The 72089-nt window shown below is 35.3% G+C and overlaps 1 protein-coding gene across 1 annotated transcript; it reads right to left on the bottom strand.

Annotated features, from left to right (window-relative positions):
• Positions 1-12866: 12866 nt before the first annotated feature.
• On the bottom strand, positions 12867-43781 carry LOC131071983 (ultraviolet-B receptor UVR8). Its single transcript, XM_058007982.2, has 4 exons — positions 43267-43781; positions 34909-35125; positions 20124-20448; positions 12867-13681 (listed from the first exon to the last, which is right to left on the bottom strand). Exons 1-4 carry the CDS (start codon positions 43602-43604, stop codon positions 13158-13160), a joined length of 1404 nt encoding a protein of 467 aa, XP_057863965.1. The 5' UTR covers positions 43605-43781; the 3' UTR covers positions 12867-13157.
• Positions 43782-72089: the final 28308 nt, after the last annotated feature.

Below are 72089 nucleotides of genomic sequence, written 5' to 3' on the forward strand. Positions count from 1 at the left end.
TGAGCAGACTGATCCAAAAAATGAAAGTGAATAAAATTATCAAGGGTCTTCAACCTTCCTCTGCTAATGCTTTTTGTTTTCAACAACAGTTTGTTGATGACACTATCTTAATGGGATGCTCTTCTGTTGGGGAGGCTGCTGCCTTTAAAGGTGCTCTTAATTCTTATTCTTTGGCTACTGGCCAGCAAGTCAATTGGCACAAGTCTGCTATATACTTCATGAATACTCCTATCATAAGACAAAAGAGAATTGCTAAAATTATTGGATGCGAGGTGGAAATGCTCCCCTCCACTTAAATGGGTCGCCCTTTGGGATTAGTTCCCCCAAATTCCTTCTGGAATATGTTAATTGACAAACTCAACAAAAAACTTGCTGGCTGGAAAGGATCCATTTTATCTCAAGCTAGAAAGTTGCAGCTTCTTCAAGCTAATCTCCAGAATCTCCCTGTTTATGCTCTCAGTCTATTTGGCATCCCGACTAAATTTGTTGATGCCTTAGAAAGGATTGAAAAGAGATTATCCTTGGTTGCTTGGGGCAAAGTGTGTAAGTCAAAGAGCAAAGGAGGTCTTGGTATTAAAGCTCTCAAAACTTTCAATAAAGCCCTTCTTGCTAAACAAATATGGAGAGCTTATGACATTAAGAAAGATTGGAACTGGATTTGGTTTGACAAATATATTCATGATCAGCCTCTCCAGGATCTCCTCAATTTTGAAGATATCCCTGTTGGGTCTTTCATTTGGAATAGTATTATTAAATCCATAAAAGTGGCCAAAGCTCGAGTTGGATGGGTCCTTGGAAAAGGTGACAAAATTAGGTTCTGGGAGGATCCTTGGATGAAAAATGAACCTCTCTTTAATCAAGACTGCAATCAATTTATTGAGGAATGTAAAAGGAGGTTTGGGTCTATGGTGTGTAACTACTGGTAGGAGAATAGATGGGTTAGGCTTGATGTTATACATGTTGGGTTTTCCCTACTTCAACAAGAGTTGTTGTCCTTTTCTATTAACAAAGATTACGATGATGTTTTCCTCTGGAAGAGTAATCCAAGGGGTGACTTTACGGTTGCCTCAGCCTATAAAAACACTTTTACCCAAATCAGCAACCCTATATGAGGTAAAGTTTGGAATAGAATTCTTATCCCTAAAGTCAACATGTTCCTTTGGCTTGCTACTCACAATAGGATCCTTACTATTGATAATTTGGTCTGAAGAGGTTTTATGTTCCCTAACAGGTGTGAGCTATGTCAGAAAGAGGAAGAATCAGTTGATCATCTGTTTATCCATTGCTCCTTTACTTGGGAAATCTGGAGTAAGCTTTGGGTGAACTGGAAAGTTGATTGGGTTATGCACAAGAGTCTCAAGGAAATTATTTGGCAATAGACCTTTCCCACCAAATTCCCTCTTATCAAGAAGCTTTGGTCCCTGATCCTTCTCATGACTTGCTGGGGAATCTGGAAAGAGAGAAATAACAGAATATTTAGGGAAGCTAAGTGCACTCCTCAGGTAGTCTTTGAAAAAGTTTGCAGGGCTATAAAAGAAAACATAAATATTCTTCATAGGAACAATAAACAATGGTTTTTAATGATATGAATGAAATTGAAAAAGGCATCCTTACTGAATGGAACTTAATCCACAAAGTTTGCAGATCTGACAATAAGACAAGGAGAAATAATATTGTTTGGAGATTTCCTGATCATGAATGGATCAAGGTGAATTTTGATGGGGCTGCTAAAGGCAACCCTAGGAAGTCCGGTGGGGGAGGATTCGTCAAAAATGCTCAAGGTGTCTGTATTGCTGCTATTGCTTCTCCTCTTGGGGTCCAAAATAATCATGTGGTTGAAGCTCAAGCTATGTTGAAAAGCCTCCAGCTTGCTCAGGGATTCAAATTTTAAAAAATTTGGTTGGAAGGGGACTCCCTCAACATCATCCAGGCTCTTAAAGGTACTAGTTCCTCATCTTGGAATATTACTAATTTGATTGAAAGTGCTAAAAAGTTATTAAATGACTATGTTAGTATTCTCATAACTCACACTCTAAGGGAAGGCAATAAGATGGCGGACCTTTTAGCCAATGAAGGGGTCAATTTAGAGGTGGAGGCTAAATATATCGGAGAGGCCCAATGTAAAAGGGATGTTAGGGAGCAATTATTATTTGATGGGTCAAGTTAAAATCATGATTACCTTTTGGGGTTCGGAAATCAAAGGCAGAGTTTGGGGGCAAATGAACTGTCAGTTAATGATTGCTATTAGGCATCGTTTTTATGATTATATGTGTTATGGGGATTACAATAATAAGTGTTGGATCTATGCGGACATTATTATTTTCTTTAAAATCACGGACGGGACTCTGTTTTGTTACCCCAAAATTTTGCTCAAGAATCTATGGTTAAATCTAGGTCTGCAAATTGTGAGATACACCATTGGGGACTTCGACCTGCTATTCAATATGGGAGGTAACTTAAACCAGAATGAGCCCTCTGGTTTCGAGAACTAGAAGAGTGGGCGGAAAGTGTGGAGGAGGCTTCATAGATATGGATTCACCGATTATATGGAAAAGTTGCATGGTAGCAGAAAATCAATGTCTCGAGGCTTTCCTAGGGGCTGGAACAGCAATAGAGTCACTTTGTTTGGGGAGACCTGGAAGATTGATGAGCATTTGGTTGCGGAGGTCACGGGACTGCAGAAGGAGGGCACAAAATTCTATAGAGACTAGAAGTTTGCTGCTGAAGCGATTAAAAACTTCCCGAAAACTGAGGATGAGAAGGCTCGGCTTGCCAAGAAAGACAACGTCTCTTACTACCTCCCCTAGCAGGTAAAGTCTTTTCGGCAGAAAGTGTTAAGGGTGTTGATGAAATTCCTTACTGCTGATGGTAGATTTACTAAAGTCTACAATTATCATTTTGCAATTCTCAATCATTTCCGCCATGTGGGTTAAGATTTCTCTGCCCTTTTATTTAGCTTCATCTCTGAATGAGAGCTTGGCTGACCACGCTAAAAAGCCCAAATCTTACCCCATAGCCCATCAGGGGCTTATTTTGCTCATTTACGAACACCTGAAGGAAAAAGCTAGGGTTAGCAAGGATGATTACCTGGTAACTAATGCTCATGTTTCTGGGAGTTGTAATGATTCTAAGTCTGATGATGACTTGTCTAAAGCCCCTACCCATAAAAAAAGGGAGAGATGACATTGATAATGTTGACACATAGGTGTATGATGATTTGGAGGAGGAAAAGGGGAAGGAGGCTGAGACTGATATGGAGAGTGAGAAGGAAGAGAATGTTGGAGAAGAGGAGGAAGGGAAAAAAGATGCCAATCCTGAAAACCCTGATACTAACCCTATAGATTCGAAGAGCACTGAGCAAGGTAGGGATTCAGCGAATACTATTTTGAATACTGCCCGAAATTGCACATTGGAGTCTTTCAATCTCCAGAAGTGGGTTATTGACAATATAACAAGCATTCAGAGCAAACAGAGGGACCTAGAAAATAAGATAAACAATTTGATTAAGAAACAAATTCGGGGAAAAAGAGTAAGAAGGTGGAAACCAATGAAGCTGAAGAGGAAATTGAGATGCAGGACTAGTCGGAAAAAGACCTGATAAAAGGGGATTTGAAACATCTAGAAGATGTTATTAGAATTGTAAAAGAAAAACTGGAGGCGGATAACGATAACATCATCAATCGGGTTGCTTAAACTGAGAAGGCATTGAAAAGCTTCATGAACCACAGTCTTGAGGTTTTCGGAGTTTCTTCTCAAAACATGAATGCCTTGGTGGATCACTTAGAGAGGAAAAATCAAAACAAGGATTTGGTAATCATTGAAGATATACCGACCTCCAGCTCTACTCATCAAATCTCTAAGCGAAGGACCAGGCAGAGCACCACTGATATGGAGACAATAACGAAAGACATTCAGTTGAAACAGGAGAATAATGATCTCAGAGAAGCCGCTAAGGCCATGATGTTGTTGGTTCAGAATGTTGAGGAGTCTATAAAAGTTTTCATTTGACTTGTAATGTTGGGTTTTGGACGCCAGTTTCTCGTTGGCTCCTTGTTGTCCTTTTGTCCTAGCTGCTGGTTTTTGTGTTGGTTTTTTGCAGGTGTTTTGTCTTGGTCTTATCTTCTCTTGTTTCTTTCTTGTTCATCTTTTGTAATGTAAGTGGGTTTCGGGTCCCTTAAAACCTGTTTTTCCTTAATCAAAAACAAATTGATGAAATAATACTGTACTATTTTGTTTACTTAAGAAGTTTTTTTTTTTTTAAATGACAATCTGTGAAGTCACCAATAGAACCCCACTTAACATAACAAACTTAATTTATATTAATTGTGCTAGAAGTCATAACCTACAACAATGGGAGAAGCATTTCATGTCATGACTAGCAAATAAATGTAATAAAAAATATTTACTTAGGAGTTATTTTATTGAATAAAACCATGTACACAATTTACTCAAAGTCTTAACACTAATATATGATAAATATTTTACTATTTTATTTACTATAACTATTTAATAGATTTACTTAATATTTTATTTCTTACTTAAAGTTATGTTAATTTTAAATAATTTTTCTTTCAATGATTCTTTCACAAAAACAACATTAGATCTCTCTTAATATAAGTAATATAATCCAAACATGCTCACCACATCTCTAACAACCTACTTGACACAAAGATTAATGCATTCTATGTGAATGTAAATAATTTCATACTTCTTTAAATCTACAAGGATAGCAAAAATATCCCAAGCTACTTTGTGGAATCCTCTTTAACAACTTTAGAATGGTCCAAAGATACCCCTAAGAAGCTTGATAAGTTGCCATACCCCAACTGAGAAATGACGAAGTTTCTAAACACTTATCTAAGATAAATCTCATCAAGAAAGCTTTCTTCCATATCATATTAATTAGGATTTACATATAAGGCAATGATTTATTACAATTCAAGAAATCACCAAGAAGAATGATGATTGTTTATAGCTTAAAGTAATGTCAACACTAAATTATTGATTCCAGTTCCCCAACTCAAACGAGCATAAAAAGTGTAATGTCATCTCGAATAATTGTGGGATACCAAACAAAGGAAGCAGACAAATGCTATATGAGAGAATTTTGGTTGCTCCTATAGTGTGTATCTTGAAATTGATCTCATTCCATGGGGAAAAAAATTCAAGAATAACTTTTACAAAGAATGAGAGTTCAACAAATCCGACCACAACACAATTTAAAAATCAAAGTTCATCAAACTCGATTGATGATCAATGAAAAATGAGAGTTCATCAAACACAACTTAAACTAACATAGAAGACTTTTACAAAGGGTAATGGATAACTTTGATTTCTAGTAAGAGGAAGACATAATCAAGGAAATGGTCTTGTTTTATACATTTCTGCTATACCTAATAACTAAACTAATTCAAATTGCTCATTTAACCCATTCAACACTCAACTAATATTAGATTTCAATCGTGCCAATCAAAAATCATGATTAGCATTTGTATTTGAACCCTGCCTTGCAAAGGTATCTACTTAAATTCATCATTGCAGTTTGAGTGTAGATTTCTTTAAGGGGCGATATTTTCTATTATACATCTTATTTGTGAGTCATTTATGCTATTTTAGATTGTGCTCTTCTAATGTAGGAGTGTTGCAGAAGTCAGTAATCTTAAGAGTTCTATGTTTTATTTTCTTGAGAGTTCTATATTCTTTTGGCAAGTTTTGGAATATTGTTGAACTTTGGCTTTGCAGTTCTAAAAGTAATCTGCATCAAGCCTAAGAATGTAGGTGTCACTAGCTCATGATGATTGGCTGAAATTTATTTGTCACATGAAGAGAAAAGAGTAATTGTCAATCTTGTGCCTATGTGAGTATTTTATCATCTTGAAGACATGTGATAACACTTGACAAAGTATTCCTCACAAAGTTGTACAAAACCTTAGAGCTTCTCAGTTTATATTTCATGATTGAAGGTGCTGCTAAGTTCAATTATTCAAATTGGAGCTATTTCCTTTACTTGGAAGATTTGGAGGATTCGATCAATGACTTTTAGTGAAGGAGATCAACAAAGATCATTCCTGGAGTACAAGGGTGCATATTTGATGATTTAGAGCCATGATGATGCTCAGTGTGAACCTATTTCTTGGTGCAAAAGAGTATAATGTTTTCTGATACTTGGAAACTGATGAAAAAGCTTATCAAAGATAAATCATTTTATGAGGCCGACCTAACTTGATATGAGTCCCTTTCCTTTAAGGGAAAGTTTAAGACTCAATTGACAGGTAAGGTTTGGGATGAAGGGATAAAGCTTGGACAAGAAGTTGGCAGAAAGCCAATTTCAAGTGGAAATCTAAGTAACTCCAAAGCTCAGTGGTACATTAGTGAGGAACTAACTGTGCATTGTTTGTGGTGTTGGCAAAAGGCTGTAATTTTCCAATATTACTCATGTTGCATAATTGTTTATAACTATAGATTGGGAAAGAGTTTCTTGTGAAATCCATTGTATTGGATTGAAGACCTTTGATTTGTTATTGTTGTAATGCTTCAAAGCCAGATTGTAATACCTAGTGTCTTGGAGTAACTATTGTGGATAAAATAAACACACCATTTCCTTATTCATTCTACTATGTTCTTTGTATTGCACTATCGTTTGACTAGATCTTGATGTTTGTTACTGTTGTGACGTATTCACACATCGCCCCATTACAAATGGGGACCCCTACTTTTTTTGCTTTCTAGGGTTTGTTTTCTAGGTCTTTTAGGGTCTTGTCTATGGACCTTTTGCATTTGAAGGGTCATCAGGGCGCTCATTAGGATAACAAGCTCTGCTTGAGTCAGGTGGATCTACTCAAGAGGTCAAGTCAATTGAGTGATTAGAGGTAATTTAGATCATTCCTAGGGTGTTTTTTGTGTACTATCTGGTTGCACTTCAAGTTGCTAAATCAAACCTTGGTTGAATGCATAATGTCCTCATAGGTCCCATCCCTTACATCAAGGGCAGAGCGAATTCGCGTTGAGAAGTCTAGAATGTCATCCTGATCCTCAAATGTCCTGAAATTTGGTGTCCCTTACATCAAGGGCAGAGCGAATTCGCCTTGAGAAGTCTAGAATGTCATCCTGATCCTCAAATGTCCTGAAATTTGGCTAAGTCTGGAATGTCATCCTGATCCTAAAATTTGACTAAGTCTGGAAAATTGAAAAATCTTCCAAAAACTAGATTTTGCATTATATCTATTGGAGGTCCGAAACCACTCTCAAACATCCTGACAGTGTATATGGAATATAACTTAAAGTATAAGCAAGATCTTAAATGTTATATTCCATATATGAATCCTGACGGAGAGGCTAAAATGTCAAATTTCGCTCATTACCCTTCCAAAGGGTCCAAAGCGAAATTTCACAAAGGAACTAAATTCTTCACCTAAATCGTTGAATAGTTGAGCAAATTTGCAAGGATATGGAAGGAAATGGATCTAGGATCAAGTCTAAGGCAAAGTCAAGTTAGTTTGAAGGTGAATTGAGCCTAGAATAGGAATTTCGCTCTTGACCCTTCCAAAGGGTCCAGAGCGAATTCCTCTATAAGACACTCTACATTGCCCAAAGCCATGAGCTAATCCATGTCCCAAGTATTATGAAGGCAATTCACTTGTTTAAATGAAGAAATGTGGGAAATGGAGTCAAAAATCAGCCCAAAATGCAAATTTCGCTCCTGACCCTTTTCAACCCAGAATGCAAATTTCGCTCCTGACCCTTCCAAAGGGTCCAGAGCGAAATTCATATAAGACCCTATTTCTTCACAAAATCTTGAACTAGATGCCAACTTAAGGAGCCAATTCACTTGATCATGATGGAAGGAGGCCTAAGAAGTTATATCCAAGCCAAGGAAGGGAGGAAAAAGGTGAGAAATGAGCCCAAGTAAGAATTTCGCTCTTGACCCCTCCAAAGTGTCCAGAGCGAAATTCACATAACCTTCATTTTCTTCCTTGTCATGGCCAAGTTTTGGACTTCTAAGGCATGGTTGGAGTGACCTTGAGGTGTTCTAGCCTTTGAAAGAAGGTTTTAGGAGATGAAATGGTGAAAATCAACCTAGACTAAGAATTTCGCTCCTGACCCTTCCAAAGGGTCCAGAGCGAAATTCTCCATAAACCTCATTTCCTTCCTTGTTTAGGCCAATATTTTAGTTCCTTGGACATATTTGGAAGTGGATTAACATGTCTTTGCCTTTTGAAGTGATGGGATGTGAAGGAGTGAAGGATTTTGTCCTCAAATTTGAATTTCGCTCCTGACCCTTCCAAAGGGTCTAGAACGAAATTCTTGAAAACACCTATTTCCCCCTTAGATGAGGTCAAGACCTTGGTTCTTATGGTGTGAATGGAAGTGAAGTGATGTGTCCTTGCCTTTTGAGGTGGATTGGAGTTGATAAAATGAAGAAATGAGCTCAAGACATGAATTTCGCTCCTGACCCTTCCAAAGGGTCCAGAGCGAAATTCCCAAAATCTCCTTTTTCTCTCAATTTTGTGTCAAGCCAAGTGTGGATCAGGGTGAATTAAGATTGAAGATGTCCTTAAGCATACCTTTGAATAGCTTGTGACCATCAAATATGAAAGAATTGAGCTAAAACTTGAATTTCACTCCTGACCCTTCCAAAGGGTCGATAGCGAAATTCTCTAAAGGTCTTGTCCTTGGCCACGATTTGGAGCAAATTTCTCCTTTTAAGCCTTCTTAGGGGTCAAACAAGTGTTGTCTTCATGAGAGAGGGATCCAAAGATGAGAGTCCAGGTAAAAGAAAGTGAGAAAGATAGAGCTAAGTGAGAGAAACCAAGCAAATCATGAATTTCGCTCCTGACCCTTCCAAAGGGTCCAGAGCAAAATCCTTAAAACCTCTATTTTACTCCCAATTTTGCATCAAACCTAGTGTTGATTGAGATTAAAAACATCCTTAGGCATGCATTTGATCAAGTTGTGGTCACAAAATGTGAAAATTTGTCCTAAAATGCAAATTTCACTCCTGACCCTTCCAACGGGTCCAGAGCGAAATTCCTTATAGGTCTTGTCCTTGGCCAAGCTCCAAAGCAAAATCCTCTTTTTTGGTCTTTTTGGGGGTCAAATCAATGATGTCTTCAGGAGAAAACGATTCAAAGGTCAAGTGAAGTGCAAGGCTAAAGGAATGTGAATTGAGCCAAGAATGCAAATTTCGCTCCTGACCCTTCCAAAGGGTCGAGAGCAAAATTCCTAGGAGGTCTAATATTTTGCCTAGGTCTTTGAGCAAAACCTATTCCTTGGCAATTTTGGAGGTGAATGACTTGATCTTGGTTAGGTAATGTTGAAAATGAAGTCTAATTGAGCAACTTTGCAAATTTCGCTCTTGACCCTTCCAAAGGGTCCACAGCGAAATTCTTATAGGGCTCGTCTCTGGGGAGGATCCTAAGCGAATTCCATTTTGATGCCTTCTTGTTGATGATTTAAGGTAAGAAATCTTATGTTAAGATAAATATATCATGTGTACTTAATCACCTTTTGGTTTGTTTTGTAGATGGAAGAAAATCAGGCCAGGACAAGGATGACCTATTCTAAGCCCATCATTATCAAGGACGCTTTAAAGGCATGGAGGAAGACTCAAGGTGCTTCTAAAGCGTTGGAAGACTTCAAGTGTTCGAGGAGTTCCAAGCTATCCTCAAAAGACTCCATTCTACCACACAAAGGAACCACATGATGACAGAGAAGAATGACCTTACCAACACTTCAAGGCAAGGTATGCTACCGGAGAAAGAAAACTTGACAATAAGGAAGCCTCATCAAGCACATGGAAGTCAAGGAGGTACATCATTCTTCACATCAAGGATAGAGGAGGATCAACCAAGATACAAACGTCAGACAAGGTGGCATCCCAGCCACTTCTCCTCCAGTCGGATTGGTTCACCTCAACATGTCCAGATTCAATGTACCTAATTTATCAGGGATGGCACAAACTTCAATGTACCTACCCCTGCTTCCTATTGGTCCTCACTCCTTGAATGTAATTTTCTCATTGGCTAAGGAAGTTTGTTATAACAAACCCTAACTAGGGTTTCTATCTTGTAATCCTAACCATTGATTCTAAGTCAATCAAAGCCATCAATTTGTAAAGGGGTTCTCTATATAAAGCCCTGGCTCTTCATTTGTAAAGGTTAATAGTGAGAGATTAGTTAATAGTTAGGAGTTAGCAAAAAGAGATAGAGATAGCATTTTAGAGTAAAGTAGAAAGAGAAGGCAAAGATTGTTGCCAACACATTGATGCAAAAGACATGTAAACTTCATTGAAGGAATGGTGAATTCTATGTGTCGATTCTACAATTTGCATGGTCTTTATACTTCTCAAATTTAATTTCGTGTTATTAGATGAATGGAAGAAATTTGTATGATCAATGGAGAAATTTGTATATCCATACTACTAGCGGTTTGTTGATTGCAAACTTGCCTTGCGTAGTCAACTGGAATCATTCAACTTAATCTTAACTTCAATTATCGCTTCTTCATTGATATGCATCAACCTGACGGTTTCTATGCTTGTAGCGGTGATCTGAACATCATAAAACTATCCTTAGAAGATCGCACTAACCTTGTGGAAATGATCATAGCATGTCAAAGCAAGACTTAGTTAGAGTTCCATCAAAGATCATCCATTGCTCCTACATTTTTAGTGTTAGAATTAGATTCCTCTCCAACCTTTATCCTTTTTTCCTTTTTTTAAAAATCAAGGATCAGTAAAGACCCACGTTCCAGTGATATCCAAAGTAAATCAGACGCTCGGGTCATCAAATGTAAGTCCCCTTGTGATTCCAACAAAATCACATCATACCGCAAGATCTTATCCACGCGTAGAGACCCTACATACAAAAACATTGGAGTTGCTCCGATTGATCCTTCTGCGAAATCTTCAGCATTCGGGGAAACTTTATTCAAGAGAGGATAAGGTACCTTTAGGTATTTTATTTTGTGTTCGCATGTGCATAAAAAACACATCAATAGTTACTTAGATCCAATAATAGGCTACATACTTGAACAATCTTCATTAGACTCTTCATCCATGACTAGATCATCTTCAATGCCGAAAGTGGATATTAAGAGATTCAAACTTTACCATGAAAAGAATTTAGCTTCGTTCTTCAAAATCCCTATATTAGAGTAAAAGCTAGAAAATGTTTTGCAATCTTGATCAACAAATCTCTAAAATAAAAAATAACCTTTTATAACAATATTAGAAAGGGAAAAAAAAAATCCACCTCTGTCAAAGGTAATCTAGAACCCCAAAACCCATCTAAATAAAATTATCAAATACCAAAATAGAATAGCCATTATATTACATAGACAAATGACTGCCCAAGTGACCACAACACAGCCAAATAAGTAGTGTGTTGCTATCAATGCAGTAGATAATGAATGAGATTTCCATTGAAAGTTGGTGAAAACAGCCTGCACAAAGGAGGTATATTCATCCTTCTGTAATTATCAAATATTTATCACGAGTCCATTATTGTTATTCAACAAATCTCTGAATGTTCTGTCAAGGTCGTATGGAGATTGCCCCCTCTTAAAAATGCTAATTGTATTTATCCATTGGGCATCTTATGGATCATTCGTGGTTATTCAAGACTCTGCTCCTCAAAGGTGGGCAATGGAAACCAAGAGGAGTAAAGTCTATTATGAAGAAAAAATAGCATCTTCAACTTTATCTTCATTTATAAACTCTAACGAATGTTGTGCATTCTTGACCTTCAATTCTCTAAAGTGGAAAAATCTTATTGGTAATATGTTAAAAAAAAGCTTCCACCAAAGATTATACAAATCCCAAAAACATACCGGGGTGTCCCCGTACTGCAGCGTTTGTAGGCTGCGCACCTCCAGGTGGAGGTATAGGGGTCAAAACCCCTGAGCCTCACGCCGTGTCGTCCAAGCTGGGCGGTACGGTGAGGTGGAGGTTTATCTCGCCCCTCGCTGACTGTGACTATTTGTAGGTCCCCCCATCCCGAAAAAACATCTGCTTCGCCCCGCTAGTGCCGACAGACCAATATAGTAGCGCGTACCGCGAGGAAGGCCTAGCACAGATGTAGGGTAAAGTTTGATGTCGGCTCTCACTGTCAGCGGCTCGATCGATGGCTTGTCTCTGTTCGTCAGCCAATGGAAATGACGACTGGTGCTCTCAAGCCGTGCAAGTGCTTCAGCGAGGATGCCTTGGCTCATGACATGGAGATGAGGTCCTCCCATGTGATCTCACTGGTTCATAGCTCCAGTCAAAAGTGCTTGCCCTTAGAAAGAAAAAGAAAAAGAAGAAAAGAATAAAAAAAATCCCAAAAACATATCCAAATAAAATGCTCAAAATTAAAAAAAGGAAGAGGTTGTGCAAAAGGGAGTGTGCCCCAAAACAAAGCTTAAGTACGCAGAAAATAAACTACACACAGATTGATACATTGTCGAACACATTACACAGACCAATATGCTATCAAATATGTTGTGCACAAATCAATTTGCACATAAAAAGCTTTAAAATAGGGTAATGATATTAACTTAACCGAGGGAATCAGGATTGAAATTAGGTAGAGAATATTATATGTTATTACAATCTAATAAAGGCAATAAAATAGTCAAAGCAGGCAAAAGAAAAAGTCAAGGCGGCAATGAAATTTTGAATTTCCCTCATATATCCTTATAAACCTACAGGAACATATTAAGGCCTGACAATGTAGATTGAAAACATCTTTTAAAGGTATCAGTTGTGAAGGAAAGAAATTAAACAGTGAGAGTTTGCTGGCCCATTTTAGCAATTTGAAGAGTCAAAAGAAGCCCATCTGCATCTTGCCCAAACTTACCTGTCAGATAAGTTTTATCATTCAACAAACTTTTGCTTGTTGCTCAATTTAATTGAGCTGCTCACTCCAAAACTTATTAAATCTGATAAGATTTCAATTGTTGGGATAAAGCAGCTCCCTTGACATCTAAACCATACGCAGAATCATACTAGCTTGAGTAATAGAACAAATAAGATAATCTTATCTTATTTTGTTGATAAGAAAACACAAAAGGTTTCATAGGTCTGGTAAAATGTTGAATTTAAATGAATAAAAAGAAAATGTAAGAAACATCTGTAAGAAAGATAGTTTAATTTTTGATACTCTGGAGTTGTATTATTATCAATCAACTAAGAGAAGATTATGATCAAAACCACACACAGCTTGAAGGACTTTCAAACCTTCAAGGGCCTCAACTGGATATGGTTCGGGTTCATCAAAATTGCTTCCCAAGCCAAGCCTTCCATTTCTTCCACAACCCCACACCCAAAGTTCCCTTTTAGAAGTAATAGCAATAGAATGTGCACGCCCAGCAGACACAGACACCGGCTCCTCTCCTTCCAAGCCTTTAACTCTACCAGGTCTAGATAAAACTTCCCCTTCTGATCTCCCAAGTTGAGAAGTTGAATTCCATCCCCAAGAGAATATGCTTCTATTCAATCCCTCAGAAATGCATGCATTTAGTCTGTTGTCTCCTCCCGAAGTATTTGATGGTTGATCCACTGCAATTGCTAGAGAGTGCCCAACGCCTGCAGCAATTGATACTACCTTTTGATTCAAATCCACTGATTGCAGGTGAGATCCATTTGACAATCTTCCAAGTTGACCATATGTATTTTCTCCATAGCTAAAGAGCAACCCATTATCTGAAAAGGAAAAATCCACAAGTAACTCAACTAATCCACGGAACAATAGGGTTTGTTCAATATAAACCTAAATTGAATCTAGTTCATTCAAAGTTGAAAAGAAAAGTCAGACTTAAGTAAAGGGATGTGCTAATATATTCCTGTTACGAGTGCTTTTTGTCCATAATAAATAAATATTTGATCAAAGATTTATATTGCAATTACCAAAAACTAATAGCAAGGAATTTAAACTGCATGAAAAAGTTTTCCTGTTGTTAATTAAGAAATTTCTCTAGGTTAGGCATTTCGAGTTTGCCACTATTCTTAAAAAGCAATTTTTTGGTGATAATTTGACTACTTGAACCATGTAGACCCATGAATAAAAATTGAAAAATTATTTTCTTGACCTAATGCATACCATTCAGGATCAAATCTGATAAAGCCAATTTAAGTGAAAATAATTATCTTAAAAATCTAGAAAAGTTGAAAGAATCTTCCCAATGGCTCCTACCTCAACCAATGGTGTTCGCTCTTCTCCTGCAAGAAACCCTAATGATGTGAAATGGTTGTCTAAAGTGGGTCTTCCAGGCAAACCTGCCACTGCATCCAAGCAGCTTCCTGTAGCTGGGGCTACTGCTGCCACTCTTATAACTCCCATCCATCTAAGGGATAATGCATCTGTGCAGATAGCTCTTCCTGTTAGTGACATTTCAGCCTCCCAAAAGTGTACAATGAGGCCGCAGAGGTTCCTTTGGGTGCCTCTCTCATTGAGAGTGGGGTGTCTGCGAGAGCAGCTTCCTCTCTAATTCATCCTGCACATGTTCCCAAGGATAATCTGAAGTCTTCTGGTACAGCTACGAGGCATTCGGTTGCTAAATCTCTTTCCAAGTGATGTCTGGTTAAAAACTCTAAGGAGACACCCTTCCTAGAACTGGGGCCCAAAATTGTGGATGATGAGCGTTACATTGAGATGGGTTGGATTTGCACGTTTGTCATTTTTGGCCTAGCTTGCCTGATCTCCATAATTGGGTGTCTAAAAATTGGAAGCCCTACCTCACAAAGGTTGTAGTTCTACTCATTTGCTTAGGGCTTTTCATTATAGTTTGTGAGATGGAGGATAGGGAGTTTATTATTGAGGGGGAAGGGAGGTGTGTGTGGGCTTTGGTCGCCAAACCTCCCCCTGCAATTTTAGCCTGTTTCTTTGTTTGGATGCTATTAAAAATAGTTTTGGCAAATTTCTCTCTCTAGATACGGTTGCTTGATCCCAGCCCACCTTTGCTTACCTTCAGATTGAAATGCATTTTTCAAAGAGTCACACGGCAGATATTTGGTAACAGTAGTTGAAGTATGTAAGGATAGCTTTTAGATGCCAAAATTATTTTGGCCTTGGTCACATGGCAGAAGCTTGTACAGAATTTAGGCATAAGACTCTTGGTCAAGCTTATTAATGGAGGAACGCTAAGCCTTACCATTGGCCGGTTCATGTTTCCTCAAGTGGGGCTTCTTATCTGCCCTCTTCAGCGTCTCTTGAGGAGCCTCCTGTTGTTGTCTCCCCTCTTTGAGCCTGTGTCTTCTACAGCTTCTGCACCTGGGTCCCTTCAGTTTCCTTCCTCTCAAAATGGGAGCAACCTTCAGCTTCTTTGTGCGTGCAGAAGAATTTGATGCCCATTGCTGGGGCCTCAGATGAGGGTGATCATATGACTGTATCTCACAGGATATATTCTTTAAAGATGTGGGCTTCCTCGAAGATGATTTTGAGATCTCATAACAAGGTTGGGCTGGTTGGTCATTGTGTGCTGGATACTTCTATTTTAGTTGTTTCGACTCTATCAGGGGACAGCCTGAGCAATAATCTTGAATTATAATTGTAGTTTTTGTTATCATTTTTCAAGGGTGGGGACCACAATATAATCCTCAATTCATCAACCAAAAAAAAATCTACCTAAATTACAAGACATATCAGTTTGTTATGGCAACTCTTTATACCCTCTATACAAAAAAAATTTTTAAATATCATTAAAAACTATTTGTGTAAGTTTTGACGACAGAAACTTGTAAGAAATTTTGTTAAAGAAGAAAAGGGCTTGATCCAATCCCTAGCCTGCTTGTATAAGTTTGATGAAAGAAAATTGCAAGACATATCAGTTTGTTATGGCAACTCTTTATACCCTCAATACAAAAGAAAATTTATCATTAGAAATTGTGTAAGTCTGATGACAAAAAATTGCAAGAAAGTGAAAACGGATTAGTGCTTGGAAGAGGGGTCATGATTCTGAAGGTTAAATTAATCCCCAACTCTTAATTCAATGATCGTACTGTTATGATTTTACTTATTCATCGTGTTGAAATGTAAGTGATCTTTTTTATGCTTGTTTATAGAGTAAATTTGTAAAAATGAAAATTACTCTATGCCTGGATAAAAGAAAATACTTGTTGACCTTCCAGCATGACCACAAAAACGACAATTCTCTTCATTATTGTCATATTGCTTAAAAGCTATTTTCTACCTGGTGTACTAATTCAACAGATTGATATTATCATTTCTTTAGGGTCAACAAAATCTATATTTGAGATATTATCTTCTCCCCTGGGTTTCTAATACTCCACTTGTGAGATTAGGTCTTACAAAGGGTAGCTACAAATAACGAATTGGTGGACTCCAAACTTAGCGAGCACGAATCCACACAGGGGAATGGTTAAGAATGGTAAGGGATACATGTCTACAAATAAGTTGGTTGCGTGACTAAACCCTAGGTCAGAAAAAAAAAAACTAAAAACAAGGCATAGGCCTAGAAAGGCCTAGAAAGGCCTCAAAAAACATTGATAAGCAGCCTCTACCTCGATTTTTGTGCCTTCACAAGATTGAACAATGTTGACCTTAAAACTTGTGATGACGTCTTTGACCAACACAGTCAAAAGTTCAACGGCTGCAACTACAACACCTGGAAACAATGCATGATAACTATTTTTGAGTATCGTTGCCTTGATCAGATTGTTTTGGGCAAGACTACTCATCCTAAAGCAGCAAAAAAAGACAAGGACAAATTTGATGAGCAAAATCAGGAGATTGTCATGCTCATCAAATTATCTATCACAAATGATAAACTCCCTCAGGTGTCGTTCGGAAAAACGGCTAAAGAGATCTAGGATCTTGAAGGATCTTCATGAAACGTCTGACAAAAGCCGAGCTTCCTTTTTGAAGAATATGCTGATTTCTATCATGATGGATGAGAAGACATCTCTTCAAGCACATCTCACGAAGATCAAGGACATCTGTGACCAGTTGGAGACTATTGGCCGCAACATGGAGGAAGAGAATATATGGTAGTGATCACGGTGAAAAGCCTACCCCAATCCTATGAGCATTTCATTGAGATGCTCAATATCACCTCTACTAGTGTTGATCTAATGTTTCTTGATCTCTACAACAAACTTCTATAGCAAGATAGATGGAAACAACAATTTGGCAACAGTGCTAGTTCGTCCTCCATTGAACTGACCTTCAAAACCAAAGCCTCGAATAAAAAATAAAGGTAAACCTCAATCCTCCCAACAGAAAAAACAAGGCAATCTTAGGAGTCTTCCAAGAAGAAAAGTGTCCAATGCAGCTACTGTCACAACTTTGACCACATGAAGAACAATTGCAAGAAATGGTTGGCGTCCGAACAATCGCGACGTCCGAGCAATCTCAATAGAGAAGGTCTTAGCAATAGGCCCAAGCTGCAATGCATTCTGATCAGAAGGAGTCTACCTTCTATGCGTTCATGGCCCAACGTCCATCTAATCATGTGAATTCATCTACCTGGTAAATTGACTCTGGCACCTCTCGGCATTTCACACATTGTCAAGATTGGTTTATAGGGTACACACCTTTCACTAATTCAGTGATCTTTGGAGGAGGTGAAGAGGAAGGAGAGATTTGATATTTCTCGATGTATACTTTGTCCTAGGTATGGAGCTCAATCTATTGTCAATCAGTCAGTTATGCATCATTCTCCACAACTGGATGTCGTCTTCAATTCACACAAGTGCAGCATTGTTGATAGGGAGACTCGCACTACAATTGTTGTTGGCCTTGAGGATCATCGTCTTTATTGACTTGTTGATTTAGGTGATTCTTAGGAAGAAGTCTATATGACGCAGCCTCCAGGGTTCAAGGTTGTTGGTAAGGAACACCAGGTATGCCGATTGGTGAAAGCACTCTATGGCCTCAAACAGGTTCCTTGTGCATGGTACATTTAAATTGATAAGTACTTGATTAGTCAAGGCTTTTAGAGGAGTCCTTTCAATCCCAATTTGTATGTCAAGCATACTAGCAGTGATATTCTTCTTCTTGTCATCTATGTTGATGATCTGATCATTACTGGGAGTGCAGCACATTTGATCGACTAGGTCAAACAGAATGTGTCAAACTTTTGATATGACAGATTGGGGGCTTCTCCATTATTGTCTTGGTGTAGAGGTTTGGCAGACAGATAACCACATATTCATTTCTCAGTCAAAGTATGCCAAGAATCTATTGGATAAATTTCGGATGCATGATTGCAAACTTGCATCTACACCTATGGAGAAAGGGTTGAAACTATCAACCAAATCGGATTCACCAGTGGTGGATGAAACTTCATTCAGGCAACTAGTGGGCAGCCTCATATATCTTACCGCCGCTAGACCTGACATCAATTATGTTGTGAGCTACAATTCTTGCTTCATGTCAACCCCAAAAGCTGAACATTGGGTTGCAACAAAGAATGTGTTGAGATATGTGAAGAGCACTCTTGATTTCGGCATTTTGTACAAAAGGAGCAAAGATCCTAGGCTCATTGGTTTTACAAACTCGGATTGGGTAGGTTGTGTTGATGATAGAAAGTCTACTTCTGGGTATGTTTTCAATTTGGGCACAGGTGCAATCACATGGACCAGCAAGACGCAGCAGGCAGTTAGCCCTTTCCTCAATCGAAGCAAAGTATCAAGGAACTATTAAAGCAACTTGTAAGGCAGTTTGGCTTCAAAGGATGCTTGTTGACATGCAATTGTCTCAAGCAGGACCTACTCCCGTGTTCTATGATAATCAAGGGGTTCTAAAATTAGCCAAAAATCCAATCTTCCATGAGCGGACCAAGCATGTGGAGCTTCATTGTCATTTCATCCTCAAGCATGTTGAAGATGGATCAGTGATCTTGCAATACATTCCAACTGAGGACCAGACTGCAGATATTCTCACCAAGTATCTTAGACTGAAAAAGTTTGTCAAATTTAGGGGGCAACTTGGTGTAGTTGATACAATGACCATTAAGGGAGGGTATTAGAATATTTAATTATTATTTTAATGGTCATTATTGTAATTTTTTGTTTTATTTAGTTTTCTATTTTTGGCTTCTATTTTAGAAGTGGTTGTTTCTTTTTTAGAAACATCTTCGTTTGTAATCGCCTATTTATATGGCTCTCTGGTTGAATAAAATCATCCAATTAATTTTTCATCTTACACCTAGAATTGACCCAAAGTTGATTCCAATATGTTTTATGCATTACAGCTGAGTATAGAGATGATATAGCTGTCAAGAAGAAGAATTGTGAAGATGTGGACATACTCCTGCAGTGTCCTTAATGGCTATAATGAAGAGAATTCCCTCTAACCTCATAATCTCACTGATTCAGTTGACATAAGTAGGCACAGACCCACTTTCCTAAGGTCTTCGTGCACATTGGGTTTCTCCAAGGTGTACCTTGTCTCCCTTTTGTTTTATAATGTTGTTTAATGTTCTTCACTTTCTCAAATGTTCATTTCTTGAAAACTGTTTTCATTTCCAACATTGAGCAAATGCTAAAAATCTACGGTAGGCCAATTTTATGGTTCTTAATTTACTGCAGCAAGTAAAAGTTTATCACTCATATCAGTTTGTTGATTGACACAAAAAATCCTTCCATTTTTCATTCACATATGAACTTTTTATTGGTATGGCTGTAGCTAATCAATAAGTAAGTATGTACTGCCTTCTAGTTTCTCCCAGAGAAATCTCCATTCTCTTTCCCCATCTCATGCAATGTATTCTGCAAATGTGGCAACAAATGACTCCCCCTTATAATCAACAGATACAATCTTTCAGCATTGATGAACCTAGGACAGCACTTTTCATGAACGAGACTTGGAAGTTGGAACTATTTGCAATTTTCAGATTCAAAGCCCAGGTGCATTGGTTAGGCAAACAAGGAAGAGATTTTGTATTTGAGCTTTTGCATTATTATCTTTCTGACAAACAAAATTTGATCAAAAGCGGGTGTTTTTTAAAACCAAAAGAAAAATTGTCAGCAACAGAATTTATATAAACATGGTACAAAAAAATAGCAATCTTCATCTTGTAATGTTCAACAAAACCTATAAATGCTAAACAGTTATTACTAATATAATTAATAAAAGTAATCAAAGCCTCCTTATAATGAGAGATCGAAAGACAATAAAACATACCACAAAGTACAAGGGAATGGTCAAGTCCACAAGCAATATCTACTACATGTAAAAGATTTAAATCATTTACAAGGCATGGCTTCCAGCAGATAGGTAGATTTTTCTCCTTCTCTAGTTCTTCAAGAACGAGTTTTTCTGCAATCTCAAACCTAGAAGCCTTGCTTTCAGGATTCTTTGTATCTGGTGATAAATTTAATTTGTTCTGAGACTTGGGCTCTTCCAAACATGATGTAATTAAGCCCAACCTTCCATCTGCAGCATATCCCCAGCTATATAATTTTCCTTCTACAGTGCATGCCAAAGCATGGCCCCATCCAAGAGCCACCTGCAAATGTTAAATCAAACAACTCCAGTATTAATAAAGCAGTAATCAGCATCTTGGGTTATATGCATCAAAATCAAGAGGGTTTGCTTCTTTTACAAATTGGCTAACTCAACTTTTTAACCTGGTGTTTAACCTCAACAATACATCAGATTTCCTTCCATTTCACAGGGAGAAACAAACTGATCCTTTGCAACAGGTTAGAGTGACCTTGCAGGTCATGAGAATTAATCCCACAATCGTTCAATTTATTTGCGAAAAAACTTAAGACTTCAGATCCAAAAAATAAATATGACGCACATATTAAATTAGATTTGCAATAGTGGGGGGCAAGCACACCCCATCTCAAAGGGTGATTTCATTGTGCCAAACCAACACACTCTTCTAGACAATAAGTTAATTGTTTTAACAACGGATGATAGACAACTAGAAATCATCTTATGAAATGTACACAGCCTCATTGACACTTCTCATAAGTTCTCTATCAACTATCAAAATCTTCTTGTCAAAAGCTTGGCTTTTTTAATGTGATTTGCCTTCAAGAGGTTAAAATCTTGGATTCGATTGCACATGTTTTAAAGATGATATGACCTTACACATAGCAACTTCAGCAACCTACATGAGGATGGTCATGGTGACACAAATATATTGCTTTCCCCTCAATCTGTGTCTTCCATTATCTCAATCTGATGCATATGTTCTGTGGACCAGACTTGACACTGCTGACCACTTTGTAGACCTCGTCAATGTTTATGTGCCTAATGATGGTATAGAAAGAAGGACGTTGTGTAGATGACTTGCTAACAACTTGCTTCTTTTGAATCACTTGAGGACAAAGACAGCTCTCTACCAGATGGTGCATCAGTGAGCATGAAGCTTGGTTTTATTTTAAAAACTATGGTTTGTCAAACACAAATTTCTAGTGACTATTATACGTCGAATCCTTGGTTTGCATGGTCTATCTTCAACACAAATCTCAACTAGGACCTTAATCAACTTGATCACGTCACAATATTTAAGCAACACATATTCCGCCTTCATCCATTTGGCAGGTCGGTGGTTGATGTTCACCTGAAAATTGACCTGTCATACAACTGTCTCAACACTTTGTGGTTTGAGATGGTGGGCCTCTGACATGCAAGTTTCCATTTACACGTCCCTTTTATCTCATGAGGGTACACTTCATATCATCACACAAGTTTGGAACCTTGTACCACATTTATTGCTTTCAGCTAGTTGGATTGGGTGGTGGACTAACACAGTTGCTCACACTGCCACCTTGCTGAGACATTATTGGAAACAAGTGGCAAAAGTCTGCAAATAGGCCAGTAGTGTAGCTGCCAAAGAATTCCAATGGATCTCCTCCGAACTTCATTGCATTGCTGGTTGTGCAGCTCAAGCACAAACTCAAGCTCATTGATAGCAATCATGCCAATGGTGCTCATATCCAAGAATACCTACACATGCTTAAGTTTGGTGAGAAAGCTTCCAAAGATTTGAAAGTGCATCATCATGGTAAAGAGTAGATCAAAGTTATCAATTCTTCTCATGGGCAACTCACAGAGCTCCTAAGATTCCTAAGGCCTTTCTTGACCATTAAAAGTTTGTGTTTAAGACCAAGATGATAATAGGAGCGGTCCACAGTTTTACAAGAATGCTGATGTCATTCATTGCAAGCTTGATTCTACTACTCAAAAATTGTTGTGTGCTGCTCACTCTTGAGGAGCTTCGCTTGGCATTTATCCAGATGACCAATGATAAAGCTCTGGCCTTGATGGCTTTCCTTATGAATTCTACAAGACCACTTGGCAGTTTGTGGACCATAATCCTCTTCAAGTGTACAAAAAAGCTCTTAACAACAAATTTTTGGCTAGCATCATCAACAGAAGCAATATTAAAATCATATCCCTAAAACTAGGGATCCTAAGCTCATCTTTAGTTGGAGGCCCATCACCTTGAACGTCTCTTTAAAAATCTTCGCCAAAATGATGGCCCTTCATATATGCCACCTTCCTAGAATTGCAAGGCGAGAGCAAACAGGCTTATCAGGGGTCAATATGCTCTTGACAACGTCATTGCTTTCTTGGAAGGCATGAAGTGGGTCACAGCCTCTTGGCAGCATATTTTGTTTCTTAAACTTGATTTTGAGAAAGCTTACATACACATTGAGTGGCCTTTTCTTCTAGAGATGCTTAAAGGGTTACAGTTTGGAACACACTTGCTCTCCATTGTCCAACACCTCAACCCCTTTTTGTTGATGTGTTTACTCGTCTCTCTATTGATGGCAGAGAGTCAGATGGTTTTGGCCTTTTCTAATCAAAGCAATTTCTCTTCCCAATTCCATAAACCAGCTGAACAGGGGGCATTTCATAGATTCTTTCAAAGTTAAACACAAATTCTGGAAGGCACGGGTCTATCAAGGGCACCAAATGTGATTTTGAGGTAAGCTCCAAGTACATGTAACATGAATACACCAAGGTAATTTTCCCAATAGTAAAAATAGTCCTACTGTAGCAGATACTTTTGGCACAAAGGTTCTCTTAATCACAATGAGAACAAAAAGCTAGAGAAGGTGCTTCTTTTCCAATCATCATCTTCATGATCTGATAATCTAGTAATTTTCCTTGCATGAAAGTTAAGATGAAACAAAACAAATTTCTCATGGGTGCATTGAAGATAACACCAAAGTTTCTTGTTCTTCATGACCTACATTCTATTGTAAAAATGAATAGAACACAAAATTTTAATATCCTATTAAATAACTGGATACAATTACAAAGAGGTTTGCCTCCTTATATGAAGAATGGAGAATGAAACCATGCAAAAAGATAAACATGACATGACTTACCCAACACTAAAACAAGCAAACAAAAAAAACATAAAAAACACTGCCACTAAGGTGACTTTTACTACAATTGTAAACCTTATCTTCTAATAAAACATGACATGACTCACTCGACCCTAGAACTAGCGAACAAATAAAACCAAAAAAACACTTGCCACTAAGGTGATTTTATTACAATTGTAAGCCTTATCTTCTAATAATTATTTAATATTATTCCACCCCCTTAAGGCTTACTTCATTGAAAGCAAAACATATCAAACTAAAAACACCCTGAACCATGAATTTTCCATTCTTCAAAAGTATATCTTTGAAAACAAACTATATGTTAATTTTGTGACCCAGATTAGTAATCAGATTATCAGTATTTAATTATTTGCCAATATTAGGTAAAGTAATGACAGAATGAAAGTAAGTGCATAGGAGACAAACACAAATACCCTGGGAAAACCTCCAAGTAGGAAAAAACCCAGCACTAAAGACCCACAGGTCAGATTATGTATTCAATCTGAATTGTACCAATACAATACTTAGCTGAACTCTTCAGCCTCTTATCAGATCTGCATGTTTAATGGTCAGATCTGCCCTTCTAATTATTCCAAGTCTGCAACAAATCTGCTATCTAACAGAATTCTGGAACAACCAATGCCTTTGACCTTCTTGGATGAGTTCGCCCAATTTTACTTCTCAATTTCGCATGCTTAGTTGCAGAGGTATTTCGCTTTGCAAGAGGGAAATAAGAATATGTTTGTGTTTGGTAAATGATCATTATTTATATGATCATTTAACCCACATAACCTTTAAGTCGACCTCCATTTAGATATTCATTTTGGCGCCAATTTAATGTGGCGTGGTGAATGGGGCTGGTCTTTGTTTTAGGGCCACGTTAACCCTTTTAGGGCCGGTCCTCCACGTTATGCTTAAGGGAAGGGGTTCCGATGTTGCCTTAGGGCAATCCGAACCCTCTTTCCTAGTTACAAACAACACTCCCTCTTAACTAGGGAAGATGAGAATACATAATCTGAACCTTTAGAGTTCCATCTAGCACACAAGCATAGAATGGATCTAGCACACAAGCATAGAATTACATCTTCCACCTAGCACATGAGCATAGGATGATTCTAGCACACCAGCATAGAAAGTGTGATACAAAAGTGGGTCTTTACATAATTACAATTTTCCATCTAGCACACAAGCATAGATTGGACATAATTCATTCTTGCACACAAGCAAAGAATGATTCAAACTGCTGCAGATAGAGTCACTGAGATTGAAGCTTCCTCTCAATCAGGGTTCTATTTTCCACAACACCAAGTCTATCTCTGAAGTATTCGAACTTCACCCTGGATAACGGTTTGGTAAGGATGTCTGCAATCTGTTCATCTGTGCTAATGTACTTTAGATGAATGGCGCCTCTTTGCACCATGTCCCGAATGAAATGATAGTGTGTTTGCACATGTTTGGATCGATCATGAAATACGGGATTTACTGACATCTTTATACAGCTTTGATTACCACAATGAATGGTGGTAGGACCACTAGCTTGACCAAATAATCCAACAAGGAGCTTGCAAAGCCACACTGCTTCTCTGGATGCAACAGATGCGGCAATGTACTCAGCTTCTGCAGTGCTTAATGCTACCAAAGATTGCTTTCTACATGCCCAAGAGATCACTGCAGAGCCTAAGTTGAAGCAGATCCCTTAAGTACTTTTCCTGTCCTTGACACTTCCTGCCCAATCTGAATCTGAGTAGCCTTCCAAGAGGATTGAGGTATTAAGTGAATACTTCAGCCCATAACCAATCGTGCCATGCAGGTATCTTAGGATGTGCTTAGCAGCAACTAGGTGAACAAGTTTAGGTAAGCTCATGAACTGGCTGAGAGCATTCACAGCATAACAGATATCTGGCCTAGTATTGACTAGGTACATCAGGGAACCAATCAACTGCCTATACTCAGATGGATCTGCAAAATCCGAGTTAGCTGCAGAAACACTTAACTTCTTTAAGTTAGATTCCATAGGAGTATGCATAGGATTACAATCTATCATTCTAAATCTTTTCAAAATATCAATAGTATATTTTCCTTGACTTGGAAAAATTTCATTGGATCTTTGCCATACTTCTAACCCTAGGAAGTAGTGCATTAGACCTAAATCCTTCATTTCAAATTTTGAGGCTAATTCCTTCTTACATATTATGATTAATTTACTTTCACCAGTGAGAAATAAATCATCCACATACAAAACTAAAATAAGCATCTCATCATTATAAAATTTCAAGTAAATGTTAGCATCAGCATCATTCTTGCAAAATCCTAAGCTTAGTAAGTACTTATCAATTCTTTCATACCAAGCACAAGGAGCCTGTTTGAACCCATATAAGGTTTTCTTCAACCTGCAAACATAAGAATCTCTTTTATGGATTACATAACCTTCTGGTTGCTCAATATAGACTTCCTCCTCAATGACACCATTGAGGAAGGCTGTCTTAACGTCCATTTGATGCAACTCCCAACCTTTGGCTGCAGCAATAACTATTATAGATCTAATAGAGGTATATCTAGCAACAGGGGCAAAAGTTTCTTCATAATCTATTCCTTCCTTTTGAGAGAAACCACGAGCTACAAACCTAGCTTTATATTTTTTGATACTACCATCAGCATTATGCTTAATTTTAAACAACCATTTAGAGGAAACAACAGACTTACCTTTGGGTCTGGGTACAATGTCCCAGACATCATTCTTGATGATAGACCCATACTCTTCATCCATGGCTAATTTCCAAGCATAATGGGACATAGCTTCTTCGACATTGTGAGGTTCAGACTCAATGATATTGCACATCACAGAAATGTAGTTGACATGATTTTGGAATCTCTTGCTATCTCTAAAGGTTCCTCTGGGAGCAGCAAAACCTTTAGCATCTTGAATCGTGTTTCTAACCCAAAGTGGTCTCTTTTTGCAGACCACAATATCCTGAGGTATATCGGTAGGGAGCATAGGCTCTGATGAGTCATTCTGAACTTCTTGATCTGGAAGGTCAGTAGACTCCTCCTGTATCTTAGGGTTAGCATCAACAATTGAATCTTGATTTTCAATTTCCATATATTATTGTTGGATAATGAACCTTTAGATCTTTTGAAAGCAATATCTTCTTCAAAAGTTACATCTCTACTTACCTCAACATACCTTTGACCTGAAATGTAAATCCTAAAAGCTTTGGAAGATTCGTTGTATCCCACTAAGATGCCTTTCTTTCCAGATGGATCCAACTTGGTTCATTTTTCTTTAGGCACATGAACATACACCGGGCTCCCGAATATCCTTAGGTGACTGATGTCAGGTTTGATTCCTGTAAAGGCTTCTTCGGGAGTCACATCCTTTAGGGCGCGATGAGGACATCTATTCTGAAAATACACTGCTGTTTTGGATGCTTCCGCCCATAGAAAAGGTTGCAAATCTTGATCATGGATCATGGCTCTTGCAGCTTCAACAATGGTCCTGTTCTTTCTTTCAGCAACTCTATTTTGCTGAGGATTGTAGGGAACACAAAACTCCCTCTTAATTCCTGCTTTAATACAAAAGTCATAAAAACTACTTGAGTTGTATTCACCTCCATTGTCAGACCTTAGACATTTGATTCGGTTTCCTATAGTATTTTCAACTAAGGCTTTGAATTCTTTAAATCTGTTTAGGACTTCTTCAGATTCTTTAGATTTAAGAAAATAGATCCATGTTTTTCTAGAGAAATCATCTATGAAGATAACATAATATAGGAAACCGCTAGGAGATGCTACAGACATAGGACCACATAAATCTGAATGAATAAGTTCTAACCTTTCTTTAGCCCTACTATCGCTTTTATGAAAAGGATTCTTCACATTCTTGCCCATTGCACAACCTTTACAAGCATCATCATGAGATAAACTGAGTTTAGGCATACCTTTAACCATTTTATCGAGAGTGGGAAGAGCTTGAAAGTGTAGATGTCCCAGTCTTCTATCCATAGCTCGCATGATTCAGGGGTCTCATGAATGAGAGCTTGAATTGGATTAGTTGCAAGCTTATATAAACTATCACATCTATTTCCAATAATACTAGCAGATTTGAAATTAGATTTCTTAGGCCAACCGAGTACTTTCCCTTCAGAAAATGCTATTTGCAAACCCTTATCTTCTAAGGCAGAAATGGAAATAAGATTTCTTTTAATACCAGGTACAAAGAGAATATCACAGAGTTGTAAGGAAATACCAGAATCTAGTTTTAAAGAGGTAGTACCAGAACCTTTTACCGAGTATCGAGCATCATCACCGATTACTACATGAAGGTTGGTGTTCTTTTCAATCAAATCTGAGAGATGCTCACGAAAACCTGAGATGTGTCTGGAGGCACCACTGTCAAGTATCCACGTATTGTTGTCCGTAGGAACATTGCTGGATAGAGCAGAGATAGGAAGATAATCTTCACTTTGTTTGGCAACTTCATTTAAGTTGACTTCCCTTTCCTTTGGATCATTCTGACAATCTCTGGCATAGTGACCATACTTATCACATTTGAAGCAACGAATGTGAGAGGAATCTCTTGACTTCTTCCTTGGATCATAGGAGGAGGATCTAAAATCTTTGCTTCTCTTTTCTTTCTTCCAATGTCCACCTTTCCTAGATTTGGCTAAGAGAACATGATTATCTTTGTGAGAGTTCTTGAGTTTTCCTCTTACCTCAATTCAAGATTCCTCTTCGATGCAATCAGATTGAAGATGCTCAAAGTTGGGACGATCAGCTCTTCCACCAATACTACGAATGAATGGTTCCCGTTCATCAGGTAGACCATTTAATGCAATCATAACAAGATCTTTGTCCGAGATTTGGCAATCAAGAGTGCTTAGCTTGTCCTTTAGTTCATTGATCTTCATGAAGTAGGCTATGATTGAGTCTTCTTCTTTCATTTTTATGTGAAGAAGTTGATGTCTTAGTGCAAGTGCACTGCTGAGGTTGTTGACTTCATACATCCCTTCCAAGTGTTTGATCATTTCCCTGGCAGACACAAACTTTGATATGACAGTGACAAGATGATTCTTGACAGATTCAATTATGATCCTCCTAGCCTTGAGGGAATCTTTCTTGAACTGTTTGAGTTCTCCAGCATCTTCTGGAGGAGACAGCCCTTCTTCTTCTACAAATTTCAGCAGATCATTCTCTTCAAGGATCAATAGAATACGGACCTTCCAAGCAGCAAAATCAATGGCTCCCTCAAGTCTATCTTCAGCCTTCAAACCTGACATTTTAATCTGAAAACAAACAGAAGCTATATGCAACAAATGATTTACTAAAATCAGAAGTTAGTAACACCTTAGCTCTGATACCATGTTAATTTTGTGACCCAGATTAGTAATCAGATTATCAGTATTTAATTATTTGCCAATATTAGGTAAAGTAATGACAGAATGAAAGTAAGTGAATAGGAGACAAACACAAATACCCTGGGAAAACCTCCAAGGAGGAAAAAACCCAGCACTAAAGACCCACAGGTCAGATTATGTATTCAATCTGAATTGTACCAATACAATACTTAGCTGAACTCTTCAGCCTCTTATCAGATCTGCATGTTTAATGGGCAGATCTGCCCTTCTAATTATTCCAAGTCTGCAACAAATCTGCTATCTAACAGAATTCTGGAACAACCAATGCCTTTGACCTTCTTGGATGAGTTCGCCCAATTTTACTTCTCAATTTTGCATGCTTAGTTGCAGAGGTATTTCGCTTTGCAAGAGGGAAATAAGAATATGTTTGTGTTTGGTAAATGATCATTATTTATATGATCATTTAACCCACATAACCTTTAAGTCGACCTCCATTTAGATATTCATTTTGGCGCCAATTTAATGTGGCGTGGTGAATGGGGCTGGTCTTTGTTTTAGGGCCACGTTAACCCTTTTAGGGCCGGTCCTCCACGTTATGCTTAAGGGAAGGGGTTCGGATGTTGCCTTAGGGCAATCCGAACCCTCTTTCCTAGTTACAAACAACACTATACACTAGGTAGAACTCCATCAAGCTACCTCAAACCTTCATAAAAGTGTAGCTCCCAAGCTCAGTTCCCAAGTTCCCAGATTACCACCTCCCAAACTCCTGAATCACAAATCACTTGAACCATTGGACAATCCATGTTGAGCTACTCTCACGAGATCCATCAAGTTGTCTCATAACCCTTGTAAGGATATGACTCCCAAGATCCACAGCTAACTTGGCAACCATCCATTTTGAGCTTTGTCTACATTGGCTTCCTACCTATCCTCAAAGTGTGGGCTTCTTAAAATACAAGCAATTCATTTTGGCATAGTGAACCTTCTAGATTCTCCTAGAAATGCATCTAGAGGATCCTCAACATGGTCGACAATAGCTTCAATCTTGGCACATTTTACTTCAAGATGTTAGAGTTCTCAAGATCTACAAGCAATGAGACAAGCTTCCACAAACAATGAGCACACAACCCGAAATAGTACTATGCAAGAGCTGAATGTATATACATAGAAGCATTGCTTATATAGAAAAGAAAGTCAAGTAAGAAGGTAAGGAATGACGACTAACTACCCCTACACAATAGGTGAAACATATGAGAACACTTAACAAGCGTATGAACAAGTGGCAAATGTGCATTAAAGAGGTGTCTTACTAAGTGGGAACACATGTCTAACCACATGAGGTGACACAAATCACTAAATAACCACTAAGTAAACTTAAGCTAATGTGAAAAAGTCGCCAACTAGAAAGGTTAACTACTACTAGATGTCAAATGACTCTATTTACACCAACACTCCCCCCCCCCCCCAACCCCCATTAATTGCAACTTAGGGAGAAATGTAAACAACAATGATGGAACCTAGCTATTAGCCTTGTTAGGTACCCATGTACAATGCAAGTCTCCCATAAAGTGGAGAAAGGTAGAAAACCCTGTGGGAAAAAACTACCCTCCAAAAGAGAGATAATACAAATTATGCATGAAACAATCCCCCCATAGGAGAGATAAAAGAGAGACTTTGTAGCCCCCCCATAAGAAGATGCTCAAATGCTCCACGTGTTGCTTTTCTGTAAAGAACCTTTGGATGCTCTCGATGAAGCATCTTTGAATTCTGAATAGCAATAGTTGATGGTGGAGATGAACAATCCATATTGAAAGCTGAGAGTGCATGACCCTTTTTATCCATTGCCTTAGAAGATTCTAAACTTGATGGAGACTCCATGCTGGATTATGAAATACCATGTTGCTCAAGAAGATGTGTTAGGTGATAAATCCTTTGGCGCATACATATGTTCTCATTATGTCCTGGTTTCTTGCAAAAGGCACATTTCACTTTTTTTTCTTGGTTTTATCTTGATTTGAAAAAGTGTCAATTTGATTGGAAGAATTCTTATCTTCCTTTCTTTCCTTATCCTATTGATGTTTTTGTTTCTCCCCTTTGTTTGAAGCCTCCTATTTCCCTTTTTATCCATTGCCTTAGAAGATTCTAAACTTGATGGAGACTCCATGCTGGATTATGAAATACCATGTTGCTCAAGAAGATGTGTTAGGTAATAAATCCTTTGGCGCATACATATGTTCTCATTATGTCCTGGTTTCTTGCAAAAGGCACATTTCACTTTTTTTTCTTGGTTTTATCTTGATTTGAAAAAGTGTCAATTTGATTGGAAGAATTCTTATCTTCCTTTCTTTCCTTATCCTATTGATGTTTTTGTTTCTCCCCTTTGTTTGAAGCCTTCTATTTCTCTTTTCTTGCAATGAGGACTTGAAGTTTTGTGATCTTCAAAATGCCCATCTAGATTAACTCACCTTGCTCCCTTATTAAGTTTCGAATGAAATTATCCAAAGGTGGCATCTTCCATGTGACTCCGAGAGTTCTTTTAGCGGATGCAAAAATAGAATAGTCAGGACTTAGTCTCACTAAGTGAGAACAAATGCCTACACCACATGAAGTGAGACAAACCACTAAATAACAACTAAGTAGACTTAAGCTAATGTGAATAGGTTACCAACTAGAAAGGTTAACTACTAACTAGATGTCAAATGACTCTATTTACACCAACACAAGATACCCATATACAAAGTCCATGTTTCTCCAACCTTCTAAGTCCACTTCACCTTTGTTTGTATCAAGTAAGATGACACTGAATGCAATTACTAGTCAATATTGCTCCTACCCTCATTGCAAAAGTAGGACTACTTAGATGTATGCATCTCCTTCTTTCATTCAATCTGACTTCATTAGCCTTGTCATGCTATGTAGGCTGATTTCACACTTTAAGCATATGCAACAAAGTGGTCTTCCCTGCATTGTCAAGACCTATGAACAAAATCTTGGCCTACTTTTGCCACAAGCCCATTGTAGCCCAATCAAATAGAAATATCTTCATTCCCTTGTCAAACCCTAACACATTCTTCTAAGAAATATTACCTTGAAAATTGTGCCCTAACAAAACATTGACACAAACCCTAGATGCTGATTTGGAAACCCTAGTCGTGACTTGCAAAAATAAACATGGATTTAATCCTCATAAAAACTTTTGACGGAAAATATTCCCCCAAAATGAGCAAAATTTCATGCCCTGGCTGTTGGAAGATGATCTTAAATAATAATACAAACTAATCACTGCCCAAAAACACTAGCCGCACCATAAAATAATACACCATTACTGCAATCTTTTGTGAATTTTAAAAAAGCTGGCTGGCGCGACCTCTGGATGCAATTTGCAGACAATAGCAAATCACATGATTTTTAGAGAAAAGAATGATGCATTTTATTGAGCAAATAAAGCCATAATTTTCCTTTATCTGATGGTGTGATTCTAACCTTCCCTGATGTCCTTTAAATGTTCATGCAATTTAGCAACAAAAAAAAATAACCCGTGAATCTGCAAATAAATGGCACCAATTAGGTCGACGTGATTTTTAGAACAAACCACTCACAATTTTTTGAGAAAAAAAAGGCATGATTTGCAAATAAAATTTGTGCAATTCCTTAAAAAATAGACACGATTTCTGCAATCAATAAACTCGCAATTTTAACATGCAAAAAACCCTAGTGATTAGTTCACAAAGAGGAAGTTGCGATTTTTCTGATAAACCTAGTCGCAAATCTTCCTATTGAAACCCTCATGAACAAATCTCCTTTTCACATAATTCTCTGCTCTAATACCATATTGTAAAAATTTAATAGAACACAATATTTTAATATTCTACTAAATAACTAGGTACAATTGCAAAGAGGTTCATCTCCTACAAAGAATGGAGAATGAAACCGTGCAAAAGGATAAACATGACATAACTCGCCCAACACTAAAAATGGCAAACTTAAAAAACAGAAAAAAACACTTGCCACTAAGGTGACTTTGTTACAATTGCAAGCCTTATCTTCTAATAATTATTTAAATTATTCTAATACACCCTGAGGTGCTTTTCTAATTTGACTTCTTTAACAGGTCTCTTATCAGCACTAGCCTTATTTCTAGCATTGTCAAGGTAGCATTCTTTGGAATGATGACTGTTGAATAGGGTGAGACAAGGAATGATTGCAACAGGATTCTGGGTGTGACAAATATTGTGTGAGGACAAAAATATCTTGTGTCAACAAGGTGGTATAATTGGATTATAGACAAGCAAGAAGTAAACACATGCAAGAGGTATGAAAGATTCTATGCAAACTAAATTGTTGCCATATTCTCCTTCGGCAGTAAGAGTACAGTTCATGTTGGAACTGCAATCACTGGATCAGGTTATTACCTTATTTCCATCCATATGATCATCGGAGCCATTATTCAATATGATTCACATCATAGCTACCATCATTTTGCCTTATAAACATTTTTTTCAACGTAGTCTACGTATACAATTTTGTTATTCAATGAACAAAAATTTGTCATATTCTCTAAGCGTGCTGCTCACAGAACAATCTACTGTAGATTGTAACTACGAATCAAACTCCCTCTTACCAAACAAGCCTACCAAAATTTGCCAAATTGTAAATAACTCTCGTGATCCATTTCAAACAACTTTAACATCAAATATCATGTGGTTTAGTGGTTATAAGGCACTCCCTAGAGAAAACATGTTGAAGCATTTTTGTGATTTTTTCATCTTCTAGTTTCATTTACAGCATTAGCATATGTGATATTGTTTCCAAATTTTCTTTTGATGAGACTGCCACTTGTTTATTTATTCTGTCCCTCATAAGTTAGGGTTAAGTGTCTTAGAGTTCTTTCTTGTCATCATTATGTCCCATGTAACTTAGGGCCAAGTTCTTTTCTGAGACTAGTGCAAGTCACTTTATTTTCTCTTGTAGGTTGTAAATCATTTGTGCTGAATGCCCCAAAGCCTCTCATACTTTCATAAACCATTATGGAGATCAATTCTGAAAAATTGTTGCCCCAACAAAACGCACAAACTTATCGATTGAGAATGGATTAAAGTTTATATGAAACCTAAGTTTAAAAGGGAGTTTGTAACCTGAAATAATTGTAAAGACTATAGATGAAATCAACTATATTTTTTCCTTTCGAATTATGTGGTCTTTTCAATTTTAATTTTACTTCAATAGAATCAATATTGAAATCAAGGTTTATAGGCTATAGCAGTAGGCTGCAGTCTATTTGGGTGAATTGATAGCAATTTGTTTGAAGATTTTCTACCATTATGTGTCCTGCAGATTTGAACCTTAAAAATGTTAACCCTTGCATCAACCATTTCCATAGAGGCAATATAAATGTCAACTGGTGGCTTCCCTCAGCCGGAGATGAATGCTACAATATGCCACCCCATAATTTCTTATACAGATTATAGCTCCAACCTCGAGTCCTCTACTCTTGTCCTTCTCCCTGAATGCATCGATGAAGAGACACAACCAGAAAAGAGAGCCATAGATGTTAATGGCTAAGTAAAGACCAATTCAGGTATTTTGCCATTTTGACTATGCTTTATTGAAAAATTTGGAATAAAATTAGGTGATATTAAAAAAATTTATTAGTGAGGTATCATCCAAAGAAGTTGCATGAAGGCCATTACAAGCTGTCTGAAACACTTTCCCAGATTACACCTTCCTAAAGAACACATACTTTCTCAAGAACAACAGATAATTGCTGGTTTGCCTAGGATTCTTACATCAAGTGGATGATCACTGTATATAATTTTCTATAAAACAAGAAATTTATACTTTCATTTGCATTGTCTCATTTTTTGCATGTAATAGATCTACCTCTGTCGTCTAATAGATCTACCTCTGTCGTCTAATGTGATTCTTCATTGTGGAGAGGAAAGCATTTTATTCAAATTGGAAAGGGTGAAAAAAAACTAATAAAACAATAGGGGGGATTTCAGAATAGTAAGGATGCGACATAGATTTCAGGATTTTACTCATCTCTATTGTAATCTCCTAGTTTGTAATGCTGTCTCATAGATATATCAATCTTCTAATTTAGTGATGAGTGCTAGATAAGGTTTATCAAAGAAAGTACTGCAGAAAAAGAATAAGAAAAGAATATCCAAGATAAACACTGAAACCTGCCCATTTACCAAGCTAAACATGGGACCAATTTTCCATTGTACTCAATATCACCAAGGCTCAGTACCCATGCACCTGCACTACATGTTGACCAGCAAGTGCTTCAACTCTCTGTGGAACCAATGCCTCTGTTATTCCTTTACCAAGGCCAAGTTGGCCTCTCTTGGATTTGCCCCAAACCCATAATGAACCATTATTGCTGATTGCCATTGACACAACACCTGATGCGGCTGCACTTATCACCTCCACTTTATCCAGGCCCTCCACCTTCTTCGGTTGATTCCAACTCTGTCTGCAGGCAATTAAACTTAGCCAGACAAAATACAACTAGACTGCATGCTAAATTGTGTAAATGTAACTTCATAAGAATCCATAGCCTAGAAGTATTTTTTTCTCCATTATAAATTAGAACCTTTTTGAATCAAAAACATCCGATGCAGATTATAGTTTTTCACACCATTCAAGATGAAATGTTACTTTGAGATTAGCTAACATGAGAGAATTATGCAGTTTTGTATGGCTCTATTATACTGATCTGTGATATTTTATAGTTCACATGAAGAAAAACAAAAGAGAGAGAAATTATATTAAGATCTTTGAATAAAAAGCCAGTAAATAGGACTTAAATGGATATAAGCATAGTTCCATGGAGTTTCCTAATGGGGGGACGGCAGGGAAATGGCAACGAGGGGGTGTGGTACAAATACATAGTTCACATGAAGAAAAACAAAAGAGAGAGAAATTATATTAAGATCTTTGAATAAAAAGCCAGTAAATAGGACTTAAATGGATATAAGCATAGTTCCACGGAGTTTCCTAATGGGGGGACGGCAGGGAAATGGCAACGGGGGGTGTGGTACAAATACATATAGTACTTGAAAAACTAGTTATAAAAAGATGTATAAGGAATAAGTAAAAGAACTGTAAATGAGACTTTGCTACACAATGTAATGTTTATATTAATAAACATTAAAAACATGAAAATGATTGCATTGAAATTTGAACATTAACAATGGTGGGAAGAGTTTTGCAACTTTGGGAGCAAACCAAGAATAAGTATAAGAATTAAAGTCGTGTAATTTCAACAGTCCATAATGTTAGTTTTAATCATTTCTGGTTTTGAGCTGTGTGTTATACTTTTCATCATCAAAGTTTTGGATCATATATGAAAAGTATAGCACACAGCTCAAAACCAGAAATGATTAAAACTAACATTATGGACTGTGGAAATTACACGACTTTAATCGATACCCTTCATGGGAGGGAATTGCTGCTCGTCTTGATGATGGATCATGTAGTATGATCTGAAACGTTGATGATGAAAATCTCACACAGCTCAAAATCAAAAATGATAATAACTAGTTAAGAATTGCAAATGAAACTTTAGCAGACTAAGTAAGATTAAACTAATAAACATAAAAAAACATGGCAATGGTTGAATTAACAATGAGAATGGTGGGTGGCGGTTTGGGATCAATGGGCAATGCTCCTTGCAGGGGTGGGGCAGAGCCCCTAGCGGGGTCAAGGAGCAGTGCCCCTTGCAGGGTCTAGGGTACAAGGTGGGGTCGAGGGATGAGGTCAAGAGGTGGAGCCACTGCCAACAAACACAAATAAGGTCTCCAAAACCTCACAAACCTTCATTACGGTTAGGGGACTCCTAGATGCCCCGGAGACGGTTAGGGGACTCCTAGGAGTCCCAGGGACGTCCCACCGTCTCGACAACGTCCTGACAGCTATGGCGGTTCAGCGGGGGGGAGGCACAAACCTTTTCATTTATTCTGTCCTTTACAGCTGATTCAGCTGTCAACTACTCCGTATTTAAATACCTATATAGATGTCTTACTTTTACTTTATTTTTATTACTCCACTTGCACGTGCACTGTAGTTACCTTTCCAAATACATGGTATGCCCTCATTTTTTTTTCCCTAATTAGAGGAAGTTGTCTCAAACTTCTACATGAGATTTAAGGATTCCTTTGGAAAATCTAACTCAGAAAACCATTTGGCCTAAGTTCGTAGAGTTTCTTTCTAGCCAACTCAAGGTAAATAGGCAATATGAGTCCCACATTTTAAAGCACAATAAAACCAAGAACCTTTAGGATTTCACAAGGAAGAGAATCAGACCAACATTAGCTCTAGTTGGGGATGCATGCTCCTAACAAGCATGGCAAGAATCCAAAAAGGCTCTGAGATTGCAAACCAAACCAATGGAGAACTTCGAAGACAAGAGTTTACAATATTTACAGAAGCATGTACCATACAACCCTAGGACAACAAAAAACGCCGTAGTGAACATGTAGAGCAACCAAAGTGGCAAGACATGGCACTAAGAGGACAAAAATATGTCAAGTGCAAGACAAAGAAAGACTCTACTTACAAAAAATAGTACTAAAGTTGTCCACAAACAAACAACTCCAAGAACTCATTATCTAAACCACACAAGTAGGATGTATCCTCTATAATGGTTTTCAATGATATATGATCTAATTCACAACACTTCAAATTTCCCATGCTACTATATTAGTTTAGCCTTTTATATAACACCATTTTCATGTTCTTTTGACAAGCCAAGTTCTTTTCATGGGCCATCTATCCTCTTGGACTCCTCCAACTCAATAAGTTTATTCATACACTAGGATATTGAATTGTTGTCTAGGTATTCACATGTAACAATTTGTAAACAAAGAGTTCCAGGTTAAATGGCAAATTAGCATTGACTCCATATACTAGTTCATGTGGGCTCAGTGTCTTTCTTCACCATTATTTTATCAGCCTATATCGTAAATCTTATTTTATAATCCCATTTTTTCTTATTCAAATCCAATGTCCTCATAATCTTCATTAAGTTTTTGTTACTCAATTCAATCTGCCCGTTCCCCTAAGGATGATAGAATATCCAACTTCTATTCCATATTTCTTGCACAATTCGAGAAACTCATGTACCCTAAAACAAACAGTGTTGCCAGCTATAATTCTTTGTGGCACACCAAACCGAGTCATGCTGTGATTCAAGTTAAATTTTATGAGAACCTTAGTAGTAGAATTTTGCGTGGAGATAGCTTCTACCTATTTATTGTAGTCAATAACAACCAAGATACATAAACCATGGCTTGATTTCTCAAAGATCTCACCTGTGAAATTGATTATCATTGTTGAAATGAAGCCTCCATTAGAATAGGCCTAAGAGGCAGGGCTCGAGGAGCCCTCAATTTCTTGAGAACTTTTGGCATGAACCACGTTTCCAAACCTCCTTGTCACATCACCAAACAAGGGCAACCACAAGTACCTTGCCCTCCAGATCTCAGGTTCACAATTAATTGACCTACACATACACCTCAGTGAACTCAATGATGATTTTCTAGGATTCTTTCTCATCTTCACATTTCAATAACACTCTCCACAAATCCTTCCATATGAGATCATAGTTCTTCAACGAATATTTCTATGCAAACAATTTGAAGTTCTCCTTTCAGCCTTATTTAGTTCCTATAGGCATGTCAAATGCCTAAGATACTATAAACTGTTAGTATACCATTTGCAACTCTCTAACACACAAAAGTTAGATCTCACAACATTGGCTAAATTGACTTCAAACACTTCCAAGTTTGATTTTACCATTAAATTTGCCAATCCTTAACCTCGAACCGACTTGGTGATCTAAATGTCCAAGTCAAACTATTGTATTTTGTCAATCCATCAACATCTTTTCCTGCAAACCTCATATTGCATTAAGATATCCTTTACAATTGTATGAGGAACCAATGCAATAGCCCTAGCTCCCACGAGATACAACCTGAAATGTTTAACCTTTACCATCGCATATGCCTGCTTTTCCATTATTGAATGTTTCACCTCAATGTTCTATAAAGGCTTGCTGAAGGCGGCTATATACAGGCTGCTTATAAACCATCTTGATTTTTTCATAGTAGCATATTAGCCATTGTATGGAATAGATGCAAATGAAAATAGCTAAAATGGCCCAAAATAATCTAGACTTGCCAATGCTAGGGCCTAACCCAAGCCTTCCTTTACTCTTATAAATGACACAACAACTTCAACTTCCCATATTATGATTGCCCTTTTCTCAAAACCTTTAATATTGCATTAAGCTTATTTTGTGAAATTTGAGACAAATTGCCTCAAAATAATTATTTGCCTAAAAAAAGATAGATTCCCTTGGTACTTTTGAGAATTGGAATTACTTCAACACCATCCACACATTCAAGATCAACCCTTCTTTAGACATAATATGTCCAAGTAATTTCCCTTCTTCAACACCAAACATTCATTAGCAATTGGATCATGATTGCTAAGTGTAGAACATGATCCAATTGCTAAAGCAATACTCAAGTTGTTAACATGAGAAGAGATTTTTTTTTTTGTATTGATCAACATGAGAAAAGATATTTAATGAGACCATTTTGTACCTAAATGTGATAAGAATGCCACAATAGAAACCCCTTGTGTTAATCTAGGATCATCAGAACCATCCTAAAAATAAAAAAGAAAGTGTGGAACCCCTCCTCAAATGCACAGAAAGAAACCTGTCTAACAAAAGAGCACAAATTATTTTTGGTTGATATATGATTACAATTTAAAATTAGGTCAAGGATGCTCTTGCATCAAGTTCAAACTTTAACTCACTAAACCCTCAAATTTTGTCCCATGAAACCCCTCAAATCTTCAATCTTAATAATGTTGCTCCTTCTAGCTTGCTTTTGTTGCATATAAATTTGTGTACCACTCCTCTATGTGTATCTACTGTCTCTTCTCCTTTGCACTCTAATAATGCCAGTTCTCCTATTTCTCACAAAACTAATCACAACTGATTATTCCTTCTTTGAATCCTAATAGCTTCACTCCTCACCCTTTCTTTTTGTTTTACCATATCCCTCTCACATTCTCCTTTGCCTCCCTTTCCCACCAAGCTCCTTCACCCCTCCTATATTTCCTCCCTCTTACTACAAAAGCCCAACACTTGTCACATCATGTAGCATCTCCCTTCTTTACCTATTGACAAGGTTAATCTTGAGTTGAGAGTGCTTCTAGATATAATTGTGTGTTAGTGTTGATGCTAAAATCTAACACAGCTATATTCAGAAGCACTCCCAACTCATTAGAATGTATTGGGGAAAAATTATGTCTATTAGGGTTAATCTTTCTTGATTGTCAAACCAAAAACAGATTTTCCTTTTCTTAATTATCAATTTTACTCGATTGGAATCTAATACTTAGTATATCCTAAACCTATATCAATTATACAATATGATTACTTTGTATAAGAAAAAATCCCTTATAAAAAGAATTGTCGAGTATTTGCAGCAGCAAGAGTAATTTGCAACAACCTGTCCTGTTGTAAATATATACCAATTACTAAAGGGAAATCCTTATAAGCCGTTTGTAGATTATAACTGTGTTTATTCAAAACTCACCAATTCTCAGGGTTTCAAGTTTTGAAAAGCCTCCATAATGTCACTCTCACTAAACTACCTACAGTTTTGAATCGTAATACAATGTCAGTAGATTTTGAATGATAAACCCAAAGGAGCAGCACTGATCAATTTACAAGCAGATTCTCCTTTGTCTTACATCTTTGAAGTAAAACGTGTGTTTTGTAATATTTGGACAATATACATAAAATAAATTCCCTCCACAAAAAGAAAAAACTAGAACTAAACCCCACTTGAGAACAATATTAACAAAAGCCAGATTGTTGGGTATGCTCCTTGGAGGTCCCGGTCCCATACCAAACAGGTACAAGTACGGATCTTGCAACAAAAGCGACCTTGGCACACCCAGGGTCCCGCCCAAGCACCCTCGGTTCACTGTGGGGAGCTGCCCCTCGATCCTATTGGGGGCGTTGGCCCCAAACCCCCACGAGAGGTGTTGCCCCCAAACCCCCACGAGGGGTGTTGCCCCTCAACCCTATTGGAGGCATTGCCCTCAAACCGCCATAAGGGGTACTACCCCTCAATCCCATTGGGGTCTCCACACCCAGCCCCCACTAGTTATTGGGATCTCTTATCACAAAGAAACTTGATTACAATGAGAGGGTCTAGGAGTGAAGGCCAAAACTAACAACTTAGACAATTATCTTAAGTTTTAACGACTATAATAATACTATTGATTAATAATTAAGTATCATACTATCAAAGATCAAATTCCATTATTATTATAAAAGTATAATACTACATGCTATTTCAAATATATTTGCAATTTTGTACATTTTTTTTTTTAAAATGCATACATGCATACACACATGCACATATACATATAAACAAACACACACATATATACCCAAACGTACCATACCGAAGTAAAAAATCTTCATACCAATGTACCAAAACCACGATCCCATACCAAAACCGACAACTTAGAACAAAAGTAAACAAAAAAATTGATATTTTATCCCAAAGGTATCTCCCCTAGTTAATGATATTTTCCTATTTGAATATAGGAGGTACAATTTGGCTATATGGAAAAACAAATGTATTTGTCTATTCGACGGATTTTGCATTATGAAAATTGTCAATCTAGATGACATGCAATTAATGCTAGGAGATTGTTGTTTCTAAGAGACAAGTTGGTTTGTTCCCTAGCTTCAACGTGACTTTGGCTTTCTTTCTACCCTCCTAGTCAGGGTGCTAAACTTCTATATCCATTTTGGCTAGAAAAGTGCTTGTGGAAGTTGGCAATGACATTGGGATATTCAATTGGCTATCTCGCTATTGCAGTTGCATGGGGAAGAATTACATTTTGGAAAAGGTTTCTGAGAGAAGATCTCCTTGATTCACTTAGAGACAAGATTGCAGCCAACTTTGATTTATGAAAAATGTAACATTGGTATGTAGGGAAAAGCAACAATTGTGACAATTTGTATAAACCAAAATCCCAAGTTACTCATGAAATAGGTTTTCCCAAACTTCTTTTTTTAAATGTCTCCCTTTGAAAACTTCAATACTTTATTTTTAATAATCACGAAATAAATTGCAAAACATCTAGGTAGAGAAGATGATTGACCTAAGGCACTAACTGTTCATTTCAAAATTCAAATGAGTAAGCAGCAAGCAGTGGGGAGCAAAAAGAGCAAAGGATCCATTCCCATGTGCTTTCGAACATCTCTGAATAAATCATGGGAACACTAGAAAGAAGAGGTCAATCTTATGCCAGTGTGTGTACAGTGTAACTACATACCAAGACCATCATGTGTTTGTTGCAAACATTGCCGACTAAAGTTTGAATACCATTGTAAAGCCCGTGGGGTTGTGGCATTTTGGTTGAGATGAGACCCCAACACACAACGGTCTTAGATTTGCAACTCGACAAGCCTGGACCATCTAAGTATGCCTTTGTATTTTTAATTTAAACAAAATTATCATGTATGGAATCAAATGAGATGTTTCATGACCATTTGATCAAACTAGCATGTAGGATACATCAAAGTGTGCCTGCTGTAAACATGATCCTTTCTATGGCTGTCTAGTCTTTAAATATATCCCCATGCTTTGTTTAAATGTTTCTATTTTACATTTGATATACTACATTGTGACCCCAAATACTTATGTACTTGTGTCTAATATCATTATATAGGCTTTGTTGGTTGGTTGGTTCTTTAGTGGTCATTGTGTTGTTCTCAGTTCCAGGTCTCATAGACTACTTGGTCTCATGGACATCATTAAAAATCTTCATTCAATCATTTGAGATTTCGTGTCTACTTTACTTAAGTTGTCATAGAATAAAGTTAAACAGATACTTAAATCTCCCACAATTCATTACTGAAAGCATAGTATTACAACTCGTTGGGTACTTGCGAATCGAAATTGAAAAGCACCAAAACGCCATTAACTCACCTAGCTTAGTTTTGCTTAGTATTTGGCGAGTTTTGCCGTCTTTAAGTAATTTTTAAATTTGCTGTGTCGGTAAGTCCCAGTCAACATTGGGTAGAAAACGAGAAAACCGCCATTAATTAACTTGGCTGAATTTTGCTAAGTTTTGAGACGAATTTTGCGGAGTTTAACTATCTTTTAAATTTAGCGAGTCACCCAGTCAAAATTATATCTGCCCGGTTTCGCCCAGTCGCAAGCTTCTGAACTATTGCTGGAAGTGCTTGTCTCAAAGTAGGGCGAGACACAGTTCCATTCTTGTTATTTGTTTAGTGATTCAGATATGTTATGAAAAAATCAATAAAGAGGTCGAATCCCTCTATTTTAGCTTTTTGTACTGATAAAGCTGAGGGATCTTATTCCCATCCCGCACTCATATGTGCCCTTCTTTTTGAATTATCAAATGCGACAATAATCAAAATACTGAAAACAGGTCTCAAAACTAAACTGAAATCCTTCATTCTCAATTCTTCAAAATTGTAAATACAGATAATTCGAAAATCCTACTTCAGTTAATTTTTGTAAAAAACCCTTCAAATTTAAAAATCACCTTGGGCAATCAAGTGCACGTCCAAGCTGGCCCTCTTCATTCCTACCCCACGCCCACACCTCTCCATCGCAGGTAACAGCCAGTGAATGGTAGTGTCCAGCTGTCACGCTGCTGACGTGGCCCGGGAGGCCCTCCACGTGGGTGGGCACGTGTGCGTCTCCTGGAAAGGGCAAACCCAGTGCCCCATGGCTCCCATCTCCAAAGCTGTAGACCGCTTTCTCGCTGTTCCCGGCACTGCAAAACCACCTGGTGTTCGGCTTTGATGCAGATGACAGTAGGCAAAAATAAATGCTTCGGCTGCTACTCAAGAGGACTTTGGCTGTGGAAAAGAGTCTCATCGATTTCTGTTGTATTTTGTTATGGGGTTATTGAGTTCATTGCCTTCAAAGTGCAGGCGAGTTCAATTTTCTTCTCTTGTTAATGATGAATTTTCATTCTAGATGTAAGGGGTTTAGAAAGATCTTGATATCATTAGCGGATAGGCTATTTTTAGTTCCTGCCCGTAGGCAGGATTATTAATGCATTCATTAGTTCTTTGATTGTAGTATTTTGAAATATTTATATTTATTTGTATAGTTTTGTTTTAGGTATATTTTATTGAAATCTGGAAAATATTATTTATCTTTTTTCTTATTGATCTATTTTGCAAATAGTCATTGGGAAAAATGTGTTTTTATTTTTGTTAAATGATCAAATATTTAATTCATTTAGAACAATCCAAAATCACATTAAATGACAAGAATCTAAGAAAATCTTATATTCTTCAATGAAATGTACCAAAATCTAAATAAATTATTCTTAAATCTGAATAAAATATTATGGCATAACATATGTATCCGTGAAAAATCTTATTTCTTTCAATGCATATTTATTTTTGTTTTTGACATTTATGTATTTCTTCAATGCATTGAATTGTTTGTAGAGGACAATGTATAGAGAATGTCCACATACATCTCTCATATTCATTTCAATTATTGACATTTGTGCATTTGTTGAATGTATTTTACTGTTAATACAGGACATTATACAGGAAATAGCCTCTCGCACCAGTGTCTTCTATTAAAGTGTAGGTCCCATTATTAGAAAGGACAAAATGAATATTATTATTTTTAGTAATGCATGCATATTCATTTTTGTCCCGTGGTTGGCGGTATTAATTTCCCTAGTCTAGAATGTTCATCTGTATTTATCTATTGTGGCGAATGTATTTTAGCAGTGTTGCAGATAGTTCTTATTCTCTTGTCATGTGAGAGAGGATTGACTAGCAGTTGCAAGAGGCGTGGAACACAGTTTGCAGTCTAGTTGCAATTTTTGGTAAAATGACTTTCTTGTAAACCTGTAACCCTTTTTTTTTTGGACTTGAAGAGCATTTTTGTCTTGGTGGAGTTTTGAAGTAGATAGAGACATGTTGTTTCTACTGACGGGCTTTTTAAAACCAGTTCTTATTGATCTCTTAGTTTGTGTGTTCAATTCATATATCTTTGGTGTGGTAAAACAATACTTTTATTTTGGCAGACTTATTGAAGAGCCTATTTATTGTTTGAAGTGGAGTTCTACACAAATAGACAGAAAAGAGGTATGCTTTGAAACTGGTTTTAAGCTGGTAGCATCTCGTAAACTTACTTTATCTGGAAGAGGCACATCTGCAATGAATTTTCGTTGTTTTTGTTGTTGGTTCTCTTGACTGTCTTGTTTGCTTTAATCTTAATGGGTTGGATTCTCTGTCATTCTTTTAGTACCGTAAATCACATCTCCTCCTCTAAAACATGCTCAACTTTTACTAATATTCTTCTCGTGGTTCTCAATCACCTTCATCATCCTTGTTGGCAAATTTATCTTCTTTGGCATGTCTACCTTGTGTTGGCATTTGCTTGGAGTATATAATAGGGCCTATGATCATTGGTTGATAGCTCCACCTGCTTCAGAGATGAAAATGATTGGCAATTTCAGAGATGCCCTAAAGCGCTTTTTGGTGTTGTGCTTTTCTTGCAATATGATCTTGTAGCTACTATATTTTAATGGTTGGATTGGTTGGTTACTAGTTTACTCATATAAAGTTTATGAGTAGTTTAGTGGTTCTATAATATGGTATACCCTGCAGAAGAGTTGTTCAAGCAGTTTCGGTGTTATTGTGTTGTTGGGTGTACATGCAATTTAGAAGATACCCTATGCTTAAAATCCAGTAGCCATTCTTTTGAATAAAATCATAACAAGTTTAAGGTTGCACAATATTCAGTTTACATCTTGAATATGAGAATACCTAAATATTGAAACCTAGTGGACAATCTTAAAAATAAAGTTGTAACAACCTTAAGGCTCTATTGATTTCGTTTAAACTGGAAGAAAAAATATCCAATGCTAGCAAACTCAGTAGGCATGATTTTGGACAGATTTATAGTAGACTTGATGCTGTTGGGAAGATAATATTCTAGATTGTTAAAACTCACTCTGTTTGGATTTTTAGTGCAACCTTGTACATTTTCCATTGGTGTTTGTTAGGCAATGATGAATCTGCATACCCGAAATCTTGTTGTAATGATTCTTTTGTATTTGCGGTGAGGTCAAGTTAAAAATGCATATGAGTTATCATTAAAGTTCAGATAAATGCATACAGTATACAACACAAAATAGGCAAATGGTTTAAACTTTAAAGGCTATGTCTCATTCATTCTTTGTTAGGTTTGTTTTATATTAACAGCATTGTTTAAAGGATTTGTGACATAAATGAATTTCTTGAAATGTCCCAAATTATCTAGTACACTGCTATTAGAAAATGAATTGAGGTATATGTATCATGGAAAATCAATGATCAACATTATGACATACTGAATTTCCCAACTTTCATCAAATATCTCATTAACTCAACTTTAGAGCATTTACAAATTGTTTAAATTGTCACAATAAATTTAAAAAAGGCAACACTTAGCTCTACATTTCATAACCCACTCTTCCTGGTTCAAAGATCTTTTTGATACGGTAATGCAAGGCAGATCAAAGGATTAGGAGAACTGTGGAAATTCAAGCTTGTGACCTCTAGTTTCAAAATGCCCCGACCGTACAGGGCGGAAGGTATAGACTCCATTATTTTCGTTAGGCATGCTATAATTCTTCACATTATGGATTGCCAAAGCTTTAGGTAAGCTTTTAGGTCTTTAGACTAAGGTCCTTGTAAAATAAAAAAACCACATGTCAAAACATTGGAGTATGCCATTGAGATAAACTCACGTTTCATACCTCTAACACTGAAAATACAAATGCCATGCACTCAAAATTCCACGTTTTGAGACATCCAGCACACACGGAGTAGACAGGGAAGTTAGATTTATGTAGACCTTTTGTATAGAAAAGTGTTGTACTTGTAAAGTAAAAGAAACCTTTGTAACAAATAAAAGTCAAGTAATCTTTTCAAATGTATCTTTCTTTGTTTTTTTTAAAGCATCTTAATAAAGATAAGTTATGTGGTATATGTTATATTATTTTGTTATTAAAAATAGGTAGCCTAACAAAAAATGGTTGAAATTGTCATATAAATTTGAATGGTACAATATTGATTTGTACACTTATAATCTCTAAAGAAATATGTAATATATTATAAAAATATTTTTCTTTACATTTAATACAAACTATTTATATGTATATTTTTTAAATGTAACATAAATTTTTGAAATGAACTTAAATTTTAGGAATATAGATGTATATAAATTGGTTTGGTACATGTAATCTATAAATTCGTCTGCTGCATGTGAGAGCTTTGAATATATTATATTTTGTTGATTGCAATTTCCAATTCTTATTCATTATATCTTGTAATGGTACTTAACTAGTGCCACTCTATTATATCCTTGTTCAAATTTTGTAACAACGTTAGTTGTTGACAAATTGATTGTTTTTGAATTTAACTTATTCATTGATATTTGTTTCAAATCATTAAAAGTAATACATATTGTTTGAGCTTCTCATTAATATTTATTAAATACGAAATCAAAATTTATAGACACATTTGTTAAAGTGAGATAAAGATTTCTTAAAAATTCAATTTCTTTTTAAAATGATGGTACTTCAGTTATGCTTATGCTACTTCAATTTACATATTATCACAGAATGTACACTGTGACAACCAATAAACGAATATATATTCCGCCACCAAAATGGGATTGTCCAATTATTGGGCCAATTGATATGACTACAATGGCACACATCTTTTGTTTTCATTCTCCCTCCATTGAAGAGTCTCTAAGGACGATACAGAATTCTTCTAGTTCAGTCTACTATAGTGACGTGGTGTCCTGTTTCCTATCAAATTGCATGGACTTGGTCCAGGACCCAGAGTTTGTGGAAAAGTTTGCAAATTCATATATTCAAGACTATTTCACTCCATCTATTGGTTACAATGTAGCTATCAATGCTTATGATGGAAGAAACCATAATGGTCTTCTGGGGGGTATATTCTCGCCCGACATATGAGCACTTTGTGATGCAGCTTCTTGTGTTTACAATATTGTAAAAGTTGTTGTGAACAATAACTGTGAGCTGGTTTTTACACATGCGTTGAAAGAACACAGTGAGCACTTGGGCCACGATCTCACAAGAAAGCTATCAAATGTGTTCAAGGCACGAATGTTCTTATACACGCATCTTCCTCTTCATCCACCTATTACAACTGCACTTCCCACACTTGCTTCACAAGTGTCTTTTTAATTTGCATACACATCTTTGTCATGCACCTATGTTTGTGCTTTATTATTCTACTATTAAAGTTATATGTGTTCCAATGTTTACTACTATCAATATATTTCAGCCATAAACATAAGACATTTTCACAAGGAAGTATACATTTAAATGTGTCATTGTTATTGCTATTTGAGATGTATGTGTGTGAAAATGTGAAATCGGTAACTGCAATCATGAATTGTGCTTGTCGTAAACTTAATATGTCAGATTTATAATCACTAAACAAGAGAAAAACAACAACAATGCACAAAACTATCACTACCCAGTCACTTAAAACAATGCAATATTCACTATGAAATCAATACTTAATTACAACATCTTAATTTTTGGTTCAAAAAAATAAAATTAATATAACTATCTATTTTAACATATAACTAACATGTAAGAAATAATTTATTTGTCTATGTAAAAATGTACAAATTTTTTATTTTCCAAAAATTTCTTTATCGTTCTTTTCTATTATATTGAGTTAAAAATACCTCACATGTAATTTGACTATCATATTCAACTTAAGTGAAAGTAATATTTTTAGGAGTTAGTTAGCCCTTATGTGTACAAATGTTTAATTAATTTAATAGTTTTTTTATAGTAATAAATCCAACGATGACTTACAAATATTCTTTCTGTTTGTAAATCTTAAGCAAATCAAAATAGTTGACATCATAATGAAGTAGGTTCTGACACATGATGTCGATTAGTTGTGTTGCAGGGTTCAAATTAGCCCAATTTTGCTATATTGAAGGGAAATCAACTTAAATACTAGCTTGAAATTTCAGCAATACAGGTACAATTCACTTCTTTATTTTTTATGTACAAATTTCGTATTACTGTGAACTCAACCTAGCATTGTAGAGATAATGTAGTTCTATTGAGAGGGAGAAAATCTTCACAATAATAAATGATCTTTCCATATTGTCATTGTTGTTTACATAAATGAAATTACCATTATAGATACAACGTAGTTCCAAAGGCACAACAAAAAATTAATCAAAACACTCCTCGTTTAAATTTTGTACAAGAAAATTTATTTTTCCATTGATATTCATTACAATATTGTTATACAAGACACATATTTGAAAATTACTAAACTCGTATACATTTTGTACAGGTCATGAAATTACCATGTGCACATAGTACTAGAATACTGTAAAATTTAAAACAATGGTTGCCCCTGTCTATCACAGTAACTTGCCATTAGAACTAGGTGCTCTCTTTGTAGAGATGTGCATCGTATTTGTCATCCTTATGACAATAAACGACACTCCTCTATTCATTACATTATTGACATGCAATGTAGTGATATTCTACTACTTCTTTGCATTGGTCATTGTTTAATGGTTTTGTATCAAGGGGTTCGAGAAAGCTAAGAAAAATGTGGAGAGAATGCTAAAAAACACACAAGTCCTTTGTCATCTCTACCAAAAAAATGTAGTTAGATAGAGCAAGGAAAGTATAATACTTGCACAACTTGATGCTTATTTTCCCATTTTCATTGTCCTCCTCATATTAACCATCTCAGTAGCCCAATGTCTAGAGCAGCTATTTACAGTAAACCGGTCTTGTATGCTAATTCCATTGTACGTAGTACCATAGACATTGACAATGTTAGTCAAATGATTCAAGAAGGCGATTGCATGTTGTCAACTAATACTTTACAATTGTTTCCATCAAATCCATCTACCCCAGCACTGGAAAATGCAAGCACAATAACTGCTTCCCCAGGTAGTGGATTGTTGAATGATATTGTCCACAAATACATTTTCCAGCCAACTATTTGTGACATTATTAAAGGCAATGGCAACAATTATGCAGGTCTAATTACCTATAATTGTTTCAAAAATTATAATGCTACACCTCATTTGTCAACTCCAACCTTGGAAAAAGTAGGACACACAACTTCAAAGTGTGTATACCTACATCAAATAATTGGTATGAACCTTATTTATAAATGATTTTCCCGATTTTTGGCATTGCTATGCAGTAATTGACTTCACTAACAATTTCTCATGCTCATATATTGTAGAGGATAGTCAAGTTTGGCTTCAACAAAATACTCTGTGCCACAAAGCTGACAATTTCTCCACAGAGCTTTAGATTACAGCTGACAAAATTTTAAATGTGGAAGGCATGTCAAATAGTGAACAGTTCAATAATGACATATCAATTGAACATCAATGCAATGACTACTATTCCTTGAGACATAATGGTTCTAGCCCACCACGGGAAAGAAAACAATGTTGTCAGCTATGTTCAAAAGTTCAATTAGAGGTGCAACAAGTAAAGAAGGACTTAGCAAAGATAGAAAAAAGCTTCAAGCAATTGGAAGACTATAATATCAAACTATGCACATATTTGCAAGACATTGTTAAGAATTCAATGTGAAGAGTTGTGCAAAGAAATTATTATAGTCTGAACTATAAGAAAATTCCAGAGAATGTGCAAACTCTTTGCCAAGCCCCTTCTTTGCAAAGATATTGAAAGATTAAATATGAAGCGTGCAAACTATTTCCAGCCAAATATTTGTTGTAATAGTAAGCTTTATATGTTTGTATTATTTACAAATGCTTCAAGTTTGACTTTGTAAGCAAATTACTAAAATAAGGATGATTTTTCACCACCATGTATATCTAGTTAGAACAACATATACTTGTCACAGTACTCACCATATTTAAGAGCCTATTAAAAACCCTACTTATATAAACTTTTTATATTTATTTTGTAAAGTAGAAGTGGCATAATATATTCAAATCTTGAGTCTCTATACATTTATCCTATTCAATCTAAATAGAAGAGTTTGTGCCTAAATGATTTGGTTAGCATATCAGTTTTCATTAATACATTATATGATATTGTTGTATTACTAGGTAATCTATATGTGTGTCTTTTAATTGACCTTGGGAATTACATCATCTATGGGAAATTTATATCTTATTCCATGTAAAAGTTGACATGAGCATTCTTGATGTTCTTAAACATATTATTACTCTTTGTGCTAAGTGGATTATTTGCACCATTGAAGGATCCAAGGCCTAGAAGGTTCTTCTCAAGTATTTACATTGAAGGTTGTGTATCTTGTGGCAAACTATGTTAGAAGGAAATTGGACTTAATTATCTTCATTTCACCAATGCACCTATGAAGAATTAGGTTCGCCTTCTTCTTCAATGCATTTGAAAAAAAATATTTGAAACAATGAAATGCTACCTTAGGTGGGTTGGTGATGAATTTGTAAACAAGGTTTCTATCAATAAACATAATTTGTAGTGCTCCCTTATCATCAAAATCTATAGAAGAATACATAGTACCATTTGAAATTATTTATGCCTTACTTGTCGTTCATGTACAAATCGCCTATACTTTTAACAACTATACAATATAACTAGTAGAATCATTTACAACATGTATTCATTGTTGTCTTGCTTGTATGTATTTTGAAATAGGCAATAGAAAACCATAATTTAATACACGAAGTAATTTAGAGAAGTGCAATTTATACAATTGCAATTACACTGAATTATGAAATGATATATAAAAATTTCATAATTAAACAACTTTAATTCATGGTTTACTGAATGCATTTGAAAATAGATATATATGCATTAGTTAATAATAATTGTAGCTTTTCAGTAGTGCAAGTAATTAGGTACATTAAAAAAAACCCCAAAAAAGTATACAACAAAAGCATATTGTGCTCACATTGTCTACTTTTGTCGCAGATATCGACAAATGTATTCACAAACAAGAGATATGCTACACAATTAAACTTCACAAGCTAAGTGAAATACAATCTACTCCATACATATTAAACAATCACAAGATGAGCTAACACATTCAACAATAGCCAATTTTTGTTCTCCAAGAACATACCAAAATATTAAAATAATTTTAAAAAAAACTGACAACAAAGAAATGGAGGTAGTAGATGTTGATAGTTACAAGTGTTCAGCTCGACAACAAATACGAAACATTGAAAATGTGCTAAACTGCCATGGACTATACAGAGCACATAATTTCAAGTACAACGTAGGTGACTGTCTATTTGATTCCTTTGAACTACTGTTGGAAGGAAAATACACATCAATTGAACTCCGAAATGGGACAATCGACTACTTTGAAACATATCTTGCAAGAGGTGAAATAGAAGCAATCAACTCATACAACCTTGAACTAGATCCACCTACTCTTCTTGAACTACACAATGTCCCAAATCAAGAAACATATCTACGTAAGATGAGATTGTCTGCAAAACCATGTGCACCACCCACTGAAGTTGGATCATGGGGAGACATATTTTGTATACATTGGCTATCGAACTGGTTAAAAATACAAATATGTGTTTGGTCAACGACAGTAGGGAAGAAGTACTTGCACTACAACAAATCATTGCAAAGTGAGCGATATTACATCTTGTTCCATGATGCTAATCCTCGCAGTGGTCATTTCGAACCACTATTAAAACTTGAATATGAACATGCGATATACACCAAAACACACAATTATCTGAACTTAAAAAATTCATTACAAACAAAAGAGAAGATGAAATTACAGACAATGGAAAAAGGTGAAAGCTTGAAATTAACAATAGTAGTTCAAAAGAAGAAACTGGAAAACAAATAGCAATCATAAAAGGAAAATAACATTACACAAACATAAGAAAATGATAAGAAACAAAAGAGAAGAAGAAATTATAGACCATGGCAAAAGACAAAAGTTTGAAATTAACAATATCTGTTCAGAATAGGAAACTCGAGAACAAAATAGCAATCATAAAAAAATAAAAAACAACATTACACCATTGAAGAAAATGATTAGAAATAATCAAGAGCATCAAAACATCCAACAAATACCGTAACAAATGTTTCAAACTCTGAACACAACTTCAAATGAGAATAATGAAACACAATGTGGGTAGAGTACAATGATAAAATCAAGAAAGTCAAGAAGGACAAAATCATATTGTCCAGTTGAGATCTACCAGAAAACAATTGAAGACACGCCAAAACATACATGTACAATATGCCACTTATTGCATTTTAGAAAAGATATGAGAACCATCAAAGGAAAACTCAAACAAATATATTATGAGTTAGTAAAATGTGATAATATTGTTTTGACAGATTCCATATGTCGAACATGCTTTACTGCTTTGAAGCAATCGAAGTTGCCTAAGTATGCTACACCAAGTAATATATGAACAAATGAATCATTGGACTATGTAAAAAATCTCTTGCTACTAGAAGAACGACTTGTTTCACTCAGAATTGCATTCGCTCAAATATGGGAGCTAGGCTATAAAAGATCCCAAATAGGACTTATAAGCTCTATTATTAATGTTCATATGAACATGAAAATAATACAAAAAGCACCACCACAACCAATCAATAGTACAACAATGATAGTTGTATATCTCAAAAGACACTTACAATATAAAAATGTCTTCCAAAAGGGAATGATACGCCCAAACATTGTCATGCAATCTCTAACCCAATTGGTCGAAACAAAACTATACAAATGGCAAAATGTCCAAATTAATGAGGTCTGGAAACACTTTTTGGAGACTAACAAAGAAGATGAAAACAATAGTGAACTTAGTACAACTAATAATGAGTCAGATAGTGAGAAAGAACAAGAACATCCATCTGAAACATTGATACATGGTTTCACTAAATCTACATCTATTCAAAAAATGGATGATAAAATCATTGAAATTGCACTTGCACAAGATTTCTATCCAATTGGAATCTTCAAGGACACATATGTTGAAGAAATGAATTTTCCCACATTACTCTTTGGTAGTCCGCGTGATGAAGACATTGTTAAAAGATTTAGCTACCAAAAGATTGCACAATGGGAACTGACAAATTCACATAGACAATTTGCATACTACACAACCAACTTATTCTTCAAAACCATCAAAGTACTTATACAACATTTTTTGTCCACAATGTGGATACGAATTCGAAAAGGGCAGCTAAAGGGAAGAAAGTTATGTGCAAAGGACGTGAAGGAAAAGCCAAACCTAGAGAAGTTGTTGAAATCAAATATAGGTTACACCGATTTCAAAAGAATAAGAATATCACCAGATTACACACAACAACTTAAAAATAACATATTTGCAATGATATGACAACTTGGACCACCAACATTTTTTGTTACTTTCACTAGTGCAGAACAAAACTGGGATCCCCTCACAAATACATTGCAACAGTTACAAAGTTTACACCAATCAAGATTAGAAGAACATGGATCTTATCAAACAAATGAAATTGAAAAATTCTATTTGATCAAAAATGATCCAGTCAGTTGTGCACGATACTATAGGCATAGAACAAATGCATTAAAAAAATTGATATTTATAGATTCCACCTTCTTTGGAAATGTCATAGATTACTTCTCTGTAACTGAATTTCAAAATCGAGGAAATGAACATGACCATTTCTTGTTATGGATTGAGAATGCACCAATCTATAGCAAAGACAAGTATACGGACACAATACAATTTGTTGACAAGTATATCACTTGTAGCACATAACAGTTGACTCTTGATTTAGCTATACTACACAAGCATCACCACACAAGGCAATGCAAGAGATCTAGAAGACGAGTTTGTAGATACAATTTCCCCATTCCACCAATGCAAAATACTACGATAATGCAACCACTGCCAGAAAAAAATCAAACTCTAAGTACAATTGCAACAAATATAAATTCAAAATTGCAAAAAGCAAACTATGATAGTTCATACACCTTCGACATGTTCTTAAATGAAATGCAAGTAACAGAGGAAGATTACATATTAGCTCTTTGATCTACATTACTTAGACCGACACTACTCCTACAAAGAAAGCTGTCACAAATCTGGAACAATAGTTTCTCCAAAAAAATAACCCCACTATGGAAGGCTAATACATATGCACAATATGTCCTAAATGCATATGTTGCAGCAATGTATTGTAGTTCATACATGGCAAAAGTTGACAAATCAATGACACATGCTTTCCAAAAAATCGAAAAGATCACCAACAAGACAATATTGATGCAATCAAGATGATAAGTAAACTTGGAATGCTTTGCTAAACCTCCAACAAATGTCGTCACAACAAGCTGCACACATTGTTCTATCACTACCACTAAATTATAGCTCAAGAAAATGTGTATTCATAGATACACGATCTGAAAATGACCACACATTCATACTTAAATCTATGAAATAGATCAAGAAGGAACCAGACGAATCTGAAAACATACAGGACAAGGCCTCTTCATTTACAAATTCTAAAGACAAGGAATTCTATGACATACAACTAGACATGAACAACAAAGGCCACCAAAAAATTTCAAGAAAATTTTTAACGTCCTTTGAAATCGGACAACACCCACAAATAATGGATAACAATGAGTACTTCAAATTAACGCAAATGCTTAATAAAGAACAACAACAAACTGTGAAGGACATTGTGATTAAAAAATAAAAAAATATGAAAACCTCATTGCACTTGTTTCTAACAGGAGGAGATGGAACTGGAAAGACTTTAACTGTGAATGCGTACGAAGCACTAGTATGTATTTATAACACCTCTATCAAAAGTGATCCAGACAAACCAAAGGGTCTTAAAATGTCATTCACTGGAAAAGCAACATATAACATAGGTGGAATCACATTACATTCAACATTTCACATTCCATTTAACAAATCCAAATTTCTTCCACTGAATACTGAAACACTAGACAAAATGTCAAAGCCTTACAAACAACTCCGTGTACTTCTTATAGATAAAATATCACTTGTGGGCTCTACATTCTTACAGTACATTGACAAAAGGTTATGTGATATAATGCAAATGCCCACTGCACATTTTGGGAACCTTGACACAATTTTTGTTGGAGATCTATATCAAGCACAACTTGTACTTGACTTTGTTGTCTTTTAAAATAAACCAACTCAAAAATAATTGATGCCCTACAACTTTTGGAAAGAGAAAATAAGATGTTATTCACTGAATTGTACAATGAGACAAAAAGATGACATTTTTATATCAATCCTTAATAGAATTCGCATTGGGTTACAAACAAAGAATGATTTGCATTATCTCAATCAACATTGCTGACGCCCAACACCCATTGACCCAACATTTCCTTTCCTATTTTATAGGAAAAAGGATGTTGATGAACACAACAATAAAATGTTATCTATCATTTCAGACAATGCCATTGTCATAGATGCAATCGATGAATATGAAGAAAATAATTTTACAATAAGATTGTACAATCATACAACTATGTTGCCCACACAGATAAAATTGAAACGAAACATTCTTGTCAAAATCTATGCGGGCAACTATAACACAAAAGATGGTCTAGTCAATGGAACAGATGGAATATTTAAAGCATACACAAAATACAATGATATTGACATTGTATGGCTCAAAATAAACAACCCTACAATAGGACAACAAGAAAGGAAAAAACTAGCTCAATGCTACACAAATGACATTGATAAACAATGGGTACCCATACTTCGCATTGCTAGACCCATTCAAAAAATATCAATGAACAACAAAATAACCATTAGAAAACAATTTCTTATACAACTAGCATGTGCAAGAACCATACATCGGTCACAAGGACGAACAATGGAAGGTCTAGCATTTGATCCCACAGCTATCTGACAACATGGCCTCACATATACCACACTTTCACGTACCAAATCAATGCAATCATTATTCTTGCTCAAACCTCTAACTACAAACAATTTCAAAATAAAGAAAAAAGTACATCTTGAAATGTCACGCCTTCAAACCAATGCAACATGGCAATTTGAAAACATTAATGTATATTCCCACAACATGGCACAACTCTTGGTTTGCACATTATACACTCGTACTTTACAAGCACGCACAAATGATATTCTAAATGAGTATGACATAATATCTTCTGACATCATTTGTCTACAAGAGGTTCATACCCATCCTCATCAAAGTAACACTCTACTAAACCTTTACAATTGTGTTTCTATACATAACATACATGGCATTATGACTTTAACTAAGAAACATCTACAAATCTAAAAAACAAAAGAACATAGATCAAGACATGTAGAAGCAATGACAATAACAACACCATTCCTGAACAATGATCTCAATGTTTGTAATGTTTATGCAAGACCAAATGCTCCTATACTTGAAATTTTAATGATAACAAAGTACTATCCCACATTCCCCCCCAAAAAATTCTATACATTGTGGGAGATTTCAAAATTGACATGGCCATACAAAGCAAACATCAAAAAATGTTTGTGAGTTATATGAAAAAACACGATATACATTTCTTGTTAGACCAATCACACACCGTAAACAGACCATTAATTGATCGCAACTGGTCTAATTCATACAAAAACATATGCTCCATTTATAAAACAGAGGCATACTGGATTGATCACCTTGCTAATTTTATGAACATGCATATCACTCATTTCACAAACTAAACTTCATAATACTAAAAAAAATAACAAATAGAATCACAAATACACATTGTTCAAATATAATAGAAATGTAATTTCCACAACACATATAAAATTTTGCTTCTACAATTCACAAACAATTCATCCATACATGCAAACAAAACACGACAATTATAAAATTTATTCCAATACTACATATCTTTTTTTGTAGGAGAGCAATGGAACCAACAAAGAGATCAGGAAAACAAACACAAATCAATCAAGAACAGATCACAAAAAGGTATCGAACTTATCTTATTTCAAATTAATAAAGATTATGTAAAGTTAACAATATTAATGCACTAGTCTTATGATTATTGCAGATCAAAAGTTAAAGGATAAAATGTCATATCTATTGAAGACTTGAATGCAAGGAAAGCAGGCAACATCTTCCAAGGGGATGTGCTCGTTGTCTGTACAAAGCCACACTTGACAAAGTACTTGACAAAGTGAACAAATCAAGGCCTGTCCTCCGTGCAAATCTAACAGATTTAAAAGCTGAAATGACAATTACAGTTAATGTTATTGGTGACCTTGTAGAAAAATATGAGGAAATGATAGTGCCAAATTCTGCAATTTGCATTTCAGGATTTGATAGTGCCCCGAAGATAGACTACGATCATGGTGACAATGACTGTATTCTAATCCTCAAAGATTCCACCACATTTGAAACAATGCCACGCATGTGTGAAGATTACAATTTCATACCAAGCACCACAATAAAACAACTACGCTTAAGTACAAATTAGTACCCCATTGGAACAATTGGTGCTTTGGTAACAAGGACAGGCAAACAAGGTTCATAATACACACTTGACATCAAAGATGGTGACAATGAAACAGACAAAGTATAAGTAAAAAACTTCTTAATTGTTTCCAAATAACCTACTCCAAACTCCTGTTCACTACAACAAAATACTTTGCATTCTAAAAGTTTTTACACAAAATAACTAACCATGCTACTTTCGATAGTTGTACCTGCACCAAAGTTTTGGCCAGCAATGCCTCGCAATACAAGACCACCCACAAAGGAATGAAATCCCTGCAATGCTCTTCAAAAATGTTGTTAAAAAAGTGGACCAAAGAATAACATTCAGCACAAGCCTTTCTACATTCATATGCAAGCTCAACGACAAGAGAACATTGGAAAGGCTCAATGGCTTACTGAATACAACTTACGAGGTAACTATTTTCACAACATGCATCTCTTTATTTTTCAAATGCACTATTTGCACACCACACTAACATTTACCCCGTCTCTTACAGGTTGATGGCATCTTAAAAGTGGCAAATCCATTCTCAGTTCTATTCCATGCATTTTGCCCATTTTGCAATTATAAATTTGAGAACTATGGCATGCTTGTAGATAACATTGCTCACTACACCAGGTGTCACCAAAAAGTCACCTATGTATACTCACTTCACCTCAACACAATACTTACAGCCGAAAATAAACAAACTATACAATGCTCTCTTGATAAGTCCACAATTGAACAATTGTTGCCAGCTCCTCAAAATACTACATATGAAGACTACAAAGAAGACAAATCAAGAGTTATCTTCATTCTACGTGATTTTACAACTAAAGGCCGCTTCACTCTCAACCAAAACAATCTCATTACTCATGCCTTTGTTCTTCAAGAGTGATTTCTACAAAAAGGTAAACATGATACATTACATTAACCTTTATACATTTCAAACATTTTTATTAACTCTATACTATAACAAATACTAGTTTACAAACAATAAAACCAATTTGTGTTTTGCAGGAAGGGCACAATCTCTAAGGCATAAATCAAGGATACTTGACATATGGAACAACTCCACTCAGATAGACTACTACTGCTTAACAAATCAAAGCAAATAGATACAAATTTGCTTTCTCTATTTAAAACTTTATATTTATCTTGCACTCTACAAACTGTTGCTTACAAAAATGTTGCACTATAAGACTCAACAACTTTTTTTAAAATGTTGCTAATGCTGAGAAGACAAATTTATTAAACTCGATTGTCCATTCTCTTTTTGTGTTTAATCTTTACTTGCACTCCAATGCTATTCTCTTTCTTGTTGTCTATATTCTTGTGGTTATGTTTTTGTTTTCGAAATGCTGAGCTACTTCTGAAGAAGAGTAGGGCTGAAGGTTTAGGATACCTTGTCTGTAAAAATGTCATGCTTTGTGAATGGAATACAAACTACCTATTTTTGTATTTCAATTTAATGCCTAAACCCTCAAAGGAACACACTTGAAGAAAATCATGAAAATGTAAAATCTGTACTCAAAATGACCTTCAATTTTCAAACCCAAAAATATATTTTATATGCTCTGTTTACTGGGTGAGTAGTTTCAGATATGCATGTTTATCATATTTCCTTATTTCTAAGCTTTCATATATACATTGTATTAATGTACATAAATCAATGACAACGAAAGGACACTAACTTGCTATCTAATGTCAAAGATAATAATGCTAGCCCTCTGGACACATTGATTATGAATCCAATAAGGCTCCTCATGTTATGCTTATTTTTAAGACAAGGACAATGTTGTTGCCAGGTTATATGATAGGTAATATGAATAATAATATTAGTTTTATACCATTCATAATGTTTTCATAAAGTTGGTTGCTTTTATTTTTTAATTAAAGTATGTATAAATGTAATTTGAAATATGAAAGAAAACTACAGAGTAACCAAGTGAGCAACATAATCATACTTTTTTCATTGTCATCCATCAATAGAAAGACAGACAGGCTGGAGACAAAATGGCAGATTTGCAGCAGGGCATAGACATCCATTAAACCATAAATAATAGATGAATTTCATTACACGTCCTAGTTGCAATAGTCGTGGTAGAAATGTATGCAAAATTTGGAAGCATAGAAAAGGCACGTGACTTGTTTGACAGAATGCCTCCGAAAACTGTGTCCTCATGGACTGAAATGATCAAAGGATATGCACAAAATGGATTTGTTGGAAAGGAATTAAAGACTTTCAATTAAATGTCATTGCCATGGTAAAGCCAAATTCCACAACTATCGCCAACATACTTGTTACGTGGACTAAAATGGGGAGCTTTTGAACACAGTATGTACATCAATCAAATCGAAATGCTTTGTAGACATGTAGGCAAAATGTGGAACCATTGGCAAGGCACACGAACTGTATCACCTATGCATTGCATTATGTTATGCTAGAAAACCCCAATTAAATTTGCACTGCATTCTTTTATACTACCTTTTATATTCAATTTTGCAATGATGTCTGCATTTGCCATTATACCACAATTAGACACCATCTACTTTTAGTGCTACTGTTTGCATGTTTTCAAAAAGTCGACTTACTTCCAAAGAAGAGTATAAATGAAGCCCTCCAAGGAAGACAAAACAAAAAAAATATAAAGGTTAATCTCACTGCACTAGAAGTAGGATTTGAGACTTCCATCGCTATTTCTGGGATAATGATTATATGTAATCTTCAGCATTACTTGTTCTGGGATAATGAATCATTGTTGATTAAATATGAGTTGTTTTTTTGGATTTCAATATACAACTTCATATGTCGTATTGGTTTAATTTGCCGCCTAGCTTATATGCTCAAGCCACTACTAAAAGTCATAATGATTTCCCTAAATGACTAGAACCGGTAGTTATGTTACGAATGAATATTTAAGCTCTTCTAAGACCTATATCTAGCGTATTTTTAGTCATTCTCCCCTAAGGGACATTATAGATTGGTTTATAGCTTTCCACAAACTACATCCACTAGATCCATAAATAACTTACCTCGCAGCACTCACTGCCAAATGTCCTTTCAACAATCTTGATACTAATCATAAACACCTCGGCAGGAACTTGACGCTTTGCGTCTCTTGTTATAACGTAGGCATAGCCCACCGAAATTGTCTCACGCATGTCGGTAAAAACTTTACGAGTCTATTTCATTAAAATTTTGGCAATTCCAGTTATTCTCATGCACGTTGGCCAAACTCTCACGCGAGTCCATTTTATGGGTTAGAAGTGCGGTTGCCCAATAAGAAATGGATTAGAAGTGCGGTTGTCGAATAAGAACGAAGGTACTCATTTTTGCACCTGTCATTTCTACGGGTCGTTTGCATCTTCATTCACTAAGAACCACTTTTTAGGTGTGACAGTAGTAGAAAAAACATTTTCAAATAAAAATTAAATTGCTCCGTAAATTATTTATTAAAAAACTAAACTATTCGGTATGATTTATTCGTTGAATGAAAAAAAATTATACTTTCTTTTACTTTTTGTAATCATAGATTGTTTTTTTTTCCGTATATAATTTAAATATATTTTTAGTATAGGTACTACAAAATTTTATATTAAAAAATATATAATGATTGTAACATAAATAATAAATATAGTATATAAATTAATTATATATTTAAAATTTATCTAAAATATATATTATAATTTTTATATTCACTATCGTTGAATCTGGAGGTGTCCTTGCCGAAGCAAGACTAATCCCCCAGTGTGTACGACCCACTCACACAGAGTTAGCATAGCCGGGGACTCGAACTCAAGACCATGGGGAGCATACCCACGCCTTAAGTTGCGATCCACGACTGGGTGAGCTAGGGCCGAAGCCCTTATATATTATAATTACATTTATTATATATATATGTATATATATACATTTATTATATGTATATATACATGTATGTATATGTATATGTATATACATGTATATATACATGTATATATGTATATATACACACACATATATATATATATATATATATATATATATGTATACATACATGTATATATATATATATATATATATATATATATATATATATATATATATATATATATATATATAGATGTATATATGTATATACATGTACATCTATATATCTATGTATATATGTATACATGTATATATATACATGTATATATACATATATATACATATACATGTATATATACATATATATATATATGTATATACATGTATGTATATACATATATGTATGTATATGTATATACATATACATATGTATATATATGTATATATACATATATATATATATACGTATATATATGTATACGTATATATATGTATATATATATATACGTATATATATGTATATATATACATATATATATGCATACATATATGTATACATACATATATATATCTATACATATATATATGTATATGTATGTATATATATACATATATACATGTACATGTACATGTACATGTACATGTACATGTATATATACATGTATATACATGTATAGATGTATATACATGTATATACATGTATATACATCTATATATATACATCTATACATGTATATATAGATGTATATACATATATATACATATATATATGTATACATCTATATATATATGTATATATATATACATATATACAGATATATATATATATATACATCTATATATATATATGTATATATGTATACATATACATATATATATGTATATATATATATATATATGTATACATATATACATATATATATATATATATACATGTACATGTATATACATGTATATATACATGTACATGTATATACATGTACATGTATATACATGTATATATACATGTACATGTGTATATATACATGTATATATACACATGTGCATGTATATATACATGTACATGTACATATATACATGTATATACATATATGTATACATATACGTATATATATACGTATACATATACGTATATATGTATACGTATATATATGTATACATATATATATATATATATATACATATATATATATATATATGTATACATATGTATACGTATACATATGTATACATACATGTGTGTGTGTGTGTATATATATATATATATATATATATATATACGTATACATATATATATATATATATGTATACGTATATATATGCATACATATATATATCTATACATATATATACATGTACATATACATGTATATATATATATTTTAAATATTATTTTTATTTCTAAAATTTAAATAATATTTTTATAACATATAAAAAATATATAAATTTTAACTATATTTTAATGGTGAATTATAAAATCGAATTAATATTATCATAGTATTATCATTAAAAAATTTAAATATATAAATTTTTAAAATTTCTAAAATTTACATTTAATTTGTTGTATGTTGTTTTAAATAATAGATTTATAAACTTGACAAGTAATAATGTCTATAAGATGTTTCTTGTATTGAATTTTTAGAATTTACAATTAATTTGTAGTATCAAGTTTTAAAACAATAGATTCATAAATTTGATAAGGAAAACAATTATTTTTATAGATGAAGTGAAAGTATAACTTTTATAAGGCCAAGAGGAAAATCAAAACATCTCAAATACAATGAAACATTAGAAAGCAAATCTTCATAAGGCCAAGTGAAAGTGTTTTAAGTAATATAAGTAATATAAGGTGATAATGAAACATTAGAAAGCAAATCTTGAATAGTGTGAACATGTAAATAGTAGAATTTTAGAATTTTACATAAGACAATGTAGTGCTTTTGAAATATAAAGTCTATATTGAACCCATTAATATTCTTAGCAATAAAAGTTAAAACATTTTATAAACAAAAGAGTAGTAAAAATGAATATGAAGTCTTAAATTATTTTACCATATATTATTACTCTCAATGTTAAATAAGACTTAATAAATTTCCTTTAGTTTTAGTTCTACAATAATTTTATTTTATATGTCTCTTTTAAAATTCTACTTCATTCCAAATCTACAATAGACGAAAGAAGATTGGGCAATCCAATTCATAATGAATTTGCAAATAATATTGTAAGATAATAAAAATTTAATAAATTTGAAGATTTATGTTTTTATGTAGATAATTATAAGATTGAATTGTCTTTATTAATTTTAGGTTCTACAATAATTTGATTTAAATATATATTTTTCTAATCTTAAATGAATCAAAAGATTGAGATTTTATGTACAATTGCCATTAATTATTTTTTTATTTTGTTTTTACCTTTATTTATATGAGAGGCTTAAGAAATCTGATATTGTGATGGAAAATTACTCTTTCCTTTTCTAAAAGACAAGTGTGAATAGATTTTATAATTTCAAATAGTTGTTGCAAATGTTGTATGTATTCACCCATAGATTTAAGAGTAAAAATTGAACAATGTAAAATATATAAAATGTTCTTAAGATGTTTAAATGTACAAATTTTATCTATTTAGAATTAAGCTTAATTTTGCTTCACTAGCAAAACAAACTAATGTTATCAATAAAGTTTAATAGGTTGATTTGTATAGAAAACAACTCATATGTATTTAACAATCTTATAGGAGTTGAGGAAAAATCAACTATACATCTCCCAAGGATCACCTGCATGCAAACCTGTCACGGAAGGAGAGAAGCAAAAAAGCTATGGAGGCCAGAATTCAAGATCTGGAAAAAAGGAGTCATATTGATGTGCAACAAGAATGCAATTCAATAATTATAATTGTTATGAAATTACAAAGGGAGAATCCTTATAAAAGGATACTCGAAACCCTAAAGGTTAAAACCCTAAAGAATTATAAGATTCTTAAGTTTAGCTTAAGTATGGACTATAATAGACTAATAATTAAATAATTATTAGCTAATAAAAGATAACTATAACACCCCCCCTTAAGATGAACTTAGGGAGTATCTAAAAAACAACTAAGGACCAAAAAAGCATGAAAGTAACAATGGGTCCCGACAACTAGGCCTGATGAGGTACCCAAGTACAAAAGAGTCTCTGTAAGGCGAAGAAATAGAGAAAACCACATGGGAAAAAAACTCTACTCCAAAAAGAGATGAAGACTAGTGAAGATCTGAAGAAGCCTCCAAACAAGAGAATGTCCCAGAAAATAGGAACAAAGGAAGATCATGAAGAACAACACTGAAGCATGAAATAGTTGCAAACACTATCAAAGAGTAACTGCTAATATGAAGAACCTCCACTTAAATAAAACATGACCAGGTAGAGAAGACTATAATCTGCATGACTGCCCTCAAATGACACTACTAAAATCAGATGGCAAACAAAGGCAAACAACTGAACTAAAAAATACAGATGGCATAAAACACCAAAGCCTAAAGAGTTGATCAATCGAACCAAGGAAGCATTAGAACAACAAGACAAACCTCTCCATAATGTTGAAAAGGGAGAGGGAGAGATACACTGAAAAGAATGACCAACAAGAACTATGCGACGAAGAACCAAGAACATCGAAGGTGCAAAGAAAGTACATAGTGTTGCGGAAGGAACACTCACTTGACACACATCATGAGGCTAATGTCATGGAAGGAACACTCGCGTGACAAAGGTAGATGGAAAAAAAAGGCAAACATCAACCCCCCCATGGCACTTTATAATGTAGTGCATGTACAATAAGGTACAAGATGTGCAAGATCCCAAGTATACAATGCATATTGGCACTTTATCTTAGTGTGTTTGCATAAAGAAAATGCTTATAAAAAATATCTACGATGATCAGAAGAGACATAAGGCTGAAAATACAGAAAGAACAGCCAAAGACGAGACATCCTACTCAAAGAAAGAGATCTCGGGACCTGAAACATCCAAGATATTCACCAGAGTGTTGAAAAGCAAAAAAATGAATAAAATGTACCTGGAGCAGAATCTGGAAAGAAAACTCATATGAATGGAAAGTGCACACAACAAGATTTCCAACGATATAAAGTTTTCAAAAAAGGGAGTTCGGATGCTCAAGTAATGTCTCTTGGAGTGCAAAAAGGAAATTTTGGCTTTGATAGCAAAAAACACCATCAAAAAAGAAAAATCAAAAAATCAAACCTCCAGATCTGAAGAGAGCTCGAAAAGAGATTTCCGACGATATAAAGTTTTTGAAAAAGCGCCTATGTATGACCAAGTTACAGCCAAAAGAAAAAAAAAACTATAGCTCCCAAGGATCACCTGCATGCAAACCTGTCATAGAAGAAGAGAAGCAAAAAAGCTATGGAGGCCAGAATTCAAAGATCCAGAAAAGAGGAGTCATATAGATTGTGCAACAAGAATGCAATTCAATAATTACAATTGTTATGAAATTACAAAGAGAGAATCCATATAAAAGGATACTCGAAACCCTAAAGGTGAAAACCCTAAAGAATTATAAGATTCCCAAGTTTAGCTTAAGTATAGAGTATAATAGATTAATAATTAAATAAATAATTATTAGCTAATAAAAGATAACTCTAACAAATCTTATAAAATGATTTCTAAGTTTTATTTTTCATTCATTCCCCTATTTGGACCATATTGAAGTTTTAAATTTGGCCAAGATATGAAAAAGTTATGATTATTATCTAGAATTAAGTTTGTCTTGCTAACAAACCAGTGTTCTAAATAAGTTTTAATAGGCTGATTTGTAAAGAAAATTGCTCATATGTGTTTGATTTTTGGGTAGATGTTATTATATGCCACACAACAAACAAATGGAATTTCCATAATTATTTCTTGGAGCTTGTTTTATATTTAATCCCACACAATGTAATTAAAAGGATCATCTTATCCATTTATTTTATGATGTTTATGTGATATTCTAATTTAGGCCTTTCAATTTTCATTATTTAATATAATATTTTCATACATGATTCATATCATAAAAAAGATCATCTAATTACATATATTACTATCGGCTTTACCATCACACCTCTATTTGGTGCAAGTGCTAGTTATAGATTTCAAAATTTCATGTGAATTTGAGTATAGAGGAGTTTAGAAATTAATGTTGAAATAGGAAAACTGCATAATCATGGTTCAATTTTGATTAGAGTGAATTTTAAACTAGCACTTGCAGTCATAGGAGGTGCAAGGGGAAGCGGATAGGTAAATAGGGGAATGTATAAATGAAATTTAATATTATATAATATATTATATTAACATCTAGATTTATACATGTTTTTTGATCTTTTTATAGTTAAATAGGAGAAAGCATAAATGAGATTTGACATTGCATAATATATTTTAAACTATTAACACAACTGTAGTGTCATAAAATTATGACCCTAGCAATTTTTATTGCATTAGGGTCCTCACACATGCAAGTTCGAATCCTCTAGCCTGATCGAAGATCAGAGATTGCTTAGCCTTCAGAAACAACTTCTTCCTTGGCCTCTGCATCACCTCGTCCGCACTCTGCCTTGGAGAAAGGGGTAGGACAGGGGCATGGCACCACTGTCCCCCCTTGGACAAGGGCGTGGTACTCTTTTCTTCCTAGGACAAGGGTGCGGCGCCCCTGTCCCTGCCCTATTTTGGGGCAGGATCCTTCCTAGGGTTGCATTGATGGTTGTGCATCAGGCGGAAAACTCCCCCGATGTCGACCCGTGAAGAAAATCAAATCCACTAACATGTATTTAAGGGGCATTCATCCTCTCATTTGCATAAGTTCAATAAGTTGGATAAGTGGTAAATTCACAAGTGATCGAGCATTCAAGAATTCTTTTCCAGCATTGAGCATTCTTGACTCTCCCTTCAAGGCTAGGTGTTGCATTCAAGTCAAGGATTCGACCATTGAAGAGGAGATTGATTCCAACATTGAATTCCGCACAAGCACTTCTATCAAAATTTCTATCACAACCTCCCTTGAGGTGATTTACAATTCAGTCTTTCATTTACAGCTACTTGCAAATACTTTCTTTCATTACTTGGTTAATTCCCAAACTGGGGTTTGACCTAAAGGGAAACCCCCAATCCCAACCCATTTTCCTCTCTTTTCTGTGTGTAGGTTGCAGGTGCACAGCTGTACTTTCAGATTTAGGCTTCATTTGCAAAGGCGAAAAAACCCTTTTCGTTTCGCGGATTTTTCGGACCGTTTACATTCCCGCCACGGTTTGGGCAACTTTTCCTCAAATTCACAGGGCGACTTCGTCTCGACATATTACTGCCAGATCCAGGTGCACAACTTCATCCCATATTCTAATCTCAATTTATAATCAATTATTTGTCACTTTTGCACTACATAATTCAATCAATTCCTTTCCATTTCAAACAAAGAAGAGGGGATCAACTTAATATTCCCAATTCATTCAGAAATCAATCTACCATCTTCATGTGGAGAGATTGAATCTAGTGAATTATCCTCTCCTCTTCCTAATGTAACATGGTGAAAAGTGTTTGAAGGGTAATCAATAGTGAAACTCTCATCTCTCTTTGAGGGAAAGGGTAGTTTTCCTCTTGATCTATCATTCACCATTTTTCCACCATTACAACAACAAATGAAGATTATATACATTTGTCTTCTTTTCTTTCTTTTTTTCTTTTTTTTTTCAATCCTCGCATTCAAAAAAAAATTGAAAAAAATAAATTAGTAACTAATTTTAGAAGTATTTTTTTGTCAGAGGCATTCAATACACACCTTTAAAGCATCAGAGTAGAAGTAGCAAGACACAAAAATGTTTGTCAGAATGCCCCTGGAGATGTCACCAATGGGAATGAAATGGAATGATTGTAGGTTGCACTCTAAATAATTTTGTTAAAAAGGCTTTAAGAACTTTCAAGAAAATACAACTAATAAGCCAAAATAACAATTGGATATATAAAAAAATGGATGCATTGAAAACACTTTTGAAACCCTTTAGCAAATGCAACTGGAAGTGAAGATCCCAACACCTCAAATCTATGCCATCATTCTCCAGGTCCGCGTCAAAGTCTGGGACATTGAGGTGAAGTATGATTTTCATCAAACCATTTGATTTGTCTAATGGTTCTCTTAAAATAGATCATGTCTCAAGAAATTAAATGATTGCGAGATTTACACAAACCAAACTTGCTGGAAAAGTTTTTAAAAATGTCAGGCAAATGCAATTTCATTCTTCTCTCCACACGCGACCTATTTTACAAAATACCTCAAGTGATATATGGAAGCAAAGACAAATCACACTGACTATCTGGTGATATGACCTAACGGATTGCATGATGAGAATGTCGTTGTAGACATGCGTGCAAAATGTGGGAGCAGAGACATTGCACATGACCTATTTGACAAAATGTTTCAAAGAAATGTAATCACATAAAATACAACGATTGCACGATATGCATAAAATGGTTTGATAAAATGGATTTAGAAACTTAAAAGTAAATGCAATTGAAGAATTTTTTTATGTCCGCGGGATGAAAATGAAAGCTTGGAAACTACATTTTTCATCCATCAAAGCACATGGGATAGAGGAATTTTATCAGATCTTATAGCTAGAAGTGTGCAATATAGTCTCAATATTAAAATTGGCAAAGCATGGAGGCTTTGCACATGTTTAAAATCAAACTCACCTAAGACATATGTTAAGTCGAACTTCACAACCTTGTGAGTTGTTGTGGTAGACATGCATGCAAAAATGTGGAAGCAATAACAAGGCATGTGACATGTTCTGATTAATATGAAAAACGGGTTTTAAGGACCCAAAACCTTTAATATAGGAGCATTAAATAGTTCATAAAAAAGCATCTAGACTAGCTTGAAACAACTTACAAAACGACTGGTAAAAAGGCCAGTAAACCGAACGAACAGCTAAAGAAAGGAATAGCAACGCGGAAAAACCAGAGAAAAGACAAAAAGACAAACAACAACTATAAAGACTTAAGAAGATCCGCCGCCTTATTGACCAGTTGGTCATAGTTTTCCGAAACAACTTTGAGTTCTTCCATATCCTTGTTTGGCTTCTTCTCCTTCTTTTTGCCTCTGGTCCTTGTTCTAGGTCCTTGCACTTCTCCCGTACCTTCAATGTCAGGTTCCAGCTCTAGGGAATCCTTCTCGTTCTCCAGTTTGTTGATGAGAATTTTGGTATTGTCGGTCGAGGCCTTCAGAATGCTATAGCTTTGTTCAACAATACTTTTGAGGCATTTTTCAATTTTGTTGAATTTTTTGTCAGTTTCCGCCATTCTCTGGTCCATAGCATTGTCATTGGTTTTTATCTCTGTCAGGGCCTTCTCAATTTGCTCAAACCTAGGGTTGAAGAAATCTCTGATCTCTTCGGCCCTGGAAATAGTTTTACTCAAATCCTCAACATATTCCACCATAGATTTGCCTCCACCAATACTGATTGTCTCTAGAATTTGGACCCTGTGGCTCAGCTTCTTATTATCCTCCACAACTTTCTTGTAATTGTTAATTAACCAATCGATGGTGTCCACAAAACCTTTCAATCCCTCAGTGGGAGGATTTGAAGGCATGTGACATGTTTAACAATATCTCAAAAGAAATTTTGGGAACTGACAAATCACATAATTGATTGACTGAATGCCTCAAGGAGATGTCACCTCATGGAATGCAATGTTTGTAGCTTACGTAGAAGATTATTCAGTTAGAAAGGCTTTAGAAATTTGTAGCAAATGCAACTTATGATTGTAGGAGAGAATGTGGGATGTAGATGGACTTTGTTGAAAATTATAGTTTCAACTACCTTCGTGAACATGAGTGCAGTGTATACAATACATAGAATTGAAAAAGTTTAAAAACTGTCAAGCAAGTGCAAATGGGCAAGCATGGATATTCACAAATTGGGTTTGTATTGTTGTGGATGTTCTTGGCTTGTATTGAAATTTTAGTTGTATTCCTATGTTGCTATTGTTGTCTTCATTTCCAACAATATTTTATAACCAAGTATTCTTAATCTAATATTATCAAGTAAAGTAAACTTAAAAAAACAGAATAAGCAAATAGATGGCAACGAAAAAACAAAAAATTTACTGCAATGAGGGAGCTAGTAAGGATTTGAAAGAAAAATTGTCTGAAATGGACAATGTGCCAAACCAGGGCTCTTAATAGAAAATGAGATTGGTACAACATTAAAACAAAAAATAAATGCAAATCATTCAACAAAATGTCTCAATAAAAATGAAAATAATGGACGAAATAAAGCAGATCGAGCAAAAATTTATATGAAGCAATGTGCAAAATTTTACTGCCTCTAGGGCAGGGAATTTTAGCCATTACCCTTGGCCAATCGAGGCTAGAAGTTGGAGGGGCTGGGACCCCCCCCCCCAAAAAAAAAATATTTTTTTGGATTTTGGTTGGTAAATTGTTAAGAGTCGAAAGACTAGGTGAGCAGAGAGGATTGTGGTTTGAGCAATTTGCAGAGACAACGGGAGGAAGGATTTGAAGATGTGGGCTATCCCTATTACTTATAAAACACCACATTTTATAACAGGCTCAAATCGGGTGGCACTGGGTCTCTGTTACCCTCATCCTGTTCTTAGGCACGATCACTCTAGGCAAGATCCTGTTGCTCAGCGCATCCCAGAGGTTAACCGGTTTCTTCCACTACAAAAGATTGTGGGGGGTTATGTAAAATCGGCCCATAACAGTCGACATTTTGACCTAAATCGTCCATGAAAGCCCATTAGCAGGCAATATGGGAAAAACCCTAGACACAAGGTAAATAAGGCCCGACTACATGCCAATATGTGGTCTACTGCAAACAAAAACAATTTGTTGAACACAAGATGTCACTGAGAGAGGGGGAGGTAAATCAGTGGTTTACAATTACCTAATCTCTTAATACTAACAGTGATTACAGGTTATCAATCCTAAAGCCAAGTTAACCTACCAATAAGATAA

The sequence above is a fragment of the Cryptomeria japonica genome, chromosome 1 (genome assembly GCF_030272615.1).
Source record: "Cryptomeria japonica chromosome 1, Sugi_1.0, whole genome shotgun sequence".
In the NCBI taxonomy this organism is placed as follows: Eukaryota; Viridiplantae; Streptophyta; class Pinopsida; order Cupressales; family Cupressaceae; genus Cryptomeria; species Cryptomeria japonica.

Coding starts and splice junctions, on each gene's coding strand:
- LOC131071983 (XM_058007982.2), bottom strand. CDS start 43,604: ATGAGACTCTTTTCCACAGCCAAAGTCCTCTTGAGTAGCAGCCGAAGC. Junction 35,126..43,266: donor CGTGCACTTGATTGCCCAAG/GTGATTTTTAAA, acceptor AATTGCCTGCAG/ACAGAGTTGGAATCAACCGA. Junction 13,682..20,123: donor CCATTCCCTTGTACTTTGTG/GTATGTTTTATT, acceptor TTTCCTTTTCAG/ATAATGGGTTGCTCTTTAGC.